This window comes from Arachis hypogaea, chromosome 10 (assembly GCF_003086295.3).
Source record: "Arachis hypogaea cultivar Tifrunner chromosome 10, arahy.Tifrunner.gnm2.J5K5, whole genome shotgun sequence".
In the NCBI taxonomy this organism is placed as follows: domain Eukaryota; kingdom Viridiplantae; phylum Streptophyta; class Magnoliopsida; order Fabales; family Fabaceae; genus Arachis; species Arachis hypogaea.
The window spans coordinates 96,964,611-97,036,699 of NC_092045.1; the positions used below are offsets into that span (position 1 = coordinate 96,964,611).

The 72,089-nt window shown below is 35.1% G+C and overlaps 3 protein-coding genes across 6 annotated transcripts; 1 reads left to right on the forward strand and 2 right to left on the reverse strand.

Annotated features, from left to right (window-relative positions):
* Window positions 1-11,604: 11,604 nt before the first annotated feature.
* LOC112716047 (uncharacterized) lies at window positions 11,605-16,980 on the forward strand. Of its 4 annotated transcripts, none has more exons than XM_025767886.2 (11): window positions 11,605-11,881; window positions 12,719-12,910; window positions 13,506-13,597; window positions 13,957-14,059; window positions 14,253-14,512; window positions 14,688-14,819; window positions 15,028-15,150; window positions 15,545-15,673; window positions 15,929-16,149; window positions 16,254-16,407; window positions 16,536-16,980. In XM_025767886.2, the coding sequence occupies exons 2-11, from the start codon at window positions 12,730-12,732 to the stop codon at window positions 16,752-16,754; spliced, it is 1,614 nt and encodes a 537-aa protein (XP_025623671.1). In that variant the 5' UTR covers window positions 11,605-11,881; window positions 12,719-12,729; the 3' UTR covers window positions 16,755-16,980. The 4 variants fall into 4 exon arrangements, with proteins under 4 accessions (XP_025623671.1, XP_029145556.1, XP_025623672.1 ...); XM_029289723.2 differs by having other exon boundaries at window positions 11,659-11,881; window positions 12,611-12,910; XM_025767887.3 differs by having other exon boundaries at window positions 11,714-11,881; window positions 12,804-12,910.
* Window positions 16,897-28,291, reverse strand: LOC112716045 (endoribonuclease Dicer homolog 3a). The gene is made up of 25 exons (XM_025767885.3): window positions 27,814-28,291; window positions 27,385-27,565; window positions 27,163-27,276; window positions 26,684-26,818; window positions 26,500-26,569; window positions 26,351-26,415; window positions 26,105-26,236; window positions 25,855-26,007; window positions 25,470-25,599; window positions 25,072-25,177; window positions 24,764-24,956; window positions 24,485-24,645; window positions 24,062-24,280; window positions 23,676-23,947; window positions 22,120-22,391; window positions 21,475-22,007; window positions 21,269-21,363; window positions 20,619-20,845; window positions 20,299-20,508; window positions 19,310-19,786; window positions 18,886-19,158; window positions 18,248-18,574; window positions 17,894-18,137; window positions 17,684-17,795; window positions 16,897-17,494 (listed from the first exon to the last, which is right to left on the reverse strand). Exons 1-25 carry the CDS (start codon window positions 27,942-27,944, stop codon window positions 17,287-17,289), a joined length of 5,040 nt encoding a protein of 1,679 aa, XP_025623670.1. The 5' UTR covers window positions 27,945-28,291; the 3' UTR covers window positions 16,897-17,286.
* A 2,998-nt stretch (window positions 28,292-31,289) lies between these two features.
* On the reverse strand, window positions 31,290-46,651 carry LOC112716048 (uncharacterized). The gene is made up of 6 exons (XM_025767888.2): window positions 46,499-46,651; window positions 33,098-33,336; window positions 32,807-33,019; window positions 32,187-32,279; window positions 31,959-32,060; window positions 31,290-31,850 (listed from the first exon to the last, which is right to left on the reverse strand). Exons 2-6 carry the CDS (start codon window positions 33,305-33,307, stop codon window positions 31,671-31,673), a joined length of 798 nt encoding a protein of 265 aa, XP_025623673.1. The 5' UTR covers window positions 33,308-33,336; window positions 46,499-46,651; the 3' UTR covers window positions 31,290-31,670.
* Window positions 46,652-72,089: the final 25,438 nt, after the last annotated feature.

The following is a 72,089-nucleotide window of genomic DNA, read 5'->3' on the forward strand; positions in this document are numbered from 1 at the left end:
CTTGACACGTTAAATCACATGTCAACAAACACATGTGACACCTAGTTGGTTGTCAGCATGATAACTTTGTAAAATTTGATCAAATTAATCCCTCAATAATAAACCCTAATCCCAAACTAGTGTATATATATTCCCTTCTTTTTAAATGAAATTGCAGTGGTTCATATAGCCAAAGCTTGTGAATTAGAGAAGTTTACTCAACTCTGTAATGGATCCTAACGATTTCGGAAGAATTGTTGAGAAGATGTTGTAGGTAGTTAGCCTCACCAAAAGACATATGCTGAAATATATTAATTTTCTTAAGGATTGTGAAATTTCTTTAGAGCAAAGGAGGTAGATAATTGTTGAATGCCCTCAACCATTAACTCGCTTTAAATATTGTGAAACTTAGTTTTAATTACTTTCGAATAGAGATGAAAGGGACCATTCTTCACGTATGGTATGGAGTCAATATGAAAACTAAGGCATAAGGTAATTTTACAAATAAAACACAAAAACCTTAAACCAACATTGGAACAAAAATTCAGGAAAAATAATGAACTTCATTGACACAATGCAAACAAATTGCTTTAAAATAATTAAAAAAAGTCACGGATCAATCTTGTATTACCGAAAAAAATTAGTCAATATGAACAAAACTCTAACCCCAAAATGATTTTCAATTTAGTCACACATAATGAGGAAAAAATCCATTTTGACTGGGGTGCAATCGAAACAAGAAGCAAGTTTTTAAAAAAAAAATCACTACTTTCAGAAACGCTGAAAAAGTGTCGTCGTTCTCATCGTCAACGTGTGCAAAGCTAGACCCAATCCTCACCGGTGAACTCGTAACCTTGGCCGAATGCAACAATCGACAATGAACAAAGATTTTTCATCTTTTCTTCTACAAAGTCGAAACACAGAGACTGATTTTTGTGAGAGTAAAGCGAGGTGAGACCGTGAGACTGAAAATGAGAGTGTCATACTGTCATTTGACTAATTGAACTAAGAAATGTATACGACATTGTATTAAAGTCAATGTGTATCTTAACGTGCCATGTTAGCTTCCGTTAACACTGATAACAAGAGAAGTGACGGATGGACTAACGTGACTAACTTAAAATCTTTCAGGGATAAATTTGATTAAAAAATCTTCAAGAAACGAAATGAAGATCGCGTAATCTTTCAATGACTAATTTGACCATTTATCCCATACTCTTATCTTCTCTTTCACTTTCGTACTTCATCACTACTCACAGTTACAAATAACACCACAAACCTAAAAACCAATCAATTCCACCACAATTAACATAATCAACAGTTATAACACTGTTAAATTTGACAATTCAAATTAATTTAAGAAAAAAAACACCAAAATTGTATATAAATATCCAAACATTTCAAAACATAAAATAAATCCTAGCAAAACAATTACACAATCCAAGAAACGAATTAGTAACGAGAAAAATAAAAACTCTAAACTTTGATACCTAAGCTTTGTCGGCGAGATGAACGACGAGTAGTTGTCCAATAAAAAGAGATTCGTAGATATACAAATAGTTGATGTACTCTTTGCGTATGTACAGAGATAGCAGACGATCGTCAGTGGTGAGTTCGGCGATAGCGAGGCCGATTTGGTCATTGACTTTGAAGATTTTAGAAGAGAGCTAAGAGTTGGCCTTGTTGATGCATGCCAAAACGACGTGCATTTTGGATCGGAAGCCAATTGCGGCGAAACCTTGCTTTACTGCCTCCGTTGCGTATTCAATTAGGAAGAGCCTCCTAACGGAGCTCCATGTCGTAACGTCAGTATTGTATGTATTGGTTTTTGAACATTGTCATTTAGAGGTTTGAGCGTAGGTTAGGATTTGAATATGTTGAAAATGATGACAGAGGGATAATTTTAAAATTGAGTAATTACCCAAATCAGTCTTCAAGGATTTTAGAATTAGACATTTTAGTCTCAAGAAAAATTAATACACAGATCAATCCCCAAGATTTTATTCCGGCAGATAAATCAGTCCCCAATTCATTTTCTGGCAGAGTAATTACCCAGATCAGTCCCCAAAGATTTTAAAAACAGACATTTTAGTCCCTAAGAAAAACTAATGTACAAATCAATTTCCAACGTTTTTCTCTATTAGACATAATAGTTCTCCATATAAAAATAAAATAAAATAAAATAATTATTATTATTAATTGCACAATAATATTGTACTATATTTTTTGAATTTTTTGGATAAAAATGATAATAAATTTATTCATTAGATTCTTTTATATATATATATATATATATATATATATATATATATATATATATATATATAGTCACTCAATAATAATAATAATAATAATAAAATTATTAGAGATTATTTTACAAGATTAAAACTATTTGATATTTTTGTATTTAATATAATAAAAAAATATACTATTTTAAAAAATATGTTTGTATTAAAAAAAAAAAGACAGATAGATCATTGACTTTTTAAATTTTTGACAAAGACATTCCTGACAAAATTTAAATACAAAAAAGTCTCTGACTTTAACAAACGGAGGACAATTTAGTCTTTCCGTCTATTTGCCTCTCATACACCAAACGAAATTGGCTAACGTGGCTGAAATGGTGTCCAGGTATCCGTTACAGTGCCACGCTGGAAGGAGAATAAAGTTCGAAGGACAAATAAGTTCTTGACGTCATTTTGCAAATAATGTTCGAAGGACAAATAGGTCCTTGAGAATTTAATTCATTATACTTCTATATGTATCATATATTACTATCTAATTGAAATATACCTATATCATGTATCATATATTACTATCTAATTTAATAGTCAAATGTGTAACATGACACTCTTATTAAAATTGAGAATTTTTTTTTCAAAATTAATAAACTCCTTTCCTAAATTCTCTCATCTACCTCTCTCTATTTTTCTATTTCTCTCTACTATTTTTACTCTATATATAATTATATTTTATATTAATAATTTGACAAATTAAAATATGTCATCCGATATTTTTTTACAATTAAAATATTTTAAATGTAAAAATATACACATTAAATTATTTTAAATTTTAGATAACGAATGTTAAAATTAATTATTAATAAAAAAAATTAAACTTTTTCATATAAAAATAATAACTACAAATCTTATTATTTAATTTTTTATCTGCAGATATCTTGGTCTTCTTAGCCAGAGACTTTTGTCAACTTACGACTTTTTTGTAAAAATAGTTTGATTTTATAAATCTTTTGTGCCATGCATAATTTATATTGTTAGAACAAAGTGAACTATACTTTAAAAAAAGTTCTCGTAATGTTATTATGGATAAAAATACTAGTTCTAATATAATACACAAATGCACTAAAACTGAAACTAATGCAATTTAAGAAAAAAAAGTAGAAACAGAACAAGCACAATTTCTACAATTTTAATACAAATAATTTAAATTACAGAATACAATAAGTTAACTAGATTTCAAAATACAAGCATAATTTTATAAACTAAATTCTCATAATAGAAGTATAATAGAAGTATAATGAACTAAATTTTCAAGGACCTATTTGTCCTTCAAACTTTATTTGCAAAATGACGTAAAGGACTTATTTGTCCTTTGAACATTATTCCCCTTTCAGCGTGGCACCGTAACGGACACCTGGACACCATTTCAGCCACGTCAGCCAGTTCCGTTTAGTGTATGAGAGGCAAATAGACGGAAGGACTAAATTGTCCTCCGTTTGTTAAAGCCAAAGACTTTTTTGTATTTAAATTTTGTTAGGAATGTATTTGTCAAAAACTTAAAAAGTCAGGGACTTATCTATCTTTTTCCCTAAAAAAATATGTATTTAATATAAATTTAAATTAAAATATTTTCTTTTAATACATATTTTTTAATACAAACATTTTTTTTACATAACACATCTTTTAATTATATTAAATACAAAAATATTAAATAATTTTAACTTTAAATTTCTTATAGAATAATCTCTAATAATTTTATTATTATTATTATTATTATTATTATTATTATTATTATTATTATTATTATTATTATTGTTATTGTTATTGTTATTGAGTGACTATATATATATATATATATATATATATAAAAGAATCTAATAAATAAATTTATTATTATTTTTGTATAAAAATATAAAAAAATATAGTACAGTATTAAAGTATAATTAATAATAATAATTATTATTATTTTATTTTATTTTATTTTTAGACAGAAGATTGTTATGTCTAACAGAAAAAAATGTTAGAGATTGATTTGCACATTAATTTTTTTGGAGACTGAAATGTCTATTTTTAAATTTTTTAGAGCTGATCTGGGTAATTACTTTGCCAGAAAATAAACTGAAGATTGATTTGTCTGTTGGAATAAAATTTTGAAAATTGATTTGTGTATTAATTTTTCTTGGGAACTAAAATATCCGATTTTAAAATTTTTGGGGACTGATTTAGGTAATTACTCTTTAAAATTTAATGTATTTTCTTATGGAGTTAACAAAAATTTAATATTTAAATATTTTTGTCTAAAAAATTCATTTTTTATAGATATAAAATTAAGTTAAATTTTTTATAGTTAGTTTTGTTAACGTGCAAATATTCAATAATCAGAATTAGTGATTTTTCGACCTAATTAATAAGAATATATATGTGTGGGGCAAAGGTTTCGGTATTTTCTTGAAATTAAAGACAAATTGTATTCTCTCGTGTATTATTATAGATTAGGTCTATTTTACATATTTTTAATATATGAAATGATCATATATTCAAACAATTTAATACATAATTACAGTTTAGATAAAAACAAATTTTTGAAACACATATTAAATATATTCTAGAATTAAGTAAGTATTTTCAAGTTTTATAGTTTCACAAAAATAAAAAAATGCAATAAATTAATTATTTAGAGTATAATTTAAACTATGTGTACAGTTAGACTTATATTAAGATTATATATAATATTTGTTATCCTTTAATTTTCAAAAGATGTCGAACTAATTTCTGATTTATATATATTCACATTGATATCTTTAAAATTATATTTATAGGATAAATTTGTGTCGTGTTTTACAAAAAAGATAAAATAACATTATTAGCATCATACGACGTTTAGCTATCTAATTTAAACCTGAAAAGATTAGATAATGAAAAAATTTAAAACAGTTCCTGATAATTATTTCAAAAGACAACAAGGTCTTTTGATAAAAAAAAATACTAACCTGATTTTTGAGATTTATTTTTATTGGATGGATTAGTTTTTGTGTCAAAAAAGGTCAATGTTATTTTTTTAACACAGGAGCTAATCAATCCTAAAAAAAAAGATTAAGGGTCAGATTGGGTATTTTTTTTGTTTTGTTGTCCTTTTAAAATAATTGTCAGAGGTCAAATGGAGTATTTACTCTTAGATAATAATACAAAATAGAAAAAAAAACAGTATATATATAGTAACGTTACCTGATCTTAGTTTTATTTTTTGTAAAGTTACCGTATGTACGTACATCAAATAATAAACAATAAATAAGTAATTTGAGTTAGTCGAGTGATTTTATTTATTTGTTTGGAGGTTTTTGAAAAAAGATTCTCATCATTTTAAAATAATTTATGATTAGCTTGTACCTACAAAAGAGAGTTCTTAAAAAAATATTTGTCAACTGTAAGGAAATCACAAGTGAAAGAGAAGATGATAAGAGATTTAGCTACGGAACTAGAGGATAACAGGATAATCCGTTTTTTGGAGGATAGTTGGTTACCATGTGGTGCTCTAAAAGTTATTTTTCTAAAACTCTTTTCGGTTTCAAATCTTTAAGAATTTGTCATATAGGAAATTGTGGATTCTGAGATAGGTTAGAGTAAATTTAAAATTTTCAACGGCGACGAGAGTTATTTCAATTGGAGCTGAAACTGGTAAACCAGCTTCATGCGGCTCTACAATCAATGAAACTGATAATTGAGAGAGAAGACAGAATAGTCTGAAATTTTGATTAAAAAAAGTGTTTATTTTACTAACTCATTTGTGCAGGTGTTGCAGGTAGAGGTACTTCCGGCGAATATCACAAGTTATAGCTTCACTAGTACTATTTGGAGAGAATTCGTCTCACCAAAGATTGAGTTGTTTACTTGGTTTGTATTGGTTGCTAGGGTGAATACAAAGAAAAGATAGTATAAATTAGGTGTTATTAGGTGTTATTGGTCAGCGAGACCGATGGAGCATGAAGTGGTGGTTGGTTGGTTTTTTTGTAGCCATTTGGACAGTTTAGCTAGAAAGAAATGATAAAATTTTCAGAAATCAAGGTTTAAGTATGGTGGCTATTATTAACAGATCACTTATAAGTTAGGATAAGTAGATTGGTAGTGAATCTTATAGTTGATGGTAATGTCGGTGATGACTAGAGATTATTATTTTTAGTGTTATATTTTTGTTTTCTCTTTTTTGTTCTATTTTATTGTTTGAGTTTTTTTATTTTAAAAGAAAAATATAAAAATTTAAATTTTATTTTGTATATGTAATAATTTATTGATTAAATTTTTTAATAAAATTTAAATTTATAATCAATTAGTTATTAATTTATTAATTTGGAGGATAAGGTGGGAAAAAAAATAATAAGTAATAAGTGGATGATAAAGTTGTATTATTTAAAGGTGGTCCTGTTATTATATATTTACTCTCTATCCAAGGTGAAGGTGGTGTGGTGTTTGTTGAAGAGGGCTTCGAGTAGTTGACAAAGACACATCTGTAATAGAGAGAGAGTTTTATGCATAATAAGGATTGTGATCATACGTAACTACACGAAACCATATGTGGTGACTTTTAAGGTGAAACTTTTTGAAAGCATATATATAATAACAGAATTAATAAGATGATACGGATGCGGGATGCCTGCTTGATTTGTTTATGTTGAACTATGAAATTGACTACACTTGAAGAAACTGGTTAACCAAATATGGCAGAGGTTGATTATAGGTTTCTAATTACATACATATCCTATCCACCAGCTTTTGCATCCAAAGTCTCATTCGGATATTCACAGGATGGAATAAGAATAATATATTGAATTGTCAGGTTTTTTTTTTAAGAAAAAGAAAAGATGGCATACAACTATTGAAAAAATGTACAATTTTGTCCTATATATTAATGGATAGCTGCTTTAATTAAAAAAAAATTATAGCGTACAGAATTTATTTTTTTAATGAGATAAATAACACATGACATTATTTTTTTTTGCAAAAAAGCAGCTGAACTGAAGCTGTTTTAGGTGTGAACTGTGGTTTGTATGTGATGAAACTGCAAATGTATAAGGATCGAATGAGGCTTAATAGACTTGACAAAGGACTTTTTGATATAAACAAAATATAAACAATGTTCTCATTAATATTAAAGAATATAGCATTAAAACTAATTGAAAGAAAATGTGAAAAATAAGCAACAACCAAACTAAGTAGAAAACAAATTAAACAATAAAAATGTACGAGTATATTTGAAAGGGAATACACAAATTTAGTGAACAATAATTAATATCACTATTAATAACAACAACAAATTATATCTAAAAATATCCTTAAAATTTATAAATAGTACCGATTTGATTTTCGATTTACAAATTACACTATTTACATCTTTGACGTTATAAAATACGTTGTTATTATTATTATTATTATTATTATTATTATTATTATTATTATTATTATTATTTCAAACCATGACTATTTAAGATTTCATAATTTATTTAACAATAATTGAAGTAAAATAGGTATTTCAGTGAACATTTGAATCCTAAATCTAAAAGCTCAAAAAAAAAAAAAAGTAATGAGGCACTTACATCAGAAATTATTTTTAATATGAAAAGAGAGATAATGTTTTAGTTAAATATTGATATTTAAAGTGTATTATAATATTGTGAAAATCATTTAACACGTTTCTACATGTTGGTCAATATGTTACTACGTGTCCAACACGCCCTCCACATATTTACCAGAATGCTGCCATGTGTCCAACATGTCCCCCACATATTGTAACACGTTTCTTACATGTTGACTTCTCTTCTATAAAATCCATCCATCTGTAATTACACCAAATAATCCCATTTTTCAAAAAACACCAAAATTTTTTTCACAAAAAAAATCAGCCCACTCACAGAACAATGATACATAATTCAAAATATAAAATCCTATTATATAACTGACCAGCCAAACTAATCTTTTAACAAGTTATAGGTTAACCGCTTTGATTGTTACAGAAAGTTAGCAGAAACACGTGTCTCAAAATTAGTATATCAAAAAAAAAATCTATATATTAGCTATGTACCATAATGTGACCCTTTAAAAAATTATATAAAAAATATTGTAAGTTTTGATGCTTTGCAAAATTAGTTTCATTCTATTTTTTCTTTCTTTATCTCATATCTTGTCGTTGATGTGTCTTGTGACTTGTATTATAGGTATATAAATGGACTATGGAGTGTTTAAATTCAAATTGATTTAGATAAATTAATGTTTTAATTTAATTTAAATTAAAAATTGGTGAACTAAAATTGCATTAATTTAAATTTGATTAAATTTTTTTACAAATTATATAGATTGAGTCGAATTTTAAATCTATTTTTTAAAATTTATCCAAATTGTATAATATAAGATAATATTATTATTTTACTATTAAATTTAAACTTTAACTTATAATATATTTAAGTTATTAGATATTTTTATTTTATTCGTATATTATTATTATTTAGTAAATATTTTATGAATATAAATAAATTTATTTATTTCACCAATCAAAAATTATTTCTATGTTTTAATAATAAAATTTTAAAATTTTATTTTTAAAAATTAAATAAATTATTGAGTTAGAATTAATTTTAGTACGATAAGATAATAACAAATATTATATTGGTTTGAAAGCTAAAGCGTGGTTAATGTGTGTATTAGTGTTGCAGACTCAATATATTTTTCTTAGTCCAATATATGTTACTTCAGCTAAATCAAGACATAAGCCCAATATATATGAAGATAAAAATTCAAAACCAAGATACAAAGAGAGAAGAGTTTTGTTAAGAGACAGAAAAGAAAAAGCAAAAAAAAAAAAGATATTTGGCAACATTATGATAAATGAGTAATAACTAGGACACTAACAACACAACAAGGAGGATAAAGAAGCAAAATGAATTGCAATTGCAATCTTAAGGACAGTAGAGGGAGTTGAGCAATGAAAAAGAAATGCATACTAAGGAGGACAGTAGCTCGGAGCCTCGGACATCAAAAGTAGTGGAACAAAATGAAGAAAAAAAGACATACTAAAAAAGGCATGAACAACAAAAATTAGTACAAAAAATGAAGAGGCAATGAACCAATTAAAAAAAGCAAGTTTCTTATCATATAACTGGCTCTTTAACAATATTTAAAGACAAGAAAAATAAAGTGAAAAAAAATTTAGAGCATTATCTTATACATGTCTAACTATTTTTCTTTTTTCGAGCTTCATTTTAGAAATTTTTTTTATTATGGCTATTTGATGTTAATTTTTTTGTATTTGAAAAAATAGCAAATCATGGTGAGTTGAAAAAATAAAAAAATCATGAGGGAAAAGAGGTAAGAAAAATATATTGAAAAAGTCCAAAGAAATTTTGTGTGTATTTGGTTAGTGATGAATTAAGTTTAGTTTCTCTTGTCAAATTGGGATAATATTTGGTGGCTATTGAACCAATTGACTTCTTCTTTGCTAAGTTGAGACAGCACTTGGCAATTACTAGGCTTGATTAAAAGTTTAATGGATAATACTAGATGAATTAAGTTGTAATTCATTAGTATTGATATATGTAATTAATTTGATTACAGTGAAAATTCCACCATGATTGTAATGGAGATTGGATATAAATTTTGTTACACAAAAAATCGAACTAAGATGCATGCTTGTTTTATTATCTTTTTCTCTATTCTGTTATGTTCTAGTTTTAGAAATAAAATGCAAAAAATTTTCTGCCTAATTTATTTCTGCAAAAATAAAACAAAACAACTTTAATTTTAAAATAAACTTGATTCAGTCCCTTCTCAAGTTCTATCATTACCACCATAAACCAATTCAATTTAAAACACTATAATTTAGATTGAATTAAATTTTATTTTAAAATAAATCAAACTGATATAATTTAAGCAACAATAAATTATGTATATAATTTAGATCGAATGATTTTTTTTTTCAATACCAAAACCACACCGGTAAACATCATAACTAGTTTATATGCTAATAGAAAAAGTATAGGGGAATAATATTTTTTCTGAACAATATAAATAATAGGTTAAAAAAGAAAAGTTAATTTTAATGTTTAAAATTCAAATTTTGAATGAATTAGATTTAATCATAATTTTGAATTTTTTTTATTTTTATTGCAATTGCTCTCTCACAATCCTGTGCTACTACCGTCGCTGCTGTATCGCGACCTCGGTGCCTCGCAGCTGCTATTTCGTTACTTGTTTGTTATCAACTAAGTCGGATGTTCATTTTACCATGTATGCGGATAGTTCTTTTCATTTTAAAGTGGGTTATATCATTGGTATTTTACTTGATTTCTTTGATTCTACATGCACATACTTCGCAACATGTTCATTTTACTATGTATATAGATAATTCTTTTCACTAAAATGTGGATGTTTATTTGGGTCATATTGGGTAAACGAAGTAAAGCGACACGCGATGGAAATGGCGAAGACACAACGCAGCGGCGTGGAAGCAAGGGAAGATGTGCAGCATTGGAGCAGCGACGGAACAAGGTTTCTGGCTTGGCAATGGTGTGACGTCATGGAGGGAAGAAGAAGGCGCACAGTGGCAGCATTGCTTGCAGAAAAACAGGGACGGTGCGACACATGGGAGAAGAAGGTGCAGCGACGACGTCGAGAGCAGGAGACGTGATGCAAGGAAGAAGAAGGTGCAGTGGCAACGTCGGTTGCAGGGAGCACAAAGACGGCGCGACGCATGAGAGAAGAAGGTGCAGCGGCAGTACGACATATTGCTTCTTTAGACGATGATAGCGAGAGTGAAGTGCGTTGATGACGGCACAACAGAAAAGGAGGAGTGAAGCGGTTGTAGAAAAAGAAAAAAAGATAGAAGGTGAGAGATTAAAATTGTGGTGAATAAATAGAGTAAAATATTTTTTGTTTTAGTGGATAAAAATGTAGTCTCACATTATTTGTATCCCTCATTATCTATCTAGTATAATTTATGACAATATAGAATATGAATAATATGTGCAAGAAAATTTTATTGTAAATTATATGTAACCTACTCATCATAGCTTTGTATTTGAGGGGGAAAAAGTTGGCATTTTCTACAAATTGTGTCAATTCAGTGATCAGTAATCAATGCCTTCAAACTACCGCAAAGAAATTCTAACAGCAGTGATAATAATAAGCATAGTTCACAAATTCTATTTGTACAAAAGATAAAATTGTCTATGAAAAAGGAAAAGGTTCTGTAAGAACAATAATCTTAGGTGGCTTTATTTATACAAATAAAGAAAAGTAATTAGAAAACACTTAAGTGCATAAAAAAATCAATAGCCGCTAATAAAGTCAAAATAAACAAGGAGGCGCTCCAACTATTATTTAAACATGCCAGTGAGTTTGGTAGAATGTTAAATTCCCCCCATAATAATTTCACACTGCATAAGAATTAAGATTTGGCCAACTCAAATTCTATACGGGCTTCGCTCTGTGCACAGTGCACACTGAGTTGCTGCGTACCAGACAATTTTTATTCATAGTAGCTAAGGTGTTCGATAAAATGTCTGACACAAGAATCATTGTGATTAAGCTTGACCCTTCTTCTCAATTTTCTGTTCTGAAACAGTAAATCAAATAAGAGTCTCTCCGGTGACCATGATCCCGAGCAACACCACACGAAGGTAACTCTTCTTCCAATTATCATATTCATTCTGCAGTAAAGTGCACTACACTAATGACAATAGCACCTTTGCGCTCACTTTAAGAAAAGGGTTCTGCTTCAAGTTTCCAAACCTTTTTCTTCATAGCAAACCTTGCTTTGGGTTAATTGTGATTGTGTTACCTTGTTCCATTTCAATTTGGTTGAGCACCACTTTGACCCGCTTTTTGTGTTGCTACAACAAAGCCCCACACACTCACACACACTCTCTCTCTTCACATGATGCAAATGCATTTTACAAAAGCAGAGATTTTTAAAAATGGAAGAAATCTCTTTCTTTTGCGTACATTCGCAGGAAGAAAAAGAAAAGGAGAAAGAAATAAAACTCTGACCGAGACATTACTTTCACTTCGTCAGAGAGAGAGAGAGAGCACCGCATTCAAAAAAATTCCCCTTTTCTTCTTGTCCTTGCACTCTGCAAAACAAGACAACAAACACATCATTTCCTTCTTAAAAATTCCTTCTTTGTCTCCAACTCCGTAACCTCAGATTCCTTTTGTTTCCCTCTTTGTTGCTCAGAACTCAGAACTTTCTTTAACTTGTTGAAATTTTCAATTTTGGGCTTGTTTGATCACTTTAACGTGATATGGGTTTGCACTAAAATTAGTCCACCTCTAATTTTCAATTCTTTCATTATCTTTTTTCTTTTCTTATTGGCTAATGGGGATTTTTTTCCTTTCTGAATTTCAAGTTATGTAGTATGTACATGCCTCTCCAGATTCTCAATTGCCCAGTAATTGGAATATACTTTGGTTTTGAAATTTCTGCATAGTGAAAATCTTCTTGATCATTTTAGCAGTAGCTGTTATTATGGGTAGTGGTAATGGTAGAGTTGATGTTGTGAGTGGCAAGGGATGCTCAAGGCTGTTTTCATCTTCGTTCAGAGCTTTGCAGCCATTGGAGCCAATGTCTTCTGTTTCGTCCTCCCCACATATTCGATCAAATGCTCCTTTTGCTGGTCTTGTTATATGCGTTACTGGGCTATCCAAAGGTGAGAGTTTGCCTCAATTTCATCTTTGGTTTATTGAATTTGGTTTCAATTTTGTTAAGGGTTTTTTTTTTTTTTCAATTTCATGCATTTAATGAAAAAAATATTAAAATAAACTAAGAGATCCATATTCTCGTCAGAGTCTGGCCTGATTCGTTGAGTTTTGGTAATAAGGTCTGGATACTGTTCCCTTGAGACAAAAGGAAAAAATCATATGTTCATTGACACTGAACAGGCTCTCTGTCCCTTTCCCTTTTGTTGTTTTGTGAAAGAGAGGAAGGGGTGAGAGAAAAGGGGATTGATTATTGTGCTTCTTGTAATATAAATTGTAAAATAGATGTCAAGTAAATCTGGAAACCTTCCAACAGCGTATATGCAAATCAAGACTGCTGATATAAGCCGTTTCTGTTGGAAAAAAATGTTCATATATAACTTGTTCAGAAGGATTAACTTAAGTTGTATATCATTTGATATTTGAGAGTAGATAAATATCCTGATTCCTATGCACCCCCCCCCCCACCCCCCGCGGCTCTCTCTCTCTCTCTCTCAATGTGTCACAAGTTGTGGAGTAATCCCTGCTGTTTTTGTGTTTTGGCAGAAGCAAGGAATCAAGTCATGGAGGCAACAGAAAGATTAGGTGGCCAGTATAGCCCCAATTTGCATCCACAGTGTACCCATTTGGTGGTTCAGATATCCTTTCCTCTTTCTGAAACATATTAATTTTCTTACGTGGTGATAGCCCCAATTTGCATCCACAGTGTACCCAGTAGGATTAGGCATTTTTGTGTATTGTCACACACTGAAAAAGAAAACTGTATAATCCATTTTTTTTTCTTCTAGCTTTCATGTGCTTCAGGAGAAAATATTATATTGTATTTTATTAAGCCTTCTACTAATTTGATTCTACTGAATTCAGAAAGACCTTATTACATGATACATAGAGTTGGCTTCTCTTGATCGTGTTGTTTTCATGGCATCAATTTTTCCCTGGCATTCATTTTGTATTTACACTGGTTTGGTGCTGCCATTAAATCCTTAACAATCAGTACAGCTTTGGAGGACGCAAGTTTGAGCATGCGCTGAAGCATGGAGCAAAAAACGGTCTCTTTGTTGTCACACTGGGTTGGTTCGTGGACAGTGTCAGGAAAAATGGTACTTGAGCTCATTTCTTTTTCAGTTAAATAGTCCATAATTGTCAATCTACAAAAGCAACCAAATGGTCAAGACTGTATTCTCAAAATGAATGCTTTTGTCTTGATGATGATAAGTAATCAAATATTAGATAGCAAAATTGAGCTGTTTAGCTGTAATTGTTATGAACTGAAATAGATTTTATCTGCTGTAGTGAGGTTGAGTGAGTCCCATTACAGTGTGAAGAGTAATGTGGACAATAACACACGCTTGGATGACTTTAAACTGCTTCCCGGGTATACCGGTGCCGAAAATTCTTGTCTTCCAGCAAGTCTACGTGAGACCAAGAACGTTGATAATGTTGAAGAATTTCAAAGATCTTCTGGTAGAAAATCTAATAGAAGTGTGGACTTCACTTTATCTGGTTACTCCATCTATATTGATCCTGGAATTTCATGTGAATTGAGGAACAAGGTAAAATGATGTATCCTAAAAGTAAAAATCCAGAGATTTTCTGCTCATACTAGTTGTATGTGATGTTTTCCACATTATATGGAGTCTGTTATTCATAGGGTGGTCATCATGAGTTCTGTGTTTCAATTAAGCTAGTGTATCTCCAATAAACTTAGATGCTTTGCACATTTGATAGGTTGTTGATACTGCCACAAGAGAAGGTGCTAGTCTGGCGGAACGATGGTTTGTTGGCTGCAATGTTAGTCATGTAGTGACTGAAGGGACATTTGTACAAAGATATCTTGGATATTCAAGTAACCTCATCACAGTATGTGCTTCTAAATTGTGTTTTAATATTAATCTGAAAAATGGGAATGACTCTTTTTGGAGGCATGCAATTGTGTCTGAAGGCTTGCTCTACTACATTGCTTATTTAAAAGTGCCAATACGTATTCTGGAAGACATTAATGTTATATTGCACATTAGAAGTATTATTTATATCACAATGAAGTTCTTTGATATATGATTTGTCTCAGCCACTGTGGATTCTCAAAACAGCCAAGGAGAAATATGCACAAAGGCTTGTTCATATGTCTGCTGATTTGGCAAAGCAAGTTGGGTTGATGCTTGAAGACATTCATAATGGCATTTTAAGGGAGGTAATTTCTCATTATACTCCTTTAAAACCTTGAATTCACTATCCCATTTTCTATTGTGCTTGTATGTATCTCTAGTCGTGTGTGATTAGACAGTAAACACTGATTATCAACATATTGGCAGAAGATGTAGTACTATTATTGATAACATTCTGTTTGTTGTATCTACAAAGACGTGAACCTTGATATATTTGGTGATGAAATACTTAAATAAGTTGTTGTGGGGTTTAATTCATTAGATTATTGACACTTTTTCCTTGTAACTGGATGCTAAAGGCTTCACTTATTATATTATGAAGTTCTAAAGCCCTAGAAGCTAAACAACACATCCCCCTCTTGCCCGCCCACTCGCTTCTTTGATCATGGAATCATGACATGCTTTTCATTGATATATCAGGAAATAAAGAAGCAAAAAGACAATGAAGTTCATCAGGGCAGTGAAAGTGAATATAGTTACCACGAGAGGCAACAAATAGTGAATGCTGCAAAAATTGGTGTAAGAAGTCGCCGTGGTAGGCAAATGCAGGTCGGTCTCTTGCAAAGTCTTTCGTATGACAGTTGACCTGAACCTACCTGTTAAGGCCTCTAAGAATACCAGTTTGCTGATGTTTTATATTTTTTTTTTCTGAAGAGCATCAACTGATTAATTTTGTAAGCCAGTACTGGAAGAATTTGAGTTTTAGGCATGTGCATAAATGATTCCTAAGTGACACAGCTGTGAAAAAGAATTCTTCGTGTTCTATATATGACTAAACATTGGATCGATGACTTTTCTTTTCAGACTTGTCAGACTCCAATTCGTCCTATAACTCCTAACAACCTTCTAGACTCTATCTGCTGGTCTATATCCGAGCCAACTTCAGCTGCTTCCATCTATACAGATTCTTTCAGTGTTGAAGATCATACTGAAAATCATAATACTTCAATATTTCTTGGTGCAAAAGGGGATGGCAAGGACTCAGAAGCTTCATTTTCAAACTCCACTCGTCATCTGACCGAAAGGTTGTTGGCTCCCTCTATGCCATAAGGTTTATATTTTAATTGTGGTGCATGTAACAAATTATTTGGATTCTTGTAATCTTAATAGTTTCCCTGCCTTTTTCCAGCGAGAAATCAGAGTTGATATTTAAAAACCATTTTCTCACCATACTGTTCCCAATCGACCGATTTGCCGAGATGGGTCCTTCTTCACAAACATACTTCAGCCATAATGGTTTTACATGTCTTCAGGTGTTGGATCATATCCATGCATTTTATCAGGTGCAATATTTATTCTCTTGAAATTTTGCATGCATGTTTTCTTAGCTTTCTGGTTCAATTTGGTTTCTATGTTTATATTTGCACCGAGTCACTCCACAATGATTGTCTAAATTCTACTTTTATGTTAGGAGAATATGTCAAACCAAGAAATAGAAGCTGCAATTCATACCGATTCAAGACATGCTGATAGGCTTAGATCAGTGTACCGCAGTAAAGAAACTGCAGAGCGTGGCTTTGTGTTGTTCAAACGCATTGAATTTTTGGGAAGTCGCACTAGTTTTGAAATGTTGAAGCGTGTAACTGGGGACAACAACTCCAATGTGTATGAGCTATTACTTAGGGCTTAAGGTATATGAACCAAGTTAGCATGCAAAGTTTTTTTTTTTTTTTCATGTATAATTAGTCTTGATGGCATTTAAGAATTTTAAGCGTTGCCAAATTATTTGAATGTTGTTAAGATGTATACGGGAACAAGTGTAAGTTCAGGTGTAGGAATAATAACTGTTTCGTACTCAAGTGATAAATTGAATTCACATCAAATTGTTAAGTTATACAACAAAAATTATAACCCCACTTCCTGTGTTCCTGTGTTGAGTTTTCTACTCTTCTTATTTATTGATTTTTTACTCATTATGTCCCAGTTCTCTCAAAGGGAGGACTTCTTCAAGAGACATTTTTTGTTTCTGAGGACTCGTCCTTCTCCACCCCAAATTGGTAATACTAGTGCCACAATTTTACACCCACAATACATAAAAAAACCATGGTCTTGTATCACTGATTTGAGAGAGTTTGTCAAATCAATGGCACAAAATAATAGTGTCTTATGTGTTGTGGCCACAAAGTCGTGGTACTACTATTATCTTATACAAGAGGCAGAGACTAAGCATCACCAATCTTAAGCTTCCCCAGTCTTTGTAGCTCATGAAGTATTTCAACTGCAGCAGAGTCATATGAACTCTTCTTATCAGCTCTAGCTTCTCCCTTGCATTCTATATTACCATCATTCGGTATGCACAAGGTTATTTTTGACACAAAGCAGTTGAATCCCTTTGTTCCTTCCAGGCCTTCGCTGGATTCAAACAGGGATCTGTACAAAAAGACACTGGTAAGAAGTAATGCCGTATACTGGAGCAGAACTTTCTTTTATTTTTTTTCCTTTCTTTTCACAGTCCATGTCATTACTTGGACCAAGAAAATATGCATATATGAATGCTAAAAATGATTAGAAAAAGTATGAGGAATGTGTGATGAAGTAGAAATTAATTTGTGGATTCACCTATCTTTATACTCTATTGAATCAAATTCTGGCAATGGCCACTGTAATCTCTTGCACAGTTCATATAGTGTGGTTCGGGGTCCTCCTTTCTTCATATTAATAGATGCAATAACTGTAGAAGATGAATCAGCAATGAAGTGAGAAATCTAAGCATCAGTCTATATTCTGATAAAAGCACAAAAATGAAAAATGAAAAACAATGACACAAACCTGGAATGGAATCAGAGTCCTCAGGAGATGAGTCTTTGTGGGGCAAAGAAACAGCAGATGCAATTTCTGCTGTGTTAGTTTCATCCACTTTCGCCCTCTTATTCGATACTGCCTTTGACGAATGTCCATCTGTTAGAGCAGTGCAAATACCAATATCGGTTTCTGGATTAGACGAATCGCATAGATAGTCAGGATTTTCTCTTTTTCTCTTTGGCATGCTACTGCCATGAGAAATTCCCTTCTTCTGTACAATCACAGATAAAGAAAGAAAGATGACCACAAGAGGCTGTATAATATATATTAGAAATTAAGAACATATCATATCTCAGAATATATTCAGACAAAAGAACAGACCTTGAGATCTTTCAACAAGTGAAATGCAGCTTCTCCTTTTGCTATTTTTTTATTCATTCCGTTTCCCTTCCGAACTAAAAGTGCATTTTCCAGTTGTACACTAAGTTCAGCATGCACAGTAGTTCCCTTCCTTTTACAATTTTCTTTGATAAAATATCCAAGAGAGTCACATAATTCAGTTAGTTCACGCAACGGAGGCAATTCAAGTTTATCAGGGGTAACAATGGGAGACAACAGAGGATTGAAAATTCTCCACACTTCATCAAGATTGAGCTTGGTATCAACTAGTATAGCCCCAGCAATACTTTCCACTAGATCTCCAAGTGCCTATCATGCGTAGAAAATGATCATTAAAATCATCTCTAACAAAACTAACAGGAAAATATTAAAATTGATTTGGTTTGTAATGCCTTTGATTCAAGTGCATGTATAAATCCACCAAAAGATACTTGAATTTGAGTAAATTTTAAGTCTACTTTTAAGTATTTGATTATTTTTGCGTATACTACACACATTTTACCTATTCTTAGTCAGAGTAATATGTCAAATCATTAAAAAAAAAAGCCATGTGAAATCAATTGCAAGTTTGCAACCATATCTTGAGTTTGAAACATAGAATGATCACTCTAGGAACCAACCTTGGGGGCTTTAACGCCTGGGAGTGATCTGGTACTGCTCTCTGATTCAGAAATGACCTTAACATATTCTGATATCTGGCTCACCAAATCTCCAGAGCTGAGCAGAAGGTGTGGGTAAAGGTTTCGTCTAACGGCAACTTGAGCAAAATTGTCATTATTGACAGAAGCAGAACGCAAGTCAGTAAGCTCTCCTGGATCAATATCTTTATGGCTCTGATAAAGATGCCATGTAATAAGAAGATCCAATACAGAATCGCCGAGAAATTCAAGCCTCTGCCAGAAAGTCAAGTAGTGGGAATTGAGAAAACGAATAGATAATATCTAATGTGTATAACACCATAAATGACCTTGCATATTAGATGGTAAATAAATAACTAATCTATGCGAGTTATTTATGAATGGAATTCACGAAACTTCACATTACCTCATAGCAGCAACCAATCCCAAGTTCAGCCTCAGATAAATGTGTCATTGCCTCCAGTAAGAGTCCCTTAACAGAAAATTTATACCCAATTTTCATTTCAAGGGTTGCAATCTCGTCTTGTTTTGGTGCATATGTATGGAGAGATGCAGCAGCAATGGCTTCCTCAACCAAGGACAGTTCTAGCTCAGAATCAATGCCAAGCCACTTCATGACATGTAGTGCAGCAATCAATCCGCCAACTACATAGTATGCTCCTATAAGAGCTTCAACACAATCAGAAATTGTCTTTGAACACATCCAGCGGTGACCCTGGTCACAGAGCTTTCCGACCACAACTTTTGGATCTTCAGTCTGGAATTTTCCATCCACAGGAACTTCTGGGGTTTCCACCCCACATTCACAAGAAACAACATGTATAGAACGCTGTCCTGGAGCAACCCAACGGCGTGGTTCAAATGCAGAATCTTGGATATAGCCCTACTCAAGAAAACAGCACAATAATATGAAATTAACTCAATTGATTGCTTGGCCACTTACTGAAAGCCTCATAACAAGATTACTTTGGGATAAAAAATCCCCAGAATGTAAGACACACAATTATTAAACTAACCGTATAATAAAAGAAATTTCTACATAATAAATTAATCATGAGAGAAAAAATAACAAAAAAAAAAAAAGATCGCAGTGCCTGTTTTCAATTTTATGTCATAGGATTAGGATCTGAAGAGTTAATTACTTGTATAAAGTATTCCACCATTTCTTACTTCCCCCTTTCGAAAGTGTGGTTTTCAAACAAAGGAAACTGAGAGTTAAATACTGACCCTGGTAGAGAATGTCCACGCCTGAAGTCTCTTTGAGGCTTATCATGATCAAGTGAAGTACAAAATTATCCTTAACTTGTACCAAACAGCTTAAGCTTTCAAATACACTACTCCATCGACATTATCAAAGATTCAAAGTAATAAAAATCTTAGTAAAAATCTTAGTACCTGTAATTTGCGATTTATTCCCAGTTTATGCAGAGTTGAATTACAAACAGCCCACTTCCGTCTATCAGATAATTTCCCTTCATGTTCCTTAGGATATTTAAGAAAGAGATGACAGCTCACTACAAACTTAAGAACAGAATCTCCCAGCAACTCAAGACGTTCCATTGAAAAATTTTCACAGCATCTTAAGGTTGTCAGTGCTTCTAGAATCTATCATTGGAAAAAAGGAAAGAAAAGAAAAAGGCATATGATTATCATAATGAAAAAGAAGAAAGTAAACTCAGTATCTTATCCTCATAATCCAATCATGTTGGACAAACCAGAGAGCTAGATATGCTGAAATTGCTACTCTGACCATCTATCTCTCGTCTAAGCTGACTGGACAACGTGAGAGATTCAAGACGATGCATCAATGATGGTAGCAAGTACATTGACTTTAAAACATGTCTTTTAACATCAAGAATAAATAAAAGCTCAGGTGGAATGTGAACATGCGCAGGCATTTTGGTGTTTGCTGGGCCAATTTGCGATGACTTATCCTTCTCATCTGTGGAACTCAGAATATATTATAATCAGAATTCAGAAATTTAAACATAGCGCACTTGCATTGCTAGCACATTTTTAATTTGGTACAACATTATAAATATATGAAGATTTGCGGTTTAGGACCTTTTTCTGTTTATTACTGTTGTATACAAAACCACAAGTGCCACATTTGAATTTACTCTAATAAAAAATTTCATGATTTTGCAATTTACCTCAAAAAGTTTTGAAATTTAGCATTAATATGATTAAAAAGAACCTAAGCTTTCCCCCCTTGTGGTTTATATGGAGTTCAAAATTTCATGGATGAGAGCTCATTTGAATTGTCAGGGTAAAAATGTGCAATGCTGGTATATAATGTAATTTTTAATGAAGATTTCTCACAAGCAAAGTGCCACAAGATAAACTTCGAATAGAATTAACCGACCTTCCTCATAGAAATTCAAAAGAACATTGTGTGCATTATGACTTTGCTTCAAACGTAATAAAGGTTGTCCTGGATGTTTCATAGCAATCCCATAGCTGACCATGATCAAGATGTTTAGGTAACTACATGAATAATCTATGAATGGCAACGCAATAAAAGCAAGCGAAAGAGAAAATATGGGGTGTACGGTAAAGCAAATCAGGCACCTTTTCTTGAAGTATTCTGCGAAGGTCATGTGGTTCTCTGGAGACTTCTCATCGTTTCCATCAAACGGACTTTCAGCGCATAGCTTGTTATCTGCTTCAAGAATACAATATATTCTTCCAGTGTGAATAGCCAAAACTACCCGATTCTTTATACTGTTAGCATCAACTACACAATTGGCAAAGTGAATTTTATCTGTGCCTTCACAGGCCACCTTTGATGAATTAGCATCACAAGGTGACGCAATTTTACTGCCCCCATCATAATCTCCAGCAACCACTGAAAACTTGTTCCTTAAAAATTCAACTGCAGGAACACAAGAACTTATTCCAGACCAATTTATTTCCAAAGATCCTTTAGATTCATCATCCCCTTTTTGTAGTGGTAGAAGCAAATAGAAGTGTGGACTCCACAGTGATTTTGTGTCTTTCTGAAGCAAGAATTCCCTCTCTCCTTTTACTGATTTGGACTTATGAACCAATCTCCCAAACAAACCATTGAAAAAAACCTCATGGAAGCATTTTGCATACATCATCTGGTAGATAACAGACAACAAAGCAATGAAATCATCATGTTAAACCTTCAGAATAAACTATTATCAGTGATCTATTCTAAAATCTACAATGGATAAGACATTATTTCCAGACCTGTTCAGCATTCAAATAAACTTGTCCACAGAAAGATAAGGAAGCCTTTACGGTTTTTTTGATCAAATAAAGATCTAATTCAATATTTCCAACATCATCGTCAAACTTTGACTCAATCAGGAGAACAAATCCTGAGAAGATTTCACTGACAATGCTGCATTTGAAATCAAATCTATAGGCATAAAATTTGGCTCCGACTAGTTTGTCTTCAATTGTACCACATAAAGCTCGAATGCTGGCTGTGCCATGTAATTCTTTTCTTCTTGTGGTTCCTGCAAATGCAAAAAGCAAAGCAGGATTAAAATAAGGCAGGTTAAGCAGTTAAATAGTTTGGATGTAAAACAAAAATTTGCATGTCCCAGTACAAAAATATATACCAAAACTCAGTGTTGGAATATGAAATTCAGATGAAAACATGTGAAACAAGAAGACATAAATATACACAATACATGATGATGACTGAGTTTTTGTGTTTGTAGTATTTTTGCAAAAATATATGTATGCTTTAATAAATGCAACAACTAACACCTCATTGTAAAACTTTGACATGTTTGCATTTTAGTTTACCAAATCAAACAGGAAACATTCATCATGTGTCGAATACAGTTAGTATCTCATTTATCCACAATATTTGAAATATCTTCTTCAAAAATGTAAAGTACGGAGAAATGATACATTATCACATACATCAAAAAATAAGTACATGTCACATGATGAACAACTTTTAGGTGTCCGATAATGGAACGCCTAATTAATTTGGATAACTTTCTCCATAAATGCAGCTTTCAATTGCAGAAAACTTTTTGGTATAAAAAAGCGATGTTGAATTTCTACAGGGTAAAAATAGCATCTTTCTAAACGCTACAATTTTGAGCTATTTCTTGGTAAATTCATAGGTTCAAAAGTTAACCATAAAATTACTTGAGCTTTCTCCCACTTCAACAAATAATACAGTACATCATCTCATACTCTCGTAATTCACGGACAAAAGTCTTATTTTATACATTCAAAATAAAATATAAAATCTTATAGTCCTTTTCAACACACATTTCTAAGCACAGAACTGATTTTTTGAAACTAAATAATTTTTTTTTATTCCCAGTTAATCCAAACGCATACTAAATTGTAAATGTAGGGTCTGCATATAGATTGCAAAACACAACACTTTGACCATCAGATCTGAAAGTTGATGGTGATTACTTCAAAAAGGATTGTGGTTCAGAGGTGTCACTGCATTGTTCCCAGTAAAAAACTATATCATGACAATTTCATAAATAATATATTTATTGCAGTATCTACTACTTCCATGCCACCATTGGAAGATGCTTCATAAAGGTCTCTCTTTGCATCACTACATCGTTAAATCCTGTAAAGGATATCCAAAACATGTATACAGGCGACAATGATATAATATTTTCCTTTTTTTTTACCAAATACATACTTGCAAAGGATATTTATAAGTTTATATGTTAACTATAATTGCAAATTGAAATTAGAAATATATTCCAGCAGAATTACCCTAAAAGGTCGTAAATTATTTAGCAGAGAATTTATACCTGCGCCTGATCCTGTACCAGATTCTTTGTTTTGCACGCTATGTTCAGCTTTTGGAGGCTTTTCAGTGAAAGGGACAAGATGATCATTTAAGGCATGCATCTGATGCAGCTTCTTACAAGCTTCTAAACAGACGAGATTCCTTGCCAAACGGACATCTTTACCCAAGGGACCGACTATTGTTTGGAAAGCTGCATTAGGTGGTAATGTTAATTTACACCTGTATGCCCCTTCAAAAGGCAGGAATTCAAAATTGGGCTTTGCACGGGGGTACCTAAGAGAATAAAATTCAAATTGTATTCATAAGTTTTCTCTCTCTCTTTTTTTTTTTTTGATACTATGCTTCGAGAAATCAAAAAACAGAACACAGAATAGGATAGGTCCATACTCATCACATGGGAGCTTTTCACAATATCGATTTAAAAGACTAACACTTGAGTCCAAGTTGACTGATGCTCCAGTAGACTCAACATAATATATATTTGATTTCACTTCCGTAATCACCCTTAAATTAGAAGCATGATGTTCTTTATATATAGCCGCTTCAGTCACGGATCGCTCACTCCTGATGATGTGAAACAGTTTATTTCTTTGATCCACGTTTCCCCTGTACACCAAAAAGAGAGAAAGATGTTACAAAAGGTATGGAAGACTAGAGATCCTCAAATTACAAAAGGATTATTAACGATTTAAACGGAAATTGCTAAGGAGGATGCACTAAAAGTATGTTCAAGGGAAAAAAGGAAATTCCCGAAACAAAATAACTTTTATGTATGGTCACATGGAGAGCCGAAAAAACTGGAATACACACCTCTCCAACATCACAATAAATTGGGAGTCATCCTGCCTAGATCTTCCCCGAGACTGGACATAACTGCGACATGTGTTCGGTAGGTCAAAACGTATCACACATGAGCACTTTGGCACATGAATTCCTTCCTCAATGACCTCAGTTGTAAATAATATATTGACCTAAACAAAATGATTAATAACCTATTATGAACTTTCAAAACCAACATTTATGAGAATTTTACTGAAAATAGAGGAGGCTTTGCTACAACTTGATTAATATGATGCAGTGAACAAGTACCTTTCCAGAACGAAAAGAATCCAATGTTTCCTTCTGCTTCTTAGCAGTCAGTGAACCAGCTGACGTATTGTTTCCGGTTAAATAGGAAACTGTAAAATGAGATATCTGTGGAACTTTCTTTATAAATCTTTCAATCACCTTTGCTGTGATGATTCTTTCGACAAAAACAAGGCACAATACCTCACATGAATGTCTGCAAACATAAAGCATGATAGATTATCAACACTTTTATGATAGATTCATGATACAACTTAAATGCAAAAGAAAACTAATTATATGACAAGTAAAATGGATCCATTGTTCCATACCCAAATGACTGGAAGAGTTTAATAAGTTCAAGTAATTTGGGAGATAAGTATCCCAGGTCTACTGCCTTTGAAAAATCAAAATCAAGCACTGGAATCTTGTTATCATCTGAAGCAACAATAGTTAAAGATTAGATGCAGAGACCATACATATGGCAATGCACAAAGAAATATTGCATGGTATCATTTATTTGAATGCTGTCCAAAACGTAACATATCATTTTTCATAGAGAATGACTGGACGAGAAACTAATGAGCTCTTTAGAGGATTTATTTATTCTAAAACAGAAAAATGTATATTAGTATATAAAATCTTATTAGTATAACAATGTCAATACAATTACTATATTAGTATAAAAGTGAGTTTGTCATAAACAAATGAATTATATCAAAATGCATACCAAGATGGAGGGATTCTTCAATTATTTGCATGACTACGTCAATGAATGCTTTGCACTGACTAAAACCTTTTTGGTAAACTTCACACTCTCCTTCGACTTTGGAGAAATTTTCATGCCATATTTTAACAGCCTGCATAAATATTAACGATTTATTAGTAAATATAAGAAACAATGAAAATGATTGATGAATGTACATAAATGTGTACATTTCCCATATGCTACGGAGAATCAGTCATTAAACAGATTAGGACCATAAATTACAGGACTCTTACTAAATTTACAAAATGTTAGAAAAAAGAAAGAGAACATTGTTCCATTTTTTCTTTTCCTTTATGGCATAATCTTTCTTTACAGTTTACACGATTTCAGAGTGTTTGATAAGCACCTCATAAGCACATAGGAGGCCGAGATCTTCAAGGCAATACAAGACTCTTGCAAGTTCATTGGACATCCGCTTATGCAGCGTATTTAATTTATTCTCCACATCCTTAGAGGTACCGTCAGTTGAGCTTTGTAATTCCAATAACAATGCACCAGACTGTCCAAAGAGAATAACTTCTGTCAGTATCCATTAATGTAGGAAGATTAATTGAGGGGGAACATAGTCATATACATGTAACATGAACCAAAATTACCTTGGACCACAAGTCTTCAATCTTTGGCTTCAAATTCAAATCAGGGAATTGTGCCTGGTCATAATATCTACAACTTTCTTTTGCAGAAGGTATATATACCTCCATCTCGGTCCTATCTTCTACAGTATATCTCTAAAGAAATAAAAAATGAAAATCTATGAAACTTCCTTTTTTGTTGAAAAGATATTTAGTCATGTGCACTCATGGAAAAAAATTATTGAGTCAAAATCTAGAAATCACTAATACCCGAGAATCCAAGATACTTTCCAGTTCTGATATCTGACCCTCACAATCCACAGAAGAGGAAACACCTAACAAATACGTAATACATAATGAGTCAACATCAAGAAATTACTAACAGTATACCTGGATAGTTAGGGACACAAAAAAGTTACCTTTTTTACCTACTGGTGATGCTGTCATTCCAAAAATTTTAGGCTTTTCATCAGCCTTGTGATAGAATTCCTTCATAGCACAGGCAATAAAATCATATGTAAATATATTCTGATTACCTAATAAAGAGCAACAAAAAATGGCCAAAAAGAGAAAAAAGTGTATGATGAAGGAAATACAACTCACCTTCATTACTTTTGCATAGGGATGGTTACCAGTTGCTCGATGACACTCATCAATAATCATCAAGCATATTGATTCCATCTTCAAGAAAGCCTTTCTTAGAGCGTCCAAAAGAAGCTGGGGTGTCATAACCAGTACCTATTAGACATCAAATATCACGGTTATAATAACCATAGAGCTAGGCCAAGAATATTCATGAGTTTATCAGCATAATTAACCAAACCAATTGTTTGTAAAACATGTCACTGAGATTTGAGATCACACCAAAAGCCATTCAAAGATTCACATTGATATAAAAATTCATAGACTCTTTAAGTAATTATAGTAGCATATACAGATAATTCATATAAAAATAACTAATCTTTGCCAATAAGGCCATCAAAAGCCAAAAAGACCATAATAATTAATGAAAATGAAATCAACCATGATTGAAGGAAGACAAACATAAGTAGCATTATTAGGAGAATGTCATAAAAGCATACCTCATTTTCACTAATTTCCTTCTCCCAGATACTTAAATCCCATGCGTCCACTCCTTTTGCCCCATAATACTCCTGAACTTGAAAATCTGTAAGATCTCTTATATTCTTATATTGCTGCAAGGGGAAACAAAACAGCAAATAAATTTAACCTGCGACTGTAGTCAAACCAAGAGAGAAAAAAAGAAAAACCATAAAAGGGGAGAAAAATCTCGGGGAACAAGCCTGGTTGACAAGATGAACGGTTGGAGCTAAGAAAATAATCAACTTTTTGGAGCCACTGGACCTGATAGCTTGACCAATGTTCTTCATAAGCAACACAGCTATTAATGTCTTACCAGCACCTGTATCCAATACTGCTATTGTATTCCTCTTCTTTGCAACTTCAAATACTTCTAATTGATACCTGTACGGAAAACAATTAACCACAATAATACAAATATAGGCAAGGTTACATTACCATCATCAAAATAAAGAAATTGCAAGAAACAACAAAGACTCAAACTTTAATGAATTATGATCATTCTGCGGCATTACCCCCACATGAAACACCAGAATAAAAAAGAAGGGCGAAACAAACAGGAATGAAATTAACTATTTAATTAAACAGAAGAAAAAAATTAAGCCCAAGAAAGAGAGAAGAAAAGGAGGTACCCTCTAGGGTCCATGGTCTGGGGTGTCTCGAAAGGGAGTGAACCTGATTCTGATTCCTCAGCACAAGGTTTTGTGTATAAGTGATTAAAGGTTCGGTTGGGACAAGGTTGGTTCTGGTTTGATGAATCCATGTTGAAGAGAAAATGAAAAAGGAAGAAAATTTGGCAGTGAAAACAAGAAAAGATTGGAACTTTATAAGTACAACAATAATGGGGTAATGGGAAGAAGCAACATTGTCGACGCGATCACCCCAAACTGAAAAAAGAGCAGTGAGCTTAGGAGTGTGAAGAAACTGAACTGAAGTGAACGCCTTCCCTTGACCACGTGTCAATCAATTCTTTATAGAAATAATTAAAAGTTAAAATAAAATAAGAGAAGAATGAGAGAGTGAAACAGAACTGAAAGAGGTCAAAGTTGTTTTCAAGTGTTTCTGTTGTTGAAGCAGAAAAAACATGAACAACAAACTATTGTCCTTGTCATCTAAAACACGTGATATACGATGGATTTGTGAGTGAAGTGTGAACTATTTCGTTTAAAAGAATTAACTTCTAATTTGGTGCCAAAGATTCAGCACCCCAACAAAGTTTTTGAAACATATTATCAATAAAATAATTTTTGAATGATTTAAAAAATAATAAAAATAATTAATAAATATTATATTTTTTATAAGTGATAAAAAATTTTAAAATTAACAAACAGGTTGTTCATTTGATTCAAATTTTTGTGATAATATTTAAATAAATATTTAAAAGGTAACAAAATTTGATCTCTAAATCTTTTATTTTACTTTTTAAAATAATTTGATCATTTATAATAAAAAAATTTAAAAATTCACTTGACATAAAATCAGGCCTGCTATACATCCATATAACCATATAATCAAGTTGGCCCAAGCCCAAATTGATTCAAGCGCATTAAATGGAGAGTGAGAAACACGCGCCAGACACAGAAAAACGTCTCGTTTTTCATTCGCGCTTCATTATGAACGAACGTTACATCTTCAACACGAAACCAATACACCAAAACACTCACTCTCTTCGAATCTCTCTGAACATCACTCAAACTTCAATCACATTCTTTGCGAAAACCACTACTGCAAACGAATCGGAAGAAGATTTCACAAGCAGCAACCAGAAACAAACGAAAACAACAACAAAGACTACAAAAGGTATGAGAAAACTACTGTTTATTTAAAATCTTGCAAAGTCGCGTTTCGCCTAGTTTCATTTTAGTTTTACTGGTTTGATTTGCTTCGTTTAGTGGATTGAACTATGGTGAATGATTTTTACAATATAACTAAGGCTTTAAGATATAGTTGCTTGTTCTTATTGGCTTGGATAGTTTAAATAGAGCTCTGTTACTATCTTCAATACTTATTTTCCATTGAAGAACACTATTCTTGTTGATTGAAAATTGATAACGATTTATTAACCACATGAACGTTTTTCGGTTCGGTAGCCTTTGTGATTTTTGTTCTGTGCATGAAGGATTTTCGGTTCAGTAGGTTGTGGTATATTAATTAAACTGATTAAGATATACATGCTTGTGGTTGTTGATGTATTGAATGAGTTTTGTTTAGGACAATTAACATTAGAGATAACTCTTTCATTTTGATAATCCATACTACTGTAATAGTATTCTTGTTGATTGAAAGTTGATCATCATTTATTAACCACATGAACATTTTTTGGTTCGGTAGCCTTTTTTATTTTAGTTCTGTGCATGAAGGATTTTCGGTTCGGTGGGTTGTGGCATTTTAATTGACTTGTTTAACATACACATGCTTGTGGTTGTTGATGTATTGAATGAGTTTTGTTTAGGACAATTCACATTAGAGACAACTCTTTCACTTTGATAAGTTATACTACTGTAATAGTATTCTTATTGATTGAAAGTTGATCATCATTTATTAACCACATGAATATTTTTCGGTTCGATAGCCTTTTTTATTTTGGTTCTATGCATGAAAGATTTTCGGTTCGGTGGGTTGTGGCATTTTAATTGACTTGTTTAACATACACACGCTTATAGTTGTTGATGTATTGAATGAGTTTTGTTTAGAACAATTCACATTAGAGACAACTCTTTCACTTTGATAAGCCATACTACTGTAATAGTATTCTTGTTGATTGAAAGTTGATCATCATTTATTAACCACATGAATATTTTTCAGTTCGGTAGCCTTTTTTATTTTGGTTTTGTGCATGAAGAATTTTCGGTTCAGTGGGTTGTGGCATTTTAATTGACTTGTCTAACATACACATGCTTGTAGTTGTTGATGTATCGAATGAGTTTTTTTTAGGACAATTCACATTAGAGACAACTCTTTCACTTTGATAAGCCATACTACTGTAATAGTATTCTTATTGATTGAAAGTTGATCATCATTTATTAAATACATGAACATTTTTCGGTTCGGTAGCCTTTATAATTTTGGTTCTGTGCATGAAGGATTTTTAGTTCGGTGGGTTGTGGCATTTTAATTGACTTGTTTAACATACGCATGCTTGTGCTTGTTGATATATTGAATGAGTTTTGTTTAAGACAATTCAAATTAGAGACAACTCTTTCACTTTGATAAGCCATACTGCTGTAATAGTATTCCTGTTGATTGAAAGTTGATCATCATTTATTAACCATATGAACATTTTTCGGTTCGGTAGCCTTTGTAATTTTGGTTCTGTGAGTGAACGATTTTCAGTTCGGTCAGTTGTGGCATTTTAATTGACTTGTTTAACATATACATGCTTATGCTTGTTGATATATTGAATGAAATATTGACCAAAATTTTTTATTACAGCAAAACACAACAAGAAAATGGCAACAATGAAGAAGAAAGCACATTATGACATTATAACGTAAGCATATTAAATATATTTATCTACTTTCATTTGAATAATATCTATTTTCAATACAAGACGCACGGAGATTAGCGACGGTTTAATTGCCGAATTGCGGCGGTTTGAAATCGCCGCTAAACAGATTGGCAGCGAAACGGGAACCGCAAGGCATAAAGGCGCGGCAATTACACTTTGCGGCGGTTTCCAGCAACCGCTGGTATAACCGCAGCAAATCATGAATTTTGCGGCTAATGGTTTTAAACCGCCGCTATATCATCCAAAGGTGATTTCTCAAGAGTCTTTGCGACAACTACCAACCGCCGCAAATTTAAAACGGTTATTTATTCGCGGCGGTTTAAAACCGCCGCTAGTTGCTATTTTGTTCTTTAGAGACGTTATTCGCGGCACTTTAAAACCGCAGCTAGTCTGATTTATTTTATTTAATAATTTAATTTGCTTGATTTTACAAACCTGGATAATTTTTTTATATATTTGAATTTATCTAAACAATGTTATCGTTATTTAATTTTTTTAAACTTTTTATTTATATTTTATTAATTTTTTCTTTCATCCTTTTTATTTAAATATTATTATACCTTTTTTTATATCTAAAATTCTGCACTATGAAAAAATAGCTCATGAATATTTAACTGCGAAGCAAATTAACATATATATTTTAATAATGTCAATAGAGTATTTTAATAGTCACCCAAAAAGGTAAAGTACTTGGCTAATAATTAATGTTGCATACTTAACATAAATTAAACATATACTGAAAGACAGAGTATCACATATAGCCTAATCTCTATTTTCTGCCATGTCCGTCCAAACAATTCATCCGTGCAGCGATGTCCAGAGGCAGCTCCCCACAATGCTGTTGGACTAGATAACTCAGCACACTCTCTATTGCCTGCCTCTTCGTTTTCTCAGCTGCTAATTCATCCTCCATTGCTTTTCGCTTCAAGTTTGCGATTGTCACCTCCGCCTGTAGTTCACACAGCATCCTTTGGGTCTCTTCTACTTGAGCTCTATCCCCGGCGGCTGCGAACTCGGACGGAAGAGTTGACTTGGTGTCGGCCCGTGTCCCATCCCACGCACTCTACCCGGGTGCTCTTTACCGAGAGCTTGGGCAAGGGAATCATTTTGTGACAATAATCTTGTAGATTCATCCAGCTGCTCAATCTCATGTATTTTTTCCTGCCAGCATAAATAAAATTACACAATCTCACTAGGCTAATAGCATTCTCAAGACATTCTAATAACTAAACCCAACATGATACAGCATAAATGATTAACTGTACTTACACCAATCTTCCGAGCTTCTTCATGTATATAACTTCCATCAGATCTTTTGTGCTTTAGGATAAATATTTCTCCTCTACCAACTTTCCTCCCTTGCTTTTTTGACTATGACAATACAATCTATGCCATGAATCTCACTTCTTTAGAGTTTTCCAATAATTCTATGTTGTTTTACTATATAAATAAATGAACACTAAATGCCAGTTATACTTGACTACAAATTTATATTACCTCTTCTTCTCTTGCCCTAGCCAAGCTTTTAGAACCGCCAGTGTGCGTGTAAAGTTGCTTCTTTCGATTCAGCCTGTTTTGCTTGTACTTCGCCTATTAAAAATCAACAATAAGCTGCTGTTCACTAAAGTAATAAATATAATTATGTAGCATATATGCATGCGGGCCCTATTTACATATAAGAAGTTAACAATGTTATTATATTTCTAATATGCAAATACAACCTCTATAAAAAAAGCTTTACCAGGCATCTGTGACAGCCCAATAACAATTATAATATTGCATAAATTATAATAATAGAGGTACTTACATTAAAACAAAAGTCCTATACGGTAACATACAAACAACAAGGTTGTACTAATGAAATTTGGTGTACATCAATCTCATCATCATGCAAGTGTATATTATGATTTTAGCCAAACATTCTTACTAGACCGTGACATGTGCTGAGTATATATGTTTATATTAAATTTAATTAAACATGTATATTAAATAACAGGGTTCAAATTCAAATCAACTGTAATAAAAACTATTTATATATATCAGATCAGATAAAAAAATGATCAAAATTGCATGTTCAGACTTGAAAAGATTTCATCATAATTAAATTAATGAGGTACCTTTGTCGCAGGATCATTACGATAGTCAATGAACCACTTCCAGTGCTCTCTAGGAATTCCCTCCGGGCGCTTTTCAAGATTCTGCTCAAGTGTCCATAATGATTTGTAATAGGAGTTATATAGCCTCCCCCTTGTGTCCTTCCAGGACTTTCCCATTTGCTGTAAAAGTGTTTTCTTGATTATACCACTGCTATCCTGAAAGTGGAACATCTCCTGCGACGACAAAGTTCAGCTGTAAGTAGTTGCAAGTTCTAAGGTTTGATATGATTAAACAACGCCGAAAGTCATTACCTTTATGCAATCATCAAAAACCCTATCTTTGCCCTGGACCTTTGCCCAACTCTTTTCACAGATAGGAAATTTACTGTAATCAGAACCCAGCGCTCCTAGAATGCCACTCAACAGGTCAGCTCCATCTCCGACTGCTTGCAATTCTTCATTGAACCTCAGTATCATCTTGCTACCATTAAGAGACCGCTCCATAGCCTCTCTCACACTCATTTTAGCTGGCTTGACAATTCTTTCAGAATCTATAAAAAAAATTAAAAAAATGGTATTTACGTGTTCAACGTGCCCAACATGTAAGCCATACCTAAGTATATCATTAGCTAAGCAATTAAAAAGTTTAATGGTTCAACAGCGGTTACCAATGAGATTAACATTCCAAAACTCAGTGGTCTTTCGTCCTTTGTGCTTTTCAGCATCAGAATTCTCTAAAATCCTTTCAATGTGTTCCTCAAACGAATCTTGTAAAACCTGGTTAATTAACGGCTAATTAGCCTATAAATGAGAATTTATTCTAGAAAACCCAAAATGTGATTTTTGTGGCTAAATATGATAGAGGAGATTGAGACGAGAATTTTGGTACCAATTTTATAGAATTCGGACCAAGATTGGACCGAACGGGCCAAACCGGGCCAACCGGACCCAAAGTGGGCCCTTGGCCCAACATAACTAAACCAAACCCTAGTTTTCAGCATTCTCTCTCCTCACTAAACACACTCACATGCTGAAAATGGAGGCCATGGAGGGAAGAACACTCTCTCAAGTTCTTTCTCTCACTTGATCTTCAAACCACCATAACTTTTGATCTAGAGCTCCGATTGCCGCTCCGTTTGCAACCACGCGTTCACCGCAGAGAGCTCTACAAAACCCAAACAATTAATCTTGAGGTAAGCCACGTTTTTCTCTTCGAAATTCCAGCCTTGTTTTCGAGTTTTATGAGCAAAAATGTTGAGATTTTGGGCTCTTTGATGTTATAGGACCCAACTCTCTTGAAGGAGAAGGTTAATCTTGTCTCCTTGGACCTTGGGTGTGGTAAGATTCTCAACCCTAGTGTAATTTTGTTGTTCTATGATGTTTGGGTATTGAGATGTTGTGTATGGGTATGATGATTGTGGCTTAGGTTGTGTATATGTGAATATTGGAGCTTGAGTGGTGATTTTGAAAAGCTTGAAAAAGGGATTTGGTGGTGAAAAATCTGTTCTTGGAGGCGTTGAGGCCTTGAGAGCTTGTGGATAAGTGATTTGGAAGTGCTCCGGTTGAGATTGGGAAATCGGCTAAGGTATGGTTTCGGTTTCCCGTATCTAATATGTAATGTGGTAGAAAATACTTAGGCTAGAGGCCCTAAGATAGGCATTGAATTGTTGATGTTGTTGAATTGCTGATATATATGATGTGGTCATATATGTGATGATGATTAATGATGCCTTGATGGTATGATGTATGAGAAATATGCATGTTGTGATATATGCTTGATGATTGGTTATGGGTGAATTGTGGGTTGAACCATGTTGATGGTGAGTATGATATTGATTGTGTACAATGATGATTTAGTGGAATTGATGTTGTTGAGAATTGGCATGAGGAAGAGTATATGATATGTCAATATATTTGAGTTTGAGCCACTTGGGTAAAGTGGGTTAAAATGATGAGATACTGATTTTGATAAATTGTGGTAAAGTGTCAATGTGTGAGTTGAGGAGGCTTGATGTTGAAATTGATATATTTTGATTGATTTCAAAGAAAAGGGATGAAAATGGCATGTTTTGATTGATTTTGAAAAGAGTTGAATATGGCTTGTTTTGAAAATGGCATGTTGTGGTTTTGTATGAAAAACATGGTTTTTGGGCATACTTTGACGGGACATAACTTGGACTACGGATCTCTGTTTTGTACCAAATCTGTTTAGAAATGAAATTAGATCCGGGATGTCTCTGCCGTTCGAAGAACGGTAAAAAATGATTTAAAATGAGGAAGTTATGTCTGTCGGAAGATTGGGGGTTGAAACTGTGAATTCTGCAGCTTTTAACTTAGAAAAATTTTTAGCAGAATGACCCCCGCGCATAGGCGCACTTGGCGCGTACACGCCGTTCTTCTCGAAAGCACCATCCACGCGTGCGCGTGATGTGTGCGAGCGCGCCGATGTGCTGCACCCAATGCCCAGCCATTTTCCAGAGAGTTATGCCAAAACTGTACCAGTTTTATGCCTGGGGCACGAGAGTACCCACGCGTACGCGTGGTTGACGCGTGCGCGTCGTTTGGCTAGTTTTCAATCCACGCGTTAGCGTGCATGACGCTTACGCATCGATGAGTTTTCGAGGCAATCCACGCGTGCGCGTACACGTGGACCTGTTTTCATCCCAAAGTTGATTTTTGAGTTTTAAAAGCCAAATTTCATACTTCTAAGCCTCCGATCTCACCACTTATGTCTTAAATCATTATTATATGTCTAGCTATGAGAAGAAGGGCTAGTGAATGTGGCAACTTGTGAGTGAAGCAAGGGAAAAATGGATGATCAATGAGGATCAAACATGAATATGTGAGATGCGGAGGATGGTGGTGGAAGTGCTTGTTATGCCATGGGCCAAAAGGCTGTAATTGTTGATGAAACGGCTGGTTATGGATTTAACCGTGAGCCAGGTGGCTGGTTATGGATTTAACCGTGAGCCGGATGGCTGGATTATTGCCGTGTTACGGCGGGGCCACGATTATGGCTATGTATAAACGCATATATATGCTGTTGAATGAATTGTGAAAGTTGCACTTCCATTATCGGAGATGAGAGTTTCCCTGGGAGAAAGCAGTGGCTAGCCACCATGTGCTCCAGGTCGAGACTTGAAGCTCTTTTGACCCTATGTCGTCAGGGTGGCCGGGCACTGTGAAATTCCCGGACGAGCTCACCCCAAAAAATATTCACCAGCGAGGGTGATGGATATGGATCATGATTATGATCAAGTTTACTTTGAGTATGACTCAAGTTGGGGAGACACGACAGAGGGACAGTCCAATGGTTCACTGCCAGGACTTGTCGGGTTGGCTTTATAACTGACAGATGATATCACCAGCCACTAGGGACATGCATTCATCATATGCATACTATATGAATTGTTTGAGATTGCCTATTTGACTGCATATTACTTGCTAATTGTCTAAATGCCTCACTTGTTTCTAATTGTATATTTCTTGCTTGATATAACTGTGTTTGCTACATTATACTCCTGCTGGTGGTTGGGAGGTTTGAAGGAATTGGAAAGGGAAGTATTAGTTAGACTGAAGTATCCTTAGTCAGATGCCCTTTTATGGCTTAGCTTGTTTATAAGCTTTGATATTGTCTGGAGGAAGTTTTAGGATTGCCTTTGCCTTTCCTCTATTATTATGTATTATATATGTGGAAGCTGTTACCATGCTGGGGACCTCTGGTTCTCACCCATGCGGATTTTGTGGTTTTCAGATGCAGGACGTGAGGTTTCCCGTTGAGGCATGCTGGAGACTTCTAGATTTGCGAAGATCCTTTGTTCTCGGGGCTATGTTTTGGTTTATATGTTTTGCTTAGATACTTTTATCTCCATTAAATAATACAAACTGTGATGACTCCTCTTATGGGAGATCTTGGAGAATAAGTTTTATGTGTTTGTGTCCCTTTGGGTTTCCTTTGGGGTTTTTCTTATTTTTATCATATGTATATATTGCTATGCTCGGACCGGTTATCTTCGCAGCCGGATCTTGAGTCTTGATTTTCCTATTTTTGACACTCCTTTGTTTATATATAATCTCGCGTTGGTTTCTCCTTGCTCATTACGTTATCGATCGGAGTGTTGCGCTTTAGAGTTGCGATTTTTGTTTACCCCCTTTTTCTACAAAGGCTCCTAGTTATAATCAATCATTCATACTACTATACGTACTAAATTTTTATTTTAGAGGTCGTAATACCTTGCCATCTCTGAATTATGACTTAAGCATAAGACTTTGTATGGTAGGGTGTTACATTATGGTATCAGAGCAGTTCGTTCCTGTAGAGCCTGAGGGATGGACTGACTATGCTTCTGTGCATTCTCTGTATGTGTGTTATGTGCTATTAGTATATCTGCTTAATATAATTGGCATAAACGTTCATGAGCATGCATTTGGGACTTTGAAGCACTAGACTTCCGATATTGAGACTGATCAACTTAATATCGATTGTTTGGTGTGTATAGGAACCAGATGGCGCCTTATGGATGCGGTAGAGGTAGTGTGAGAGGTCGTACGAATGCTCGTGCATCGGAGAATAACCCTAATGACCCGGTGAACTTTATGACTGCGTTGGAGAACATGGCTGCTGCTATACAAGCCACTGCTGAGGCTCTTGGTCAACAGATGAACAACCATGGTAATGATGGAGGTGGAGTTCTGGGCCCGATGACACTGACAAACTTTTTGAAGGTTAATCCACCTAAGTTCAAGGGAACTGCTAGTCCGACTGAGGCTGATACATGGTTTCAGGCTATTGAGCGAGCACTGCAAGCACAAGTGGTACCTGAAGGACAGCGTGTCGAGTTTGCTACATATATGCTCACAGGTGAAGCGTCGCATTGGTGGCAAGGTATCCGACGTCTTCTGCAGCAGGGTGATGACTATATCACCTGGAATGTCTTCCAAGAGGAGTTCTATAAGAAGTACTTTCCGACTTCTGCTAGGACGGCTAAGGAACTTGAATTGTTACAGCTGAAGCAGGGTACTATGTCCATATCAGAGTATACTGACAAGTTTGAGGAGCTGTTCAGGTTCTCTCGTATGTGCCAAGGGACTCCGGTGGAATATGAGGAATGGAAGTGTGTTAAATATGAAGGAGGACTCCGGAGCGATATTTTTAGTTCAGTGGGACCAATGGAGATTAGGACTTTCTCCGAATTAGTGAACAAGTGTAGGGTTGTTGAAGAGTGTGTAAAAAGGGCAACTGCTGAGAAAGGGAGTCACAAAGGATCATTCCTACAGAACCGAGGGAAGAGCTTTGCACCTAGAGGTCCGTCTTTCAAGAGGGGAAGCTCTTTCAAGAGGCCCAACAACAACAACTCCCAAGGAAAAAGGTATGGGAAGCAGCCTCAGAATGATCAAGCTTGTACTAGATGTGGGAGTCACCATCCGGGAGCACCATGCAAGGCCGGATGGGGTTTGTGCTACAATTGTGGAAAGGCGGGGCATAAAGCCGCAAATTGTCCGGAGAAGCAGAAACAAGGTGCTGGAAAGGCACAACAGACTGGTCGGGTGTTCACCACCTCAGCTATAGGTGCCGAGGGATCCGAGATACTTATTCGAGGTAACTGTAAAATGGCGGGTCAAACTTTAAATGCTTTATTTGATTCGAGAGCATCACATTCATTCATTGCATTTGAGAAAGCCCATGAGTTAGGACTAAAGATTGTAACTTTAAGTTATGATCTAAGAGTGTACAATGCTACCCATGAAGCCATGGTAACTAGGCTAGGATGCCCGGAAGTTTCCTTTAGGTTCAAGCAGCGTGATTTTATTCATAATTTAGTCTGCTTGCCGATGATCGGTCTTGATCTTATCTTGGGATTGGACTGGTTATCTAAGAACCATGTTCTGCTAGATTGTTCTACAAAGTCGGTGTACTTTATGCCGGAAGATACTGAAGGGCCAGTCGTGGTGAATAATTATTACTTGAATTCGATGATGGTGAACTGTTCCGGAACCGAATGTCAGGGTATCATGTTGTTAACCGCGGGTGTTTCGGGTGATGATCAAAGGTTGGAATAGATTCCGGTTGTGTATGAGTTTCTGGAAGTGTTTTCCGATGATATTGATGAGTTTCCACCTAACCGAGAGGTTGAGTTTGCTATTAAATTGATGCCCGGGGCGGGACCAATCTCAAGTGCTCCTTATAGGATGTCACTGTTAGAGATGAACGAGCTAAAGTCTCAGTTAGAGGATTTGTTGGGTAAGAATTTTATACGACCAAGTGTCTCTCCATGGGGTGCTCCAGTGTTACTGGTGAAGAAGAAGGATGGGAGTATGCGGCTCTGTGTGGATTACAGGCAGCTGAACAAGGTTACAATAAAGAATAAGTACCCATTGCCGAGAATTGATGATCTCATGGATCAGTTACAAGGAGCTGGAGTTTTCTCCAAGATCGATTTGCGATCCGGTTATCACCAGATAAGGGTGAGGGGTGAGGATATCCCCAAGACCGCTTTCAGGACTCGTTATGGTCATTACGAGTACACTGTAATGTCTTTTGGGTTGACGAACGCTCCTGCGGTATTCATGGATTGCATGAATAGAGTTTTCCGTCCGTTTCTGGATAAATTCGTTGTTGTCTTCATTGATGACATACTGATTTATTCCAAGACTGAAGAAGAGCATGCGGAACACTTGAGGACCGTGTTGCAGATTCTAAAGGAGAAGAAACTCTATGCAAAACTGTCTAAGTGTGAGTTTTGGAAGAGTGAGGTGAAGTTTTTGGGCCATGTGGTGAGTAAGAAGGGAATAGCCATAGATCTAACTAAGGTGGAGGCTGTGATGGATTGGAAGCAACCAACCACCGTGACGGAGATAAGGAGTTTTCTGGGTTTAGCTGGCTATTACCGAAGGTTTATCAAGGGCTTTTCACAGATAGCTTTGCCAATGACAAAGTTAACCCGCAAAGACACTCCGTTTGTTTGGACTCCTGAGTGCGAGGAGAGCTTTCAGAGATTGAAGAAAAAGTTGACCACTGCACCTGTGTTAGTGTTACCTGAGCCGAACGAGCCATTTGAGGTGTATTGTGATGCCTCATTGAAGGGTCTAGGGTGCGTGCTGATGCATCATCATAATGTGGTGGCGTATGCCTCACGACAGTTGAGACCTCATGAAGTTAGTTACCCTACGCACGATTTGGAACTCACTGCAGTTGTGTTTGCCTTGAAGGTGTGGAGGCATTATCTCTATGGGGTTAAATTCCAAGTCTTCTCCGATCACAAGAGTTTGAAATATCTCTTTGATCAGAAAGAGCTTAATATGAGGCAGAGAAGGTGGATGGAATTGTTGAAGGACTACGACTTTGAGTTGCATTACCATCCGGGAAAGGCGAACATAGTGGCAGATGCGTTGAGTTAGAAGTCATTATATGCGGCTTGGATGATGCTTCAAGAGGAGAAGTTGTTCAAGGGATTTGAGAGTCTGAAAATTGGTACTCGAGAAGTATCCGAAACTTTGTGTTTGAGCCGATTAGAGATCTCAAGTGATTTTAAGTCCGAACTCCTAAAGGCTCATCAAAATGATGAAGCGTTATGGAAGGTGTTACCGGCTATTGAGCAAGGAAAACAATGGAGAGTGTCGGAAGAAAAAGATGGGTTATGGAGATTCAAGGGTAAGATCATTGTGCCGGATGTTGGCACTTTGAGGCAAGATATTTTAAAGGAGGCACACAAAAGCGGATTCTCCATTCACCCGGGAAGTACTAAGATGTACCATGATTTAAAGGCAATGTTCTGGTGGCCGGGTATGAAGAATGATGTGGCGGAATATGTTTCAAACTGCTTAACTTGTCAAAAGGTAAAGATTGAACATCAAAGACCTTCCGGGATGTTGCAACCTTTAGAGATTCCGCAATGGAAGTGGGAAAGTATTGCAATGGACTTTGTGTCTGGATTGCCAAGGACTAGGACTGGTTTTGATGCTATCTGGGTGATTGTGGACCGACTGACGAAGTCAGCTCACTTTTTACCCATTCGGATGACTTACACCCTTGAGGAGCTAGCACGGTTATACATAAAGGAGATTGTGAGACTTCATAGTGTACCTGCTACTATAATCTCTGATAGAGATCCTCGTTTCACTTTAAGGTTTTGGGGTGCATTTCAGAAAGCTTTTGGAACCCGATTAAGCTTGAGCACGGCTTACCATCCTCAAACAGATGGTCAATCTGAGAGGACGATCCAAACACTAAAGGATATGTTGAGAGCTTGTGTTTTGGACCAACCGGTGAGTTGGGATCGGTATATGCCATTAGTGGAGTTTGCATACAATAATAGTTATCATGCGAGCATCAGAATGGCTCCGTATGAGGCCTTGTATGGGAGGAAATGTCAATCTCCGCTATGTTGGTATGAAGCTGGAGAGAAAAGCTTGTTAGGGCCGGAAATGATAGCTGAGACTATTGAACAAGTCAAGAAAATCCGTTATAGGATGCTTACGGCGCAGAGTCGTCAAAAGAGTTACGCCGATCAGAGGCGAAAGCCCTTAGAATTTGAGGAAGGAGATCATGTTTTCCTTAAGGTTACTCCGTCTACAGGAGTAGGTAGGGCGATTAAGGCAAAGAAGTTGAATCCTCGATACATTGGTCCATTTCAGATCCAGGAGAGGATTGGACCGGTGGCGTATCGGATGGCTCTACCACCTCATCTTTCGAATCTGCACGACGTGTTTCACGTGTCGCAGCTTCGGAAGTACACTCCTGATGCTAGCCATGTGTTGGAACCTGAGTCGGTTCAGTTAAGGGAAGATTTGACGCTTCCAGTGGCTCCAGTCAGAATTGATGATACTAGTGTTAAACGGTTGCGTGGAAAGAGGTTTCATTAGTCAAAGTGGCATGGAGTCGAGGCGGTGTTGAGGAACACACTTGGGAACTTGAGTCGGAGATGCGAACGAATTATCCGCATTTATTCTCAGGTATTTGCATTTGAATTTTGTGGGCAAAATTCCCAATTAGGTAGGTAGAATATAAAACCCGGTTAATTAACGGCTAATTAGCCTATAAATGAGAATTTATTCTAGAAAGCCCAAAATGTGATTTTTGTGGCTAAATATGATAGAGGAGATTGAGACGATAATTTTGGTACCAATTTTATAGAATTCGGACCAAGATTGGACCGAACGGGCCAAACCGGGCCAACCGGACCCAAAGTGGGCCCTTGGCCCAACATAACTAAATCAAACCCTAGTTTTCAGCATTCTATCTCCTCACTAAACACACTCACATGCTGAAAATGGAGGCCATGGAGGGAAGAACACTCTCTCAAGTTCTTTCTCTCACTTGATCTTCAAACCACCATAACTTTTGATCTAGAGCTCCGATTGCCGCTCCGTTTGCAACCACGCGTTCACCGCAGAGAGCTCTACAAAACCCAAACAATTAATCTTGAGGTAAGCCACGTTTTGCTCTTCGAAATTCCAGCCTTGTTTTCGAGTTTTATGAGCAAAAATGTTGAGATTTTGGGCTCTTTGATGTTATAGGACCCAACTCTCTTGAAGGAGAAGGTTAATCTTGTCTCCTTGGACCTTGGGTGTGGTAAGATTCTCAACCCTAGTGTAATTTTGTTGTTCTATGATGTTTGGGTATTGAGATGTTGTGTATGGGTATGATGATTGTGGCTTAGGTTGTGTATATGTGAATATTGGAGCTTGAGTGGTGATTTTGAAAAGCTTGAAAAAGGGATTTGGTGGTAAAAAATCTTTTCTTGGAGGCGTTGAAGCCTTGAGAGCTTGTGGATAAGTGATTTGGAAGTGCTCCGGTTGAGCTTGGGAAATCGGCTAAGGTATGGTTTCGGTTTCCCGTATCTAATATGTAATGTGGTAGAAAATACTTAGGCTAGAGGCCCTAAGATAGGCATTGAATTGTTGATGTTGTTGAATTGCTGATATATATGATGTGGTCATATATGTGATGATGATTAATGATGCCTTGATGGTATGATGTATGAGAAATATGCATGTTGTGATATATGCTTGATGATTGGTTATGGGTGAATTGTGGGTTGAACCATGTTGATGGTGAGTATGATATTGATTGTGTACAATGATGATTTAGTGGAATTGATGTTGTTGAGAATTGGCATGAGGAAGAGTATATGATATGTCAATATATTTGAGTTTGAGCCACTTGGGTAAAGTGGGTTAAAATGATGAGATACTGATTTTGATAAATTGTGGTAAAGTGTCAATGTGTGAGTTGAGGAGGCTTGATGTTGAAATTGATATATTTTGATTGATTTCAAAGAAAAGGGATGAAAATGGCATGTTTTGATTGATTTTGAAAAGAGTTGAATATGGCTTGTTTTGAAAATGGCATGTTGTGGTTTTGTATGAAAAACATGGTTTTTGGGCATACTTTGACGGGACATAACTTGGACTACGGATCTCTGTTTTGTACCAAATCTGTTTAGAAATGAAATTAGATCCGGGATGTCTCTGCCGTTCGAAGAACGGTAAAAAATGATTTAAAATGAGGAAGTTATGTCCGTCGGAAGATTGGGGGTTGAAACTGTGAATTCTGCAGCTTTTAACTTAGAAAATTTTTTAGCAGAATGACCCCCGCGCATAGGCGCACTTGGCGCGTACGCGCCGTTCTTCTCGAAAGCACCATCCACGCGTGCGCGTGATGTGTGCGAGCGCGCCGATGTGCTGCACCCAATGCCCAGCCATTTTCCAGAGAGTTATGCCAAAACTGTACCAGTTTTATGCCTGGGGCACGAGAGTACCCACGTGTACGCGTGGTTGACGCGTGCGCGTCGTTTGGCTAGTTTTCAATCCACGCGTTAGCGTGCATGACGCTTACGCATCGATGAGTTTTCGAGGCAATCCACGCGTGCGCGTACGCGTGGACCTGTTTTCATCCCAAAGTTGATTTTTGAGTTTTAAAAGCCAAATTTCATACTTCTAAGCCTCCGATCTCACCACTTATGTCTTAAATCATTATTATATGTCTAGCTATGAGAAGAAGGGCTAGTGAATGTGGCAACTTGCGAGTGAAGCAAGGGAAAAATGGATGATCAATGAGGATCAAACATGAATATGTGAGATGCGGAGGATGGTGGTGGAAGTGCTTGTTATGCCATGGGCCAAAAGGCTGTAATTGTTGATGAAACGGCTGGTTATGGATTTAACCGTGAGCCAGGTGGCTGGTTATGGATTTAACCGTGAGCCGGATGGCTGGATTATTGCCGTGTTACGGCGGGGCCATGATTATGGCTATGTATAAACGCATATATATGCTGTTGAATGAATTGTGAAAGTTGCACTTCCATTATCGGAGATGAGAGTTTCCCTGGGAGAAAGCAGTGGCTAGCCACCATGTGCTCCAGGTCGAGACTTGAAGCTCTTTTGACCCTATGTCGTCAGGGTGGCCGGGCACTGTGAAATTCCCGGACGAGCTCACCCCCAAAAATATTCACCAGTAATGGTGATGGATAAATATTCACTAGTGATGGTGATGGATAAATATTCACCAGTGAGGGTGATGGATATGGATCATGATTATGATCAAGTTTACTTTGAGTATGACTCAAGTTGGGGAGACACGACAGAGGGACAGTCCAATGGTTCACTGCCAGGACTTGTCGGGTTGGCTCTATAACCGACAGATGATATCATCAGCTACTAGGGACAGGCATTCATTATATGCATACTATATGAATTGTTTGAGATTGCCTATTTGACTGCATATTACTTGCTAATTGTCTAAATGCCTCACTTGTTCCTAATTGTATATTTCTTGCTTGATATAACTGTGTTTGCTACATTATACTCCTGCTGGTGGTTGGGAGGTTTGAAGGAATTGGAAAGGGAAGTATTAGTTAGACTGAAGTATCCTTAGTCAGATGCCCTTTTATGGCTTAGCTTGTTTATAAGCTTTGATATTGTCTGGAGGAAGTTTTAGGATTGCCTTCGGCTTTCCTCTATTATTATGTATTATATATGTGGAAGCTGTTACCATGCTGGGGACCTCTTGTTCTTACCCATGCGGATTTTGTGGTTTTCAGATGCAGGACGTGAGGTTTCCCGCTGAGGCATGCTGGAGACTTCTAGATTTGCGAAGATCCTTTGTTCTCGGGGCTATGTTTTGGTTTATATGTTTTGCTTAGATACTTTTATCTCCATTAAATAATACAAACTGTGATGACTCCTCTTATGGGAGATCTTGGAGAATAAGTTTTATGTGTTTGTGTCCCTTTGGGTTTCCTTTGGGGTTTTCCTTATTTTTATCATATGTATATATTGCTATGCTCGGACCGGTTATCTTCGCAGCCGGATCTTGAGTCTTGATATTCCTGTTTTTGACACTTCTTTGTATATATATAATCTCGCGTTGGTTTCTCCTTGCTCATTACGTTATCGATCGGAGTGTTGCGCTTTAGAGTTGCGATTTTTGTTTACCCCCTTTTTCTACAAAGGCTCCTAGTTATAATCAATCATTCATACTACTATACGTACTAAATTTTTATTTTAGAGGTCGTAATACCTTGCCATCTCTGAATTATGACTTTAGCATATGACTCTGTATGGTAGGGTGTTACAAATCTACCTCTTGCGCCTCCGGGTCAATGTCTTCATTGCACGGTTCCGTCACTTGTGAACCGCTAGCGGCATGTGACACAGGTCTTGGTTCGCTCTTGGGTGGATGAAAGGGTTGCAGAATAGCCCCACTGGAGACACCACCATTATTGAGGGGTGGAGGGATGAGCCAGTCATCGTCATCGGATGGTGGAGACACAGGAGGTGCAGCTTTAGGCTGCTGACGCGGTGGCAACACTCTTTCATTTTTCTTGAAGCGAGCTTTCTTGGGCATCTTAAAATCCTAATGTAAACACATGTAGCATGCCAACATAAATTTTTATCTCATGTTAAAATTATCTACCTCAACAGGCTGGTAAAGGAGCCATCGCGTCTTAGGCTAATAGCATTACTCCCAATATATATACCAGTATATATACGTACATATATTAATTACATTAATATAATCTCTTTTTCCAAATGATCCATCGATTGCATAAATACATTACTAGTTTTCTTAATTCTATTGGGACAATGAAACCCAGTACACATAGCATAAATAAATTATGAGTTTTCTTAATTCTCTAATTGCATAAGCCAGGTCCAGTACATTAGATTATTAATTATAATTATTAATATTCCTATTTATTACAGTTGCAAACATTCCAGATATTTTTAACTAAGAAACTATACTTAAAATTAACCGCCATCATTAATATTCAGCAAAAGAATTAATTAAGTTAAATTTCCATAAAGTTATTATTCTCTCTTTGCATTAGCACCACTTACTCCATTAGATTCACCACTACCATTACGATTTTTTTTATTCATGAAAATAGGCCTAAAATTAATAGCCATCATTACCCCTTGTGAAAAATTAAATCAGAAATTAGAGCAAACTAACAAAGGCTAATTATTTAATCCCTTTTTATAGTGACATTTAAGATATGAACATGCAATCCCCCCTCTCCCCAAAACCAATTATAATTTATCTATGAATATTTGTACCCACATAGAAGGGGAGTTAGTGGTAGGTTGAAAAAAATTAAATACAATGGATTGATTGCATGCGAATAGAAAGGGTCAGAATCTCAACGAGCATAAGGGCTCATCCAATATTAGGCACATAAGTATTAGCATGATAGAGGTGGAAGTTGTTACCTTAACGAGGACGACAACCGTGTGGAAGAGGAGTTGACTAACGGTACCGCCGTGAGGGAGCTAAGGGCGCAACAATGCCGACTATGCTGCTCTGATCCGACGGCTTGGGGAGTGAAAATAAGGATTCAGTTAGCGTGGGAGTGGGGTTGAGGAGTGGCTAGGTATTTAAATATTTAGAATAAGTGGGGTTGAGGAGTGACTAGGTATTTAAATATTTAGAATAACCACTTCAAAGTTTGACTTAAGTGTGGGCCTTGAGATATGGAAAGAATAAGATCCTCTGGATATGGGTCAAAGATAGTATACTACTATACTAGTATATTCAAACCCGTTTGACTATTTATAAAAAAAGGAATGAATGAATTCAATTATAATACTACTCCAATTTCAGTGGTTCCATAATTATAATACATTAATGGTATTCTTTCTTTTGTTATCAAGAAAAAAATATATAAAATAAATAGCTAGAATGATGCTATTGAGAACTCCGAAATAAATGTTTGTAACATTTATCTGTGGATTTATCTATCTATGAAAAAATAGAGCTGTGTTTTGTGTTAAAATGGGCCCAACCAAAAAGAGAAACAGATTAAGCATCAATAAGCTCTAGAAGAAATTAAATGCAATGTATATTATCAAAAGGGTTAATGAGTGGGAAGTTATCAATGTGCCTAAGTTATAGTGTTGCTATCAATATGATTTATTCACCTTTGATCCAGGAAAGATATAATGATTCATTTTCTATCCTCTTTAAGTGCGTGTGTTGAGGAAGCAGGAGGCACTAACACATACTTGATTCATTTTCCATGGCATATTTCGAAATATTGTGGGATGAGACCCCTTAAGCTGCTTATTTGAATTATGTAATTGAATATTGGAATTAAAATCTAAAAATGAAATTCTACACCTAATATTTGTTGTGAAAACAATTTTCAACATGTAATAAAGAAGTACAAAATAAATTATAACGTTGGTTAAATATCTTTGTATAATAATCTTTAAATAAATATTTAAAACATGGTATCACCAAAATCCGTGTCTTCATCTAAATGACATGTGCACATTCTTGAAAAAAAAGAAAGAGGTGGGAATCTTCAAGATAGTGGTAGAAATAACATCCAAGACATAAAAGGCCCTTAGGGAAATAGACACTGAGAAACATCATTCGACAAGACACCATCACAAGAATACAAACTAGAAATGAATCAAAGTCTCTCGTTCTCGTCTGGTGTCTTATTGAGGTCATAATCTCTCAAACAAGTCTTTTGACCGGTCGAAGAAACCTCATCGGAACTCTTGCTGGGCAGTAGTTCTTCTTCCAGTGAGTCTTGAACTATCTCCCCTATATCGTCTGTGTCCTCTTGAAGCTTCTCTTCAGATAGTCCTGAAAGTTAGAGCATAACAAACCGCTTGGAATAAGATTACACATTTTATAGATAACAGGGTCAGGTTACTATATTCTGCAAGGCTTGTTTGACTTACGTTCCCAGAGTTTAGTAAGTTTTCTTTCTATGAAAATGAATTCCTGTTTGGATGCAATATCCAATTCAACCAGGATATTGTTCTCGCATCGGGCCTATATTAGAACAAAGTGAGCATCAAAACAATGGGGCAATCCAAGAGCTAGGGAGACAGTGCCTATGAAATTTGAACTATGGTAACAATTCTCAAAGTTGCTAGAAAGAAGTAGACAAGAAACAAAGATTTTGCTTTAAACAACGAGGCTTTATAAAAGAGTCAATCCATAGCATCACAACACACAGCAGCAACTGATCAACCTGATTTGTCACAATTTCTAAATGATTTCCCATTTTCACAACACACCAGCATAAACTCAAACCATTGACATCATCAGTACAATTTGGCAATTCAATTGATAAGAAGAAAGTACATAGGAAAATTTTACTATGTTCAGGGGCAGGGGAAATTTTTGAATCAATTAAAAATGTGATTCGTGTAATTGAAGGAGCAAGAGAGCCTGATCGATATGCCAGAACTCCAAAAGAATGCAAATCAGCAAGTATGACCAAGAAGGAGACAAGAAAAACAGATTTCTATTTAAATAATTAGTTTTTTGAAAAGAGTCAATTAATAGCATGACAGCACAAAAGAATTGATGTACTTGAGAAAGCAGTGGTGAAAGAAAGAATTGATGGCATATATCTAAATATCACATATAAATATAATATAAGTGGTCCCATCTGGGCAAATCATAGATTTAATGTGTAAAAAGACTTTTTACCTTCACCTCTGCCAGTATCCTATGCGAATGTCTCATGTCTGTAGTTGTAAAGAATTCGAAGCCAAATTTCTTCCGGTACTTTGCTCCGAGTTGACATAAATCCTACAACATTACGGGTCATACAAATCATAAGATATTTTTTCTTTGTATTATGTTTACAGGATACTAAACCCACTCAAATAGTTATCGCCGGTAGACGAAGTAAAAGGACCCCTGAGCGGTGGGCCAGATTGACCACGTACCGATATTAGTTCAGTAGGCGCTCTACCAATAGCAACTCTTATGTGCCTGTGTGCGGAGAATGCATCCAACCATGATCTAATAGGCGAATTGTTGAACCATAACTCCCGAGCGAATGAAGTTGCGTGCTCAAGGGAAGAGAACGGAGATGCCTCTTGCATCAAGTGGATGAAGTGGAAGCTGTTTGCACAGATAAAGAGCTCGTTCTCCTCCAATTTCCCTGTTAGGTCCCAACACATAAAAGTTGAGCAAGAGAACTCTAAGTATACAAGTCAACGATATCAATTCTCAAGGTACAAACCCATAAAAAAAAGCGAAATTAAATAAAAAACAATTAAATAACTCTCTTTATATTGGTGTGCACGTCATATATTGCTAGCCAAATTTATCTATAAATCAGCAGCCTCTTCTCCGGTATCGATGGCATCAGGCGTGGGTTCTTCTAAGTCGTCATCTTTGGTCAACGAAATACCGTCAACATCATGCTTAGACAAATCAGTCAGACTTGGTTGGAGGGAAAGTTCGACCTCACAGTGTTCATTGTATTCACCCATGTCAAACAAATCTCTCGACTTCACATGGACTACTACACTCCAGTCCTTATCGACTTCATCGTCCACATAGTATACTAGGCGAGCCTCGGATGCGAGAATGTATGGCTCGTCATCTTCACGATCACCAATGTGTATCGGATTACTAAAGTTGACACAGGTGTGGCCCAAAATATCTTGTTTTATGCCTCTACCAGACGTGGTGTCTACCCATATGCATCTAAACAAGGTCATGGAAAACTGACCACTGTAATTCAGCTCAATGATGTCTACCAATCTCCCGTAATACACGACGCCACCAACAGCCATGTTACTGTCACGAGCGCTTGCATGACTTCTAGTGTCAGAAGTGACACAAACCCCGCTATTCTGGGTTCTCATTCCATCCTCTCTTGAAAGGGTTCTAAACTTGAATCCATTGATATTGTACGCCGTAAAGCGCCTTGCCTGAATATTGGGGCCACATGCGAGCCACTACATTTCTCTCGGGTGCATAGTACTTCCCAATGGTATCTACCAATGAAATATACTTTTTTTTTTCAGTTAGGTAAAAGAAGGCAAGATACCATCGAAACTAAAAATGGAATAGCCATACAGAAGATTTACCTCATGCTTGAACCACTCGGCGAATTTTCTGTGGACAACCTTGTCAATGTAGGCTTCATTTCTTTTTCCAATACTTCGTAGCTGTCTTTTTCTGCTAGCCCTAAAATCCCTGGACATACCACATGGATTTATTGTCAAATGATTTAACAAATATTGCCTTGGGGTACATCATCAGCCGAGCTGAAATAACTACACTTACTCTAAGAAATTCTCCACCGCTGTGCAATTGACCAATACGTGACGATGTGCTTGGAGTCTCTCGGTTGGTGAAAGATTCATACATGCTGAAGCCCCTACCGCTTTGCCAATCGATGGGAACATGCTTGTAACGGTAACAGTCACATCTTCGCTTGGTCGATCATCAACACGTACTGGTCGATTGATCCTGCTCTAAACATTATCCAGGTATCGTGAACAGAAAGTGAGAATCTCATCGGATAAGTAGCCCTCGGTAATCGATCCTTCCGGTGCTGCCCTATTACGCACCTACTGCTTGAGACGACATAGGTACCTTTACGAGCAAGATATGGGTGTTAGGTTGTTCGCTTTCAAAATAATTGCATTGTAAAATTAGTCCTTTTGTTACCTTTCAATTGGATACATCCACCTATAATGCACCAAGCCCCCTAGGCGTACCTCTTCGACCAAATGCACGGTTAGGTGTACTATGACTGTGAAGAAAGATGGTGGAAAAATTATCTCCAGTTGACAAAGAGTGATGACAACATGTTCCTGTAGGAGAGGAAGTTGTTGAGGGTCTATAGATTTACTACATAGTCGTCGAAAGAAAGTTGAGAAATCAGCCAGGACGACTGCCACTGGGGCTTCCAATACATTCCTTAATGCAATTGGGAGAAGATGTTCCATGAGAGTGTGGTTGTCGTGACTTTTCAAGCCGGATAGTTTTCGCTGCTGTAGGTCAACACAGCGAGATATGTTGCTCGAATGACCATCTGGGAAGACCACGTTCTTTAAATTCCTAAGAAAGACGTCTTTCTATGAATTCGACATGGAGAATATTGCAGTGGGATACTTTCCATCTTCTCGAGGCCAGAGTTCATGCCTAATTCCTATCAGTTGGAGGTCTTTTCGAGCTTTGAGGTTGTCCTTGGATTTACCACTGTCGTTCAGTATCGTGTTCAGTATGTTGTCGCACACATTTTTCTCTATGTGCATCACGTCCATATTGTGACGCAATAAATTATATTCCCAATATGGTAGTTCAAAGAATATACTCCTCCTTTTCCAAGGAGATTCATCTTGTAATGCAACCTGTTGTCCGCGTGCTCTTCTACCGGTAACCGTTTGCCTCTTGCCATGCTTGACATGCACATTATCCAACTGTCTCAAAATATCTCCACCCGAACATGTTATAGGGGGACGTCTGACCTCTACATTGCCATTAAATCTGACCCAGTCCTGCCGAAATCTGTGACCTTGACTCAGAAAGCGCCGATGACCCATGAAACACCATTTCTAACTGAAGGTGAGTCGTTTAGGCTCAGCATCTAAGTTGCACGTAGGACAAGCTCTCCCACCGTACGTATTCCACCCAGATAAGTTGCCCAACCCTGGAAAATCACTGATTGTCCACATCAACGCAGCATGCATCTTGAATGTTTTTTTCTCGCTAGCGTCGCACGTATCAACACCACCCCACAACTGCTTCAACTCATCTATCAAGGGCTGTAGGTAGACATCTATGTCATTACTAGGCATCTTGGGACCGGGAATAATCATAGACAGCAAGAAAGATCTGGGTTTCATACAAATCCATGGGGGTAGGTTATAGGGGATGAGGATCACGGGCCAGATCGAGTACCTTGAGCTGAGTTTTTCGAAGGGGTTGAAGCCATCGCTAGCCAAGGCTAAGCGAACATTGCGCGGATCGCCACTGAAGTCAGTATATCTTCTATCAAATGCCTTCCATGCCTCTCCGTCCCTTGGATACCTCAAAAAACCATCTGAGTTAGAACCTTTCTTATGCCATAACATGTCAGTCGATGTCTTACTAGACATGAACATCCGCTGCAGTCGTGGAATAAGGGGAAAGTAACGAAGAACCTTCGCCGCTTGCGGCTTCCCATTCTTCTTAACAACTACATTGATCCGGACAATGGAATTCCTCCTAGTTTTTTGCTTCCACCTCGACGTCCCACATTCCTTGCACCTAGATAGTTCTTGGTTGCTGCCTTGATATAGCATGCAGTCATTCGGACATGCATCTATCTTCTTGTACGCAATGCCGAGCTTTCGTATGGTCTTCTTCGCATCGTGGAGTGAGGCCGGAATCTTTGCATGCTTAAAGGCCTCACCTAGTAGCTCTAGTATCATTCCGAAAGCCTTGTCGCTCACTCCGCACAGGCACTTTATATGGTATAGCCTCACCAAGAATGCCAGCTTTGAGAATTTTGCGCATCCCAGATACAATTCCTGCTCTCCATCCTAAAGTAGCTCATCAAAATTACGGGCCACTTGACTAGGTTCACTGTACAGATACGGCAACTCTTCGGCGTCCCTCCCAAAATCCATGTTGCCTGATTCTTCTTCATTGGGAATGAAACCTGGCAGGTTGAATGCCTCATGAAGCATGTCGCGCATTGGATCTCAGCAGACGCTATCCGGGTCAGCTTCTTGTGTCTCAGTAGATCTCTCTCCTACGCGTCTCTCACCGTGATGTAACTAGAAGGTATACTTAGTAAGAAACGGCCTTAACAGCAGATGATCGTAGGTATCCTCTCTAGATTGGAAAAGTCGAAACCCACACGAAGGACATGGACAATGTATCATCCCATCGGATGATGCATTCGCAAATGCGAAGTCCAAAAATTTGTTCAAGCCGGCCCTATATTCGATACTACCTCGAGGCTTCAAGATCCAACTCTTATCTATATCTACTTTAACGATATCGTATAAACGAATGATAAGTAATCCGAAGGCATATATTAAATTTATCACATTTATTTAATGGGAGAGTAATAACATATTTTAATTCAATAAGTAATCCCATAGAGAGAATGGGAGCATAACTTGGGAATGAAACAGAGATAAAGGTACTTGTATCTGGGATAATAGATAGCATATAAATGGTAGAAGGAAAAGGTTGCTTACTCATGGTCTAATTATGCACTTGTAAAAAAGTACTGGAAGAAAGAATTTCTGGTTCCAAAGCGAAAAAAAGAAATGGAAAAGAAGAGCTTCCTTTGTAAAAAAAAGGAGGGGGAGGAACAGAAGTTAGAGTGTAAAAATACAAAAAACAAAAATATAAATAACAGAAAAAAATTGAACAAAATAATACTGCACTATCGTCTTCCTGAAACGTCATTAGCTAGTCTAATGAATTCAAAATAGTTAGTATTAACTTCCAGCCATTGTTTCCCATCTTCCATATTGCCTTTTCATTTTGCGGTATCCTTGTTTATTAGATGTTCAGGAATACACCCTTGCTAATCAAACTTCTCTATTACGAAATATAAGTTAATATATAGTAAATTAACTTCACGGCATAATTGGAAAATCATATATCTATCCTGAACACAACTCACACTGCTTGATTATAAATAACTAAATCTAAATACTGCTTTACTAAGCTAGCTGAATGTTATAGAGTATAACTTATTAACAGCATAAGAAGTTCCGTTGGATAAGAATAATCACCAGCCAAGATAAACATAAATACATGTACAATCACAGAATATTGCCAAGAATCAGACTTTAGGAGAGTTGCTGATTGACATGACGCAATCACACATTGCTAAGATTTCTATTCATTCCCAATAAGCAAACCAAGCTATAGTACAACATAGAAAGTGGAAATCCTAAAGCCAATTTATTATCGGATGAATCAGAAAATATGAGGCAGGGGAAGAAAATGATGTAATTTTCTAGTAATAATGTACATGCGTCCTCTTTCGTGCACTCACGCAGGAGGGATTCCATGTCTTCTCTTCGGTCCTCAACAGAAGCTTTAAATCGTTCTTCAACAGTCTTGACCTTTTTATACCAAATGCGGAATTAGATACCTTGGTAAACATGACAAGTTGGCACAATATATATGTAACATCCACATTGGCACAAGCGTGGCTTTATATATAACTTTCAAACTTATTTCAAACAGAATTATAAGAGGACTATCACGGAAGTTGCATCAATTGAACAGAGCAAGAGGAAAAAAATGTGATTAACAAAACACAAAAGCTAAGCTTGGTAACTAATGAGAAATAAGTAATTGATAAGTATGTTGGGATGAGAAATAAGTAATAATGAGAGACCAGGAACTGAGAAACAAGAGTAATAATCTAACAGGTGTACTATGCTATATATAATATAATACTTGAGTTCTTTGCAAAGATAACAGTCCTACACATATCAAACTTTAGAACTGAAACTTTATCTTCACTTCATTTGGTGAGCTTCTCCATTTACCAATCTCAATTTATATTGTGAATAACTTTTGTTATGTTAACACTAAACAGAATTCTTGCTTCTTGAATCTTGATTTGGGATAACTTATTAACCAGCCAGTGTTTCTTATTGGTCTAATCTTTAGCATTCCATTAAATATGCAGCTGCTGCTCATCCAGCCATGCCAGTCTTGACGTTCATGCAATCTGACACGGCGAGTGTTAACCACCACCACCATGAGACAAACTCTTACATGACCAAGTCAATCATTAGAATGAATAAAAAATAAATAAACATTAATGGCATTCGACCAACATGTTAATTAAATTGACAGCAACTCAGACATCTGATCTTCATTATCACCCCATGATTTAATTCTCTATTAAATAATTACTCATTCTTTGATCACACCATAATGTTGAAGCTTTAGGTGACACGTATTATAATAAATCATGTGAGGTTTTCTAATTAAAAGAAATAAGGAAGGGAAATTCTATAGAAACAGAACCATATATTGAAATGGCAGAAAGAGAGAAACTCACCTTAGAAATTATACAAAATCAGAATATTGTTCTGTATGTATGATTCACTTTTAAATAATAATAATAATAATAATAATAATAATAATAATAATAATAATAATAAAGACCAGGTTTTGAACAATGGAACGATCAAAGTAATGTCGAGGATATTCCTTAACGTGGTCCACTACTTAAATAAATAATGTTTATCCAGAATCAATTATGTTAAAAAAGGCTAAGATCATGAATATAAAATAATCATAATGAAGCACTTGGAGCATGCGATTAAAATACTTTACAGTTATAACTAACAAAAGCTTGTCTTAAGTTGACCAATTTTTAGCACTGGTACACTGGCAAGCTATTTGAATAAAATTGAAAAAAAGGTTATCTGGAGTAGTAGTCTATTAGTAGAGGTACTAACCATGGAGCAATAAGAATCTTTAGGTATTATAATAAATTAACAAAATATCATCTCATCATCAATCTTGGAACTCCTTATTAATTAATAATTACATGTTGCTTAAATAATTCCTACTTTCATTTTCGCATGTTTGTTAATGCACGAGTTTGGAATTGGAAGACATATAAAAATGGTTGGAATAGAAGTTCACTTTCTTGAATTTGTAGTTTCAAATATGCAAGAGAATAAGACACTGCAGAAGATACTAGACAATGTGATTCTAAGAGTAGTTGCAAACGTGACAATGTGATTAGTGATTCTCTGAATGAACACGCAATACATACATCAAGTAGGCTGATTTGATGTCACAACCAATTATAAGAAAGAACCTTCTCAACTTATTAATTACTCTTGATTTTCTTCACGTAAAATATTCTGTTTCAATGCTTGATACTCTATGAAGTTTCGAACTAGATTTATAAATGGCCATTTTGTCAAATTGTTAATTTCAATGGCTAAACACTTTTACTGAGCAAAATCATTATACATTAACCAGGACATAATTATGAATTAACAGGATTATCTATAATTATATGAACTTTACTGCGCTTGTACAAAAATAAAAAACAAAAAAGCAATAATAACAAGATTGTGTTATGCTATAACCTCTCATCTACTACATCAATTCTGCTGAACCCATTAGTCTTCTTAACCTTCTGCAGTTTCATTATTTAAAATTCTATGGCACCAATGAACAGGTTTTTGTTTGAATGCTAATTTGTGTAAAGTTCTTAATTAGTCCTACTAAATGAGCTTCGGATCGATAGAGTATATACTCAAATTCAAACCAGTCTGTTATTTCATTGATATTTGATAACAGAATTCATTATTTTGGACTATAATTGTAGATATAATTGATAGAAATTATCTGCTTCTAGTTTTAGGGCTCATACAACCTCATTAACATTAACACTTGAAAATTTGGTGGTAGGTTCTGCTACATAGAAAGGGGTTGTCACTTCCAATTTATTTCTATGGCTTATGGTTTCAGGCAAAATTGGTGAAAAAGTACCCCACAAACCTTTGATCTACCCTTTCAGATACCAGTTACTTTTAGTGGAATAAAAACAACTGCACAATTCATATGCGAGACAGAGCTAACAAACAAAGAACAAACTAGAACCTTACAAGAAAAGAGGGGTTTTCTACATACCAGAATTGTAAACCACGATGCTGATCGACGATGGATCCACCGGCAACGAGAAGCAAGATTCAGCCTGTAGTTGTGTTCTTTGTTTGAACGGCAGCAAGGATGGGCGCGGGGAGATGTGTTTCGTGCCTCTGCCCCTTATGTGTTCGCGCGATGAAGAGCTAAGCTGCGGATCTGATTCTAGAAAGGGTCGACGGCAGGAGGGAGAGGGCTGGATGGACATGCACGAGACTCCACGGTCACAGATTGGGCCACGGTAGAGTAGGGAAGACTTTCGCGCGCTCTGCTTTCTCCTTTGGCGGGTTTCTAAGATACTTGATTTTGGGTATTATGAGGCGCGGTTGGGTTAGAAAATCGGTAGAGGGTTTGGGGTTAGCGGCGGGCTTGTGGGTTCGACGCAGAAGCAGAAAGAATTGGCGTCGGAAGGCTAATTTTGGGGATGAATCGTAGCAATTCACCCTTAGTTGCTGCGTCTTGTGAAACCGCAGGAAATTTGGCGCAGGGAACCACCGCGTGTGTTGTAGTGTTTGTATTATAAATATATCCTCACATTCTGTTTCAAAACTTGCAGAAAATTCACTATTGCAGATGCCAAACAAAGGCAATAGCAACATTGTACAGGGAAATGAATCCAGAAAAGAAAGATATTGTGGAAGAAATGGGATTTAGTGGTCTGGCACATGTGTCAGAAATGAACATCTCTAATACACTGTTGATAGAATTGCTTGACCAGTTTGATGTAGAGAGAGGATACCTGAAAATTCTACAAGGGACAATATAGATAACTCCTCAGAAAGTAGCAGCTGCCCTTGGCATAACCAACGGAGGTAATACATTTTCCACTTACTGCTTATTTTCAGTTCATTGGTGTCTGAAAAATTAAACTGACCATTTTTGTCTTATTTTTTCTATTAAAATATTATAGAGAATCTTTTTCTTGAAAAGATTGATTATAACAAGCTGAATCCAGCAGACAAGAAAATATTTGACAGTGTCAAAAATATTTCCCTGGCGATTTTGGTAAGGAATGTGCTGGATATGAGTGTAGAAGGGGAGGAGAACCAGAAGAAATTCAAGAGGACTTTTGTTGTCTTCATACAAAAGTGCTTCTTACTCCCCACAATGGTAAGTGTGGCCTCCCCAATCCACAAGCCACCGATCTTTCATGTGGACCACATTAGGGAATGGGATTAGACAAAGCATGTTCTCAACTTCTTAATGAAAGGAGTTGAAAACAAGAGAGGGGAGAAAAACAGTCTGTTGATGGCTGTGTTTTTGTATTAATATTGATATACTTCCATGAAACAAAGTTCCCCTGCCTGTTTGCACCTGATGCTCCCCCTGCACCATGGGTGGCCCATTGGACAAGGGAAATGATCATTGAACGGATTTCATCCGAAAGAACACAGCCATTGATAAATACTCTACTAAAATTCTTCGAAATATTTGCTTTAAAATGCTTTTAGGTTATAATTAAATTATTTGTCCTACTTGCAATTGTTAGTTTGTTCATTTGAATGTTTCTTCATTAAAAAACATTTTTTTATGAATAAATAGTTTTCATGTACTATTTACCATATGAATATTTTTCGGTTCGGTAGGATTACTTCATTCGATTCACCGAATTGTTAATTTGTTATTTTGATGATTAAATAATTGAGACCTTATTTCTGTTTTAGGGACTTATGTACATAAAGCAAAAAAAGAAAGAAAAAACAAAAACAAGTAACTTGGACAAAAAAGGAAAAGGAAAGAAAATTGTTGAGACGAATTCTTCTTCAGAAGAGGAAAGACTTTCCGAATCTGAATCCGAAAGCCAGTAAGTTTAATTTTCATTTCAATTTTATTTAATTTGTATTTGCTTAAATTTGTTCTGATGCGCTTGTTCTTATGTATTGCAGAGAAGAAGAAATAAAAAAAATCACAACAAAGAAAAGAAAACAACCATTGAAGGTGGTTAAAAAACAAACCAAAAAAACAAAGCATGTGCCTATAGATTCAGAGAGTACAAGCGAATCTGAAAACGAGTAAGTATTGCATAATTTTTGTGAGACGTTTTGTTGATTGCATATATATTTATTTTCGGTTCGGTGGGCTTCTAATTTCAGTTTAGTAATTTAATTTATTTTGGTTCGGCGGTATCTGTGGCTTTGGTTGACTTCATTGATAGTGTCTTGTCTCTGGTATAAATTCAATATGTTTATCTATTTTACAGAGAAAATGAAATTGAGAAAACACCCATAATAAAAGGAAGAAAACAACCAGAAAGGGTGGCAAAAACACCAAACCAACCTGACAAGGAGTAAGTTTCTCGAATCATATTTTTTTACTGACACTTACATTTTAGGTTCCTTGATACTTATTTTATGAACTTTCAGAACTGAACAAGCAAAAGTCAATGCTGCCAAAAAAAGAAAACGAGCATTGGAGATGATAAGGGAAAAAAGATCAAAGAAAAGAAATGATGGATCTCAATCAACAAACATTGCTCCGGATCAGTTTGACTCTCCACAGGCACAAAATGATTTCACTCAGACGTAAAATTCAGTTTATTATTCCCGAATTCTTTTTCTTACTTTGCTTACTTTTGCTACAACCTTTTCTAATTCCTCTAGATTCAATTACTAATATTTATTTATATTGCTTAGGGTGCCGACTGTAAATATGGATAGTGAGCAAGTGAGCAAGTCTTACAGACTCAAGGAAGCTCTACACCTCCTGTAAATGCTGCGAGCAATACCAGGTAAATTGGTTCACTGCATATTGTATTTTCGGTTCGGTGGTTACCCAAAAATGAATTTAATGTCTTTCTAGACCTCTGCTTTTAATCTTGGTTTCTAATTTTAATTTGTTATTTTTTTTAGGAAAAATACCCCGGAAAGTCCGGTCAAATATTTTAGAAAAAAGAAAATCTTCCCAAGAAAGACGTCTAAAACTCTACAAGTGTAAGTTAAAAATATTTATGTTACTCTTTTAGATTTAGTTAATAATTTTTGTTTAATTAATCACAAGGAAATTGTGTTTGCCACTAGAGCTACACCTGAATCTGAAGTACAAATCGTTGAGTTTCAACAACAAACTCATTTTGAACCTTTGGAAGTGTGAATTTTTCAATGTGCAAATTCCTATTTTTCAAAACAAATTCTAATTATTCAACATTAACTTTATTTTTGTTTACATTCCTTAGACCTCCTCTTGCATTGTCTCTTCCAAGTTCAGTTCAGGAAGAGTTGATGAAGGATGACTTCATCTATGTCCCTCTACAAGAGAAAACACAACAAACTTCTAATAATGAGTAAGTTAATAAATATTTATTCACCACATGAATCTTGTTCAATGTTTACTGCTTATAAATGGTTTAATTATGGTACAGTTGAAACCATAAATAAATTTAATATGTTCTTGTCTTTGGACTCTCTTCTGCTTATTACAACTGCCCTCAAGAAGCTGAAAAACAGGGTGTTACAGTATCTCTTACGAGTTCTGTAATTGAAGACTTATTGAAAGCTGACTATTTGTATCAAGTTTCTAATGAAGAGTAAGTTTCACATAAAATTTTTTTTTATTAATTTTAATGGTTGTTATTGAACTGTTTTCTATTTAATGCAACAACCCTGCAAAAGAACAACAGCAACAAGCCCAAGAACCACCAGTGCAATAAGAATCAGAACAAGAAGCACCTGTTAATGTTTAAGCATTAAATTCTTTAATATCACTTTTGTTTAATAAAATTTCGGTTCACTGTAAGTTTGGATTTGGTTCAGTATAAGTTTGGTTTTCGGTTCACTATAATGATTAGTGTAATTTCTGTTAAATATCATTGTTAAATATGATAATAGTTTAGGATAATTATAGAAATATTTATTGTTTAATGAAGCAGACCTCTGGAACAGCCCTGCGAAGAACCAACAGTGCAACAATCTAAACAAGAAGCACCTGTTGATGTGTAAGTTTTACTGCTTATATAAATATCGATAATGTTTACTGCTTATACATGGTTTAATTATGGTTTAATCCAGACAAGAATTCAATGTGTTGTTGTCTTTAGACTCTCTTCTGTTTCTTATAGCTGCCCTCCAGAACCCAAAAGGCAGGCTATTACAGGGTCTCTTACAAGCTCTGTTATTGAAGAGTTTTTCAAGGATGCCGATGTCTATCAAGTTTCTCTTGAAGAACAATCACAAGAACCTTAAGTGACACGGCAATCAGAAAAAGAAACTCTAATATTGTCATCATTTGACAGGTATGTTACTTGCTTTTCTTTAATATCATTTTTGCTTAATATAATTTTGGTTCACTGTAAGTTTGGATTTGGGTAAACTATTTGTTTGGATTTCGGTTCACTATAGTGATTAAATATCATTTTTGTTTAATACCATTATTAAATATCTATCATCTTGCAGTGCTTCTCAACCTAGGGAAAGGAAAGATGAAAGGCCTTCTTTTAACCTTGGGATAAGTCCACCAGCATCTCAACCAACTCAACCATCCCAAGAGAGTGATTCACAGTTTGAAATCCTGGCAGAGGCGGTGGTAGATGCTGGAGTGGCAGCAATATTAAAATTTTCTGAAGGAACATCTTCAAAACCAACCTTAACAGCGGCTCAAGTTTACAAAACCCCGCAGAAAAAGACAAAAATCACGAACGAGCTAATCGAAAAGTGTTATCATTGGATAATACATGTGAAATAGACAAAAGATGGTACCAATGAATATGAACCAGTATTTGTCTTGAAACATGAGGGACTCTACGAGGGATTAAGAGAATATTTCATGTCTCTAATGCCCAAAGAAGATGTGCATGCTGTGGTAAATTCTTTTCCAATTGCTTTAACATTAGTGATTTTTTTAAACACTCTTATATAGTATATCTCATAAATTTTCATCCTGTAGGTGCAATGAAATAAAAACTAAGCAGTATCAGGAACAAATATACATTGTGCCGTAGGATATTGTGGTAAGCTAAATTTCCTATTCATTGCTGATTAATTTTCGATTTGGTCAGAATGTAAATATTGGTTCATCTGATTCTTATGTCTTCTGTTGAGTTCTTTTGTATTAAGAAAACTTTTCTCTTGATGATTGAATATTTTTCACATTTTATTCAGCATATGATTTGTGTTCGGTTTGGTGGAAATGTGATTTAACTGATGTTCATTTTGCAGAATTTTATGTTGGGAACACATGGCGTGAAGTACACTGATAAGAGCACAAACAAAGCCTACAGGTTTGATATTCCGCAGTATGCCCACTTTCGCCAGTTTCTTGACAAAAGGAAACTTGCATCGCATCTATTTGTAAGTTGTAATATCTAAAAATTATTTGATAATTCTCTTGTTTGCTATTGTTTCGACTGAAATATTCTATAATTTTTCGAAACTTCAGCTATTTGTCCCAATTTGCAATGGAGGACATTGGTGGTTGTGGATTGCTGATGTAAACAAAAAGAAATTCTATGTCCTTGACCCTATCAACAAGAAGCCAGAAGATATACCTGATTCGAGAAAGGAACTGAACAAATTTGTTGTAAGTTATTTTCTTGTAAATTGTTCAAATTATTCTGTACATGAGAGGAGTTTGGTTGACTGTTGTTGGTTCTGTTTATTTACTTTTTTTGTCTCTTTCAAGGTTTAATAATTTCCCAGATGAGGGTGTACGCTAGGGCGGAACCCTTAATGGAGGATGGACTGGGAGAGGAAGTAGAGTATATCCAATTGAATGGTCAACGAACAAAGTAAGAATCTTTCTCTTCTATAGTGCTATTTTTAATATGTTTTATTTTATACACTATTGATCGTATTATACTAAATTCTTGTTTAGCTATGATTGTGGAATATTCGTGATGAAATGGCTCGAAACAATAGATTCACCAAAAATAAAAAGTGGGAACAGATATAAATATAAAGCTTGGACACAAGTAAGTACTTTCTAAATTAATAAACTTCTTTCTTTTCTTATTTCATTCAGTTAAGTTGATATTGTAACTAGAGCTTTGAAGTTGATTGTTACTCTATTCAATAGTTTTTTTCCATGCATAAATACTATTCTTGTTGATTGAAATTTTATCAACAAAATTCACCACATAAACAATTTTTGGTTCGGTAGCTCATATACTTTTGATTCACTAAGTGAATATTTTTCGGTTCGGTAGACTCCTTTTAATTTCTTCAGGGTTTAGGGTAACTGTGATTGCATTTTTACAATATGACTAGGATTTTGAATGAAATTTGTTGTTATTTAATGTGATTTTGATTTACTTGATATTTAATGTGTTCAAAGTTTAGGGTTATTGTGATTGCATTTTTACATTATGATTAGGATTTCGAATGATATTGTTCTTATTTCATTTGGGTTCATTTCTTATGTAACTAATTCATTTCAATTGAAATGCAGAAAGACATTGATGACTTCAGATACCAATATGGTTCGAATCTTCTATTGCATGAAATGAACAAAATCAGAGACCAAGTAATTTCGGAATCTAAAGCAATAAGACTCACCAAGCCATCTTCTTTCCTCTCCAGCCCTTATTGTAAATACACATCTGGGGATTTAGATAGCAAATAGCATATACTAGTTGTAATTAACAATATTTTGTTTAACTTGTTTAAAAAGCAAAAAATGCATACTTCAAATGTATATATGTCAATGTATGTATCAAACAAAGCATATAATAGTTGTACATATTTTGTATAACTTGTTAAAAAAAGCAAACAATGCTTCTTTCAAATGTATATATGTCAATGTAAATGTATATATCTATTCTTAATATCAATTTATGTATCAAATGTTAATATTTATATATATGTTGGAACTGTCTAGCTGTTGTTTTATTCCAGGTTCTCAGTGATTGCAATCACTGTATTTACCAATACATTATGAACTCCAAAAAAATACAGTGAACCGAAATTAATACACTGCGCGAACCGAAAGGTAGAAACACACTGAACCCCTAAACACTGAACCCTAATTCCTAAACCCTAAACACTAAAACCAGAACCTTGAACACTGAACCCTGAACCCATAAACCCTAAAACCCTAAAACCCTAAAACCTAAACCCTAAACTCTAAATCATAAATCCTAAATCCTAAATCATGAACCCGAACGCTGAACTCTGAATCTAAACAATGAACAATGAACTGTGAACCCTGAATGCTAAACCCTAAACCCTAAACCCTACCATAAACCGTAAACCCCTAAAACCCTGGACCCTGAACCCTAAACTATAGACACTTAAACCCTAAACCCTCAACCATGAACACGGTGAATCGAAATTAATACACGGGGCGAACTGAAAGTTTAAAACACACTGAACCCCTGTACACTGAACCCAGAACCCAGAAACCCTAAACATTAAAACCAGAACCCTGAACCATGAACCCATAAACCTTAAATCTCTAAATCTCTAAAACCCTAAAACCTAAACCCTAAATCCTAAACCCTAAACCCTGAACTCGAACCATAAACTCTGAACCTGAACCCTGAACACTGAATGCTAAATTCTAAACCCTAAACCCTAAATCCTGAACCTTGCCGTAAACCCTAAACCCCTAAAACCCTGAACCTTGAATCCCAAACCCAAGACACCTAAACCCTAAACCGTCAACCATGAACACGGTGAACCAAAATTAATATATGGGGTGAACCAAAAGTTTGAAACACACTGAATCCTTGTACACTGAACCCTGAACCCAGAAACCCCTAAACTCTAAAACCCTAAACCCTGAAACCCTAAACCCTAAACCTTAAACCCTAAACCCTAATCCTTAAACCTTGAACTCTGAACTCTGAACCATGAACCAAAAAACAAATTCTAATTATTCAACTTAGAAATTAATACACTAGATGAATTGAACAACTGCATATATCAATATAGAATTTCACAAAAAAAGTGACTATTCATTAAAGACTATCAACATTCAGAAATTAAACCTACTATAACCATGGTGAACCGAAATTTTCTCATGGGTGGGCAAAAATTTACATTAATAAAAACTAAAACTTGTAAAATCCTCTCTTGGATAATTCATATCTGGTGTATTGTAAAGAGTGGAACTTGACTGAATCGATGATCCGGAGTCTAATAGGTTCAACTACAATAGACATAATTATGTATTAGCAAAATGAACATTTGAAATTTTTAACTAATCAAAAGCAAGTCAATTTTACCTCGCTTGGAGCTGTCTTTTTCTTTTTCTTCATGGCATTTGAGATCTTTTTTTCCAGGTTTGATCCAAGTCTGTTCTTGGGCCGACTTCTTGTTTTGACACGTGATGGGCTTTGAAGGTCATTCACATTGCTTAATGTCGCTTCTTCGTGGTTTAACAAACTTTTTCCTTTGCTTCTCCCCTGATATTCTTCCATCTCCACCATGACCTTGTCAAATGTTCGGTGCAAAATTTCAGTCAACTCTTCAGACTCAAATGCAAATTCACATATATTGTGTGACCGAAACACCAATTCATCAAATCTCTTACTTCTTGGCTCTAGTAGAGGTTCATCTTGGCTGCTCTTGATATGTGTATGCCTCCTCTTTATGTTCTTACTCCAATGTTCCAATGTGTATTTCGCTGCCACGTTATCCACTCGCTCAAAGCTTACGACACTTAGGGAATGGTGGCACAATATACCCCTAGACTTAAATAGCAAGCAATGGCACTTTACATCTCATGATACTGCGTCGTAGGTGACGACAAACTTATTGAATTTGGAGTTGGAAACCTGCTCTATTACTTCATATGTTGTGAAACCTAGGGTGGAATGCATTGATCTTGTGATACAGTTCACTTTACCTCTGAATTGAGCTTGAACTTCCTTGAACTTCTCATGGGTATATACATGCTGAAAATGTGCCTTTATTGCTGATTTTGTTGCACAAGGTATCACGGTGTAAACATCTGCAGCATCAAATTTTCCCTCTGCTTGCTAGGCAATTGTCGTATTGCTTCACGAATTGTCTCAAGGAGCTATTTCGTGTGATGAACTTGTTGAAAAATGAATGCATACTCTCACTCCTTTGCGTACTTCTCATCCCAGCACAAAAGTGGTGATCCAAGTAAACCAGAATCCAAATATGGCGATCCTCGTACAGCTCTGCATACCAAATCGAAACTATAAGGTCTGGTGAACCGAAAACAGTGCATGCTTTGGGAAAAATAAATATGAGCATAAAAATACTTCGAATTGAAACCTCAATTACCTGAAAGCCACTTGTTGCCTCTGAGGCCATACTTTGTAAGAATATCATTTCAGTTTCTGTCAAATGCGTCTTTTGTGTAAGAGTTCCAAACAACATGGCTCATCTCTTGTTCAATATCGATGTGCCCCTTATAGCCATTTAATTTGCTTGGAATCTTCTTCATAATGTGTAAGATGCACCAATGGTGAATTGTTGTTGGCATGCACAACTCAATTGCCCTTTGAATCGATGTGCATTGATCAGTAAGAATACCTTTTGGTGCCTTCCCTCCCATACAACGTAACCAACACTCAAATAGCCATTTGAATTATTGGATGTCCTCATTTTTCATCAGCGCACATCCAAGAAGTGTCGACTGGCCGTGGTGATTCACGCCAACAAAAGAACCTAAAACCAAATTGTACCTGCATAAATAACAACCACAAGATGGTGAACCAAAATATATACACTCACTGAACATAAAAAATATGTTTGAATGAACCAAATACCTGTTTGTGTTATAGGTGGTGTCAAATGAAACCATGTCTCCAAAATAATCAAATGCAGCCCTGCTTCTTGCATCAGCCCAGAATGCATCTTTAATGCAGTGATCGCCTTCAAGGTTGAGCTCAAAGAAAAAATTTTGGTTCTTCTCTTTCATTCTAACTAGGTACTTCCCAAATTCTTTGGCATCATCTTCTTCGGACATATTCTATACTTCCCTTGTGATATAATTCTTTACATCTTTTTCTATAAAACCTAGTTCATGGTGGCTGCCAGCTGTTGCCACAAATGATTGGTAAGTTTTGCTCGGTCTGATTCCGGCTTTTTCGTGGGTTTTAATGGTGCGATGCACGAACATGCTAAGCTTCCTGTGTTGTTTGAGCATCTCAGCCTGGTCTAGACAACAAGGATGTGAGTAATTCAAAACAACTTTGGAAATTGTCCAAAGACCAATATCCTTCATTATATGTACGTAAATTCTGGCTGGACAATTTAACCCAGCTGAAGGGTTTGTCTTCAAAGTTGGAGATCTTTGATTTTCACCTCCCCTCTCTAGAGCATACAATTAGTTGATTCTTAATCTTGTCTCTGTCCCGAGTCGTGTTCCTTATTTTGGTAGAAAAACCGACAAGTTTGGAAAAATATTTGTAGAACTTTCTACCTTCTTCTAATGTCTTGAAAACCATTTGCACCTTTGGAATGAATTTTTCATCCACAACACAGCTGGTCTGCATAGTAAACCGAAATCTTAATTATGGTGAACCGAAATCTTAATTACGGTAAAACAATTATATAGTGCTTAGGGAACAAACCAGAATATATTTTAGTTCAATTTTTTCAGACTCCTTTCTGCTTACCGAACTGAAAACATGAACATGGTGAATAAACTCTTTAGTACTCACCAAACCGAAAAGTTACTCACAATTAGTCACAGTTACTCACACTCACAGTTACATATTATCAATTCAATTCAATTCAATTCAGATAAAGATCACCTCAGTCCATTCAATTCTCTTCAAATAAAATTAGCAATTTCATTCCATTGAATTATATTCAAAATTCAATAATCCAAACCTCATCAAATTGATACGTTTCGAAAAATTTGTCCAAATCACACTAATTCAACTGATTTGAAGTTGAATCATTTATTGTTTCAAATTAGAAGTGCAAATCAAAGAAGAAAACGAAGAAGAAGATGAACGACGAAGCTAATTACGTTGAAATCAATCCAAATCCATAATGTAGAGAAAAAAGCACGAATAAAGGAGAGCAACGAATTGACGTTGTATGAAAAGGTTTACGTTGAGAAAGGTCAGTGACGCAAAATAAGGATTAAGTTATATACGTTAGGATTAGGTGCGTGTTACACAAACAAATGTGGGGCATGGAGTGAAAAGAACTTGGATAACATCATGTAATTTTTACATAAATTTAGAGTTTTTCTATAAAGATATATACAACATCGGAAAATCATATTTGTTATCGAAATATTTAATATTCTGATGTTGGACATCTTTAAAATTTTGTTTAAAATATTATTGACCTTTTTCCTTAGAAGAACATATATTAACAATATCATTTTCATATATTAAAATTTTTCAAAAGAAATATACATTGACAACCTTAATCTATTATATATTATTAAAATCGAATTTCTTCGATTAATAGTATAACTAATATGGTGTATTTTTAAAAGTTTTTTTAATTTATTTTATTTAATTCATTTAATATTTTGTTTAACTATATTTATCGTAACCAATCAATTATATTAATTATTTGATTTTACTGGTACAAATAAATTAATTTTGTTTTAATTTACATTAACTTTTTTATCTTATGAATTTTTATTAATAATTTTTAAAAGTTTTATAATTAATTATTTATTTTATTTGATCAATAAAAAATTAACTATATTAATTATTTAATTTGAATAGAATAAATGAATTAATTTTATTTTAGTTTAAGTTAATTTTGTATATATATTTTGATTAATAATTTTTTAAAATATTATAATTTTTATATGACATATTTATAAGATATTTTTATTTATTTTATTAAGTCAAACAATTATGATTAATTAATCATATCAATTATTTAGTTTAATTAATTTAAATATAAGAATTCTCAATGTCCTAGATAAAAGAGAGTTGAGTCTGTTACATCTTTTAATTTTGTACACTTTTAAACTTTAAATCAGAATTTAAGATAAAATTACTGTGGAGTGTGCAACATTAATTATGCAGGGACAAATTCATTTTGTCACTCATCGAATGAATCAGGAACAGAGCAATGATGAGAAGTTAACACTATATATTGTTATGACTTCTGTGAAGTTGATTAAGTAGGATATAATTTCATTTAATCTTATAACTAGCAAAACAAAAAGAGCAGAGAAGAGAAAATAACCTAGTTATATATCCTGGTTCAACCACCATGTGCAATGTGGTCTATATCCAATCTCTACCACAACGATAGTGAAATTTTCACTATCTTTATCAAAGATTTACAAACACCAATTCCTAAGGATTCTACCTAATCTTATCCGGGACAAATCAAACTTGATTTGACTCACTCCCAAAGCAAGAGAAACCTCTCATATTCATGAATACAAAACAGAAGTGATAATAAAAGAAATTAATATAATTTATGGTTTTTCTCCAAGCTTATTCTCTTTGCATTTTCTCTCAATGATTTTTATTGATACCTCACATATTTGTCTTTTTCCATTGATTGAAACAAAGAAAGACAAATTTGAAGAATAAAAAATTTTGATGTTAAACCATGAAGGAGAAGAAAATATAGTTAGAAATCTATGAAGACCCAAATAGTGTGCTCATTCACCTTAGTTCAGTTGCTGGCCGTTTACCATTTTATATAAGAGTAAAGCTTCCAAAACTTGAATTTGGTAAGGATACCGATTCTAAACAGTAGAGAACCTTTAACTTTGTCTTCTTCCCTAATCTGAGGAAGTGGATACTTATTCTCGATAGTGACCTTAATCAATTGTCGATAATCCATGCACAACCTCATTCCTCCATCCTTCTTCTTTACCAATAGTACTGGAGCTCCCATGGTGACATACTTAGACGAATAAACTTCTTTCCATGTAGCTCATCTAATTGCTTCTTCAATTCTGTTAGCTCTAATGGTGACATCCAATAATGTGCTATTGAGATCGATCCAACTCTAGGTATCAAGTCAATGCAGAAATCTATCTCTCGCTGAAGAAAAAATTTTGGTATGTCTTCAGAAAAAACATCGAGAAATTTTTTCACCATTTAGATCCTTTTCAGACTTTGTCCGTTGCCGTTTGAGCTAGCCGTTAACAGAATGTACCCCTTACACTTACTCCCATTACAAGTAACTTTTACAGAATTTAAATAGAAAACATAGGATAACACTGGTCTAGTAAGTACATTTTCAGACAAAATTATAGTAGTCTTCTCAAAACAGTCCAGAAAAACATGGTTCTTGGATAACCAGTCCAATCCTAAAATAATATCTAAACCATGTAAAGGCAAGTAGACTAGGTCATGTGCAAAGGTTCTGCCGTCTATGACAAATTCTACCTGTCGGCATACTAGGCTAGTCAAAACATTTTGGCATGTAGGTGTATGAACAATCAAATCAAAATTTAGTTTCAAGAAATTCAATCCCAACTCACGCACAACAATTAAAGAAATAAAAGAATGTGACGCACCCGAATCATACAATACAGTTAAAAAGTGAGTCTTGCCATAACACTGACTTTGGATCAAGAAGTTCAAATATACAATATCATCAATGCTCATAGCAAATACCCGTCTTTGCTATTGGGTCCTAACTGGTTCTTGAAAAAACTTCTTTGGACACTCACCGCAGTTATAACGGATGGTCATTCCAAATTGACAAGGCCTATCAGGATGATTCTTCCCATACTGCTTACATGTCATGTCCGCTTGAACCTGCCGAGGTCGCTTGTCATCATTCTGTCTTAATCTATTGCCATTTTCAACAGTAGAGCGAATAAGAATGTTCCTAGCTTGCTGATTCCCTCGCACAAGTGCAGGTTCCTTAAAATTCATCCTTTGTTGCACCACATACCGATTGAAGTTGTTAAAGTTTCTTGGTGGTAAACTTGGATGACTCATTTTCGATACTGCCATCTTCTTCTCGCAATCTTCCATCAACTGACTCTTGTAGCTCTACGAAATTTCACATTTTTAGTGGAACCAGCGACTGCATCAACTCGTCACGAAATACTCCTTCAAACTTCAAACACTTTCATTCTTCAAAATCATCTGAATTTCTCTTACAGATCTTAGAAAATCGGCATAGATCTTCAAACCTGCAAGTGTATTCTGCCACTGACATATTCCCCTGCCTCAACTGCATCAATTCCATCTCCTTGACATCACGAACTGATCTTGAAAAATACTTCTTGTAGAATTTTTTCTTAAAAGTATCCCAAGGAGTCTCTCCAACATTCTGCCGTAGCAACCGCTGTATTCCATGCCACCAATGCTCGGCTTTTCCTTCTAGCATATATGTCGCAAACTCCACATGTTGTCCTTCTGGCACATGTTGCGCTCGCAAGGACTTCTAGATACCACGGAATCAATTGTCAACTTCAGTCTTAACAAGTGTTCCCTTAAACTTAGGTGGATTTACCTTCAGAAAACTTCCAGCGTCATAGATTTTTTGTGATCCCCGGAATCCTCATTACCGTTGCTATCTTCATTGCGCTCACCATTATGTTCACCATTCATCTCCCCTAAACGATCAATTGCTTGGGTAGTAGCAGTCGCCGTTTCACACACAGCATCAGCCACGGTGTTTACGACAGCTATAACAGCATTCGCGCCGCTCCTTGAAATATCTCCTGAATTCTCACCTTGCCTACCACATCCTCATTCACATACAGCCATTAAGATCCTGCTCACACCCAACATTCCATAATAAGGTGATTAGTCTTAACATTTTAGGTAAAGTGTGAATAGTCTTTGAAATAAATATATGGCAACAGTTATGCAATCCATATTACAAAGATATCCTAAATACATGAGACACAACTCAGAGTATGCGATGAAGTATAATTCAATCCATTTTCCAGCTCTAACAAGAAGAACTGCTCTGATACCAAATTGTAACGACCTGCTTTCTAGCACGTTATGATCATACTGAAAACCAAGCACAACTAACTTGTTTTTCTAAAACTTAACTAATAATTATTATTAAGCCTGTAATCAAATTAGCACACGATTGACATATATTTATTTTTAAAATGAATCGAATGATTGCAAAAAATTAAACAAACACAAATAAACAACACATAGAAAAACTGTAATAATATATAATATATACATATTTTTTCTGTACAATATACACAAAAACAGCTTAAACAAAAAATAATTAAATTTTACAATTATTATTAATATTTTTTAATTTTGTTTTTATATTTAAGTATTTTATATTTATTATGTTGTTTTATACTATATGTATTTATTGAAAAATAATATTAATAAATATCATATAATCATAAAAAAACTAATTATATTATATTTAATAAAAATATTTAATATTTTTTATTATACATATTTATATTAATAATTATGAATAATAAAAATATAATTAATTTAAATATAAATAAATATAAAATTATTGTACAATTGGATTATATAATTAATAATTAGTATATAAAATAAAGAGTTTTCTTTAGTGAAAAAAATATTTTTTAGACCTTAAAAGACCA

Bases quoted from the DNA above. Each gene is read 5' to 3' on its own strand.
- LOC112716047 (XM_025767886.2), top strand. From the start codon at position 12,730: ATGGGTAGTGGTAATGGTAGAGTTGATGTTGTGAGTGGCAAGGGATGC. The intron at 14,820-15,027 runs GTATGTGCTTCT...GATTTGTCTCAG, and splicing joins ATTCAAGTAACCTCATCACA to CCACTGTGGATTCTCAAAAC. The intron at 16,408-16,535 runs GTGCAATATTTA...CTTTTATGTTAG, and splicing joins ATATCCATGCATTTTATCAG to GAGAATATGTCAAACCAAGA.
- LOC112716045 (XM_025767885.3), bottom strand. From the start codon at position 27,944: ATGGATTCATCAAACCAGAACCAACCTTGTCCCAACCGAACCTTTAAT. The intron at 24,646-24,763 runs GTACTTGTTCAC...CATTTTGTTTAG, and splicing joins ATTCTTTTCGTTCTGGAAAG to GTCAATATATTATTTACAAC. The intron at 22,392-23,675 runs GTATAAATTCTC...TTGCATTTGCAG, and splicing joins TGGTACAGGATCAGGCGCAG to GAACCACAAGAAGAAAAGAA.
- LOC112716048 (XM_025767888.2), bottom strand. From the start codon at position 33,307: ATGAGTGTGAGAGAGGCTATGGAGCGGTCTCTTAATGGTAGCAAGATG. The intron at 32,061-32,186 runs GTAATATAAATT...GTATTGTCATAG, and splicing joins CTAGGGCAAGAGAAGAAGAG to TCAAAAAAGCAAGGGAGGAA. The intron at 31,851-31,958 runs GTAAGTACAGTT...TTATGCTGGCAG, and splicing joins AAGAAGCTCGGAAGATTGGT to GAAAAAATACATGAGATTGA.